Source organism: Anarhichas minor, unplaced genomic scaffold (genome assembly GCF_050575085.1).
Source record: "Anarhichas minor isolate MPS153535 unplaced genomic scaffold, ASM5057508v1 ptg000027l, whole genome shotgun sequence".
In the NCBI taxonomy this organism is placed as follows: Eukaryota; Metazoa; Chordata; class Actinopteri; order Perciformes; family Anarhichadidae; genus Anarhichas; species Anarhichas minor.
This window is the reverse complement of record NW_027466473.1, coordinates 16,304,460-16,369,251: the sequence shown is the minus strand read 5'-3', so window position 1 is coordinate 16,369,251 and position 64,792 is coordinate 16,304,460. Positions and strand designations below refer to the sequence as shown.

Sequence of the window (64,792 nt, the reverse complement as noted above, 5' to 3'; positions counted from 1 at the left end):
TATTTTTAGTTTTATACTTAGTGTAAATTAAGCTGATTACACCTTAGTAAAATACTTTTAAGAACTTTTATTCTTATTTTGAAATACAGTTTTGAATGCAAACTTTTACTTATAATAGAGTATTTATATATATATTGGTATTAGGATCTGAATACGTCTTCCAGCACATATTAGATATGATGCACCAGGCAGACTGATGATTGGCACAGTGGTGTAACATATAGATGAAACAATTAGTCAATTAATCAATGATCCATCAGCATAAAATGAATCAATAATCTATGAGTACTGCTTTACTCTGTTATATCATAGTAAATGAAATATGTTGGACTGTTAAGACATCACCTTGGTGGAGCACCTGCCTGTGATTGGCATTTTTCACTACTTTCTGTGATTTCCCAAACTATACATCAAACGATTGAATGGAAAATCAACATAAAATGAAAATTGAACAATGAAAAAAGTGCCACAACTGAAGTGAAATTGCTTACAGAGTGTGTTTAATGACTGACATGATTCTGTGACTTTTCCTCGCTGCATTCCGAACTACGACAAAGTGGATTTGAAGCAAAAACTTTCCCCCATCGCTCGTTATATTTCATCAAATAAACCACAACAATCGTCTACGAAATGAAAGATCTCACACAAGACCATTGCTCTTAAACTGCACTCAGTATCAGCTCTGCAGAGAGACCAGTGAACCCCTGTGACGAGGAAACACTATTATGGTCTGTCTGTGTGTGAGGTCAAATTGTCTGCTAACTAACACACCATGCATTATTCAGAGACTACTGAGATGTGCACACACACATGCAGAGATGTGAGGACACACACACACACACACACTGAGAGATCCTTCTAGATAAGGATTATTAGAGACAATTGTGTGATCTACATTTCAGCGAGCTTTAATAGCATTCTTTCATTTTTCTCTGCTGAGGTGTATATTTTTGTTTTAATTCCACAAATACTAAATAAGAACATGGAATTGAAAGGACAAAGGAGGACGCGGGGCACTATATTAGAGACACTCACAGAAACTCACTTATAGGCACTTGCTTAATTCATTCTGTGGGCCTGAAGAACAGTATTATATACTACATTCATTATTCAACTCCTCTCCATTATCAAAGTGCCCAGAGAAATAAGATTAACCCAGCCAGAAATAACTCACTGTGGCGTGATTTTTTTTCCTACAAAGCACTTAGCTGGTCGGGTACAGGTCTGCACACAAACTCAGATTAGACTAGATGAACATATAATCACCATACAGTCTACTGAACATAATAATCCTCTCCAAGAAAATGTGGCTGTATAGTATATAGTGTATAGATACGGGAGGAATGGGTGAGACAGGAAGAGGAGATGAGTGAAAAAAGGAAGGAAAGAATTGTTAGGGGGAGGCATGAGTTGAAGAACAGAAGGGGGAAGGAGAGCGATCGCAGTCAGGAAGAGAATATATGAGGGGAAAAGATAAAGAACAAAGAAAGACAACGCAATAGAGACAGGAATGATGGACGGAAGGAGGAAAAGGAAGGAGGAAGGTGGGTAAAGGGAAGCCAGGGAGAAATGACATGTGAAGGAAAGAGAGGGAAGAGAGAAGAAAGAATAAGGCTAACTCCCTGGTCGACATATCTGTCATTCTGACTGTCTGGATTTGGTTCTTTTCATTTCCAAGTTGCTCATGTCAAGGTGAGCGCGTCCCCGCCGGTCCGGACGGTCTGACACTAAACTTCTGTGACAGCAGGAGCACCCAGAGGACACACAGCCGAGAGGAGGTGAGATACCAGGAGGCCATTTCCACGGCCTGTTAATGAGCTCGTCACTCCTGTTTTACGTTGATTTTCAATTTGTGCACAAGAGAAACCGAATGTGAATACCGAATATTACAGATACATGAGGACGCGATCGTGTACAAAAGAGAGAGATGGAATGGCCTTTTTAAAATAAACATGCTGAGAGCTGCTTCTTCTTCTTTTTGTTGTATTTAGAAATATGGAGATGCAACCTCGGGCGGTTGCTGCCACCCACCGTTAAATGTTCGCTCCACCAGAAAGCCAAGAAAGAAAGAAAAAGGTGTCCAATAATTTTGTATAACTACAAATAAATACAATGTTAGGATAGGAAGATGTGATGGGCCGAGTGTTGATTAAATAATCTTACCAAGTCCTCTTTAGAATATTAAAAGTAGAGTAGGCCATGGAAACATGCAGTACTTTCTGTATTTTGTATGCCAATACATTCATTTATACTAACACTTTATGAATAATAATACTCCTGCTGCTTATAACCTAAATCAGAGTTTGTCAGAGAATTAGAATGCCTCAAACAAATCATAACGTTGGTTGTAAACATATCCTTTGATAGCACTGTGTACATTCTGTATGTCTGACAGCCTCGAGGGGGGAAATCATGTAAACAAGGAAGTGAAAAGCAGCTCGGTGTTGACATGCTCCGCCACCTCAGACCCGTATACAGACCCGGGGCACATGGGGAAACTACGATGGCAGCGCCACTGATGGCAGATTCTCTCTCTTTCTCTTTCTCTTTCTCCCCCCCCCTCCACGAGGCTGTGCTTTTGAAGACAGACATGAAAACCAAGCCACAGTGGGGCCCCTGAAGGCGGTCCCCTAGCTAGCAGATTCAGCCACCCGCCTCCCCCCTCCTCGTCTACTCCCACTGGCCCTAGGCCCTGAAGACAGCCCCGAGGCTAATCGACCAGGAACACAATGAAGAAGCAGCAGAGTCAGCCGGTGCTGAGCGCATAAGTCTGAGCGTGCACTGATCAAGAAAAAGAAATGTAACGTTACGATATGTATCAAGCTGCTCTAAATGCAAGTAATGATCCTGATCAGCTTGGCCTTTTGCAGACCAAAAGTTCAATGAGACCTTTGACGCAGGGAGCATCCTTCAGTCGACAGAATAATACTCATCAGATCAGGCAGAGGAGCAAAGATAGTGTGATATGGTTCTGTTCAGGTTAAATTGCCTTGGGGTGATTCAAGCTCATTTGCATGCTTTCAAACATTCCCACATGGGGTTTGGATTGGTAGCCACGATAACAGTTCTAAACAAATCTTATTTTACCCTTTAATGAGGCGACAGGATGCCACTGGTATACTCAGAGTGCTTTAAATGACTGAAGCACGTGTGGTCCTCGGATTCAACAAGCAACATCAGAGTATGTTCTTTCTCCTACACATACATTCAACAAACGTTTATCAGCAGTGGTGGAATGTATCCAAGTACATTTATTTCCATTTAGACCCGACCGGAGTGCAATTTTGAGGTATCTGCATTTTGTTAAAATCCAAAATGGATGATCGCTTTAGGGGTGTTGCGATATACTGGTATTGACGATAAACGTGATATTGTAAAAAAAATTACATATTTATATCATGTTGATATGATAATATGGTGTAAATGATCCAGCGCCTCTTAAATAGTTTTACATACACAGTTATGGTTACAGATAGAGTATTTTAGGTGTAATTTGCCAAAAAAAAGAAGAAAAAATAAAACAAAGTCAGAGATGAATATGATTGATAGCATTATTTTATTTTCCAATTTTCTATAGATATGGCAATAATACTGTTATTGTAAACTACTTTGGCTATGAAAATCTGACATTTTGACAGCCCTAGATCGCTTGATAAAATATGATATATTTTCATTTCTAAAATTACCAAACCGTATAAAGAGTTATTCTTCGGCACCTGCTACAACATTAAAATGCTGCTTATGTTGACAAATAAGTAATAATAATGAAATTATACAAAAATAATAGTGGAACACTGACAGACGAGTAGTTTTACCATATATATATATATATATATGTAATACTTCTGTTTTTTTTTCTTCATAAGATTGTGGATGCATAACATTTACTTGTAATGATGTATTTCTCCATCACTGCACTGCGGCTTTTACTTAAAGGCTCAACATGCTTCTTCATCCACTGCTAATAACTCTATGGTCGACAAGAAAATGACCATGCAGTGCGGTGGCCACGTAAAGGTCTATCTTCTCACTACACAATGCTGACCTGACCTGAGAGTTTATTTGTCCTTTGAAGCCCTTTATAAAAAAAAAAGCATGGGAGGAAAAGTATTGGGAATATTCCAACAGTTCTATAAAAAGAACTGTTGAAAAGGAGAGTGATTCTCTTTACTTAGTAATGAGGGAGCCACGGTTCAGTGGCCCACATACACACAGCTGAGCGCCACACAGAGACCCAACCACCACCAAGAGCACGCCTCCCCACAGCTCTCACATTGCATCAAGTCACTGAGCGACGGGTACATTGTCCCAGGCAAGCGGGGAAAGAGTGGTGAAAAATGTTTCTCCCGGAGAGCTCCTCCGTCAGGGAACCAGCTCACCACAGCCAGGCTCGGAGCACCTATACACTAAAATGGATTTCAACCGATTGGTTGAGTGCACTCTACGAAAACAGGGTTCTTCAGAAGTTCTTTGGGGGCTGAATGGTTTACAGAGTCATTAATGTTTGAGCGATCACTTGAACTTCTAAACGTTTCTGCATTGCTATTTCTGCACACACATGAATACAGTTATACTCTTATTGTGTGGTTCCCCCCGCGGTCCTATTGAAAAGCAAATAATCAACCGATTACAATGTCAAGTATCATTTGACTTGTTCTTAATTTTGTGTTGACTATTCATGATCAACTTTGCTAAATCTATTTTGAGTTCAACAAAATGTGAGACATTTTGTCCATGCGCATTTTTGTTGAATGCGCATGGACAAAGTGACGTCGGCTACGGAGCTTCGCTGGGGTCCGCGAAGCCACGCCCCCGCTGCAGCGCAGAGGGTCTTGTTTATTCAGGTTTCTTTTAACACGTAGCCTGTCCAAATTTGGGACAACTTCCATACTGTAAGCCCTTGGGTACCTAGTAATACACCCGCCAAGTGCCAAGTGAATGAACCTTTCCCGAGATGTCACAGTTTCATTGTGTTTACAGGTAAATAGATATCAGGGAGTGATCACTACTCAGCATAATCGCAGCCTTATTGGATGAGTGCGGAGACGTCCTGTATTCATTTTGTATTGCTGCCAAAGGCAAATGGTAAACAGTCAATTCATCGATTCATTGATCTCTTGAGCTGTAGGCGGATGCAGACCGTCAGGATGAATTGAGTTGGGAACCAATGCAACAGCCTACCAGCTATTTAGCATGTTGGACACACCAGCATGACACTGTCTTGTAAAATTAAGTTCCCATTCAATAACACTGGTCTGCAGAAGACTGCTGTGGGAGGAGGGCTGTTGAAAACCGTGACCGCGATATGAGAGAAAAACATGTCCCTCGAAATGTAATTGAAATTGCAGTTTAATGATATTGGAATGTAATTTCGTAGGAAAAAGGAATGTTTCTAGTGAGATACAATATTAGTTTCCTCTTTCGTTGTAAATTGGATTCATTTGCTCTATCATCACGAGGGTCAAAGGTCACATTTTGCCTGAGTACACTGTGTTGGCCTTCATAGTGGTTTAAATGATCAGATCCCCTTCCAGGTAGCAGGTGCTTGTGATTCTATACAGGCAGTATGACGCGTCTCCTTTAAATAAAAAGTTTGGAATTTTATGTGGTACTTATTTCGCTTTCAAGTCAATAAAGTAGTAAAGGAAAAACTAAGTTTGCTAGTGTAATGCATGCACAGAAAACACATTGTGATAAGTGTAACCACAAATATTAACAATATCTGATGTAATTGATCTTGTTTTGAACAATAAGATTCAACAATAATAAAAAGTTCAAAAACATTTATTGAATTTCAAATATATTCTTAATATATTATATATATAATAGTACATTGCAAATACATTGCCAATAATTGTACTATTTGCAAATATATAAAATATACTAACATTGTACGTCTAACAATTTGCAAATTAAATCTTTAAACACACTTTCAAATAAATGTAATATAGTGCATTTTCGAGAAATATAACAAAAATATACTTAACAGAGAGCAAAAAAATTCTGATTTAAGTTTATATGGTACATGTATTACTAAACAAAACAGAATGACCATGTTTCAAATTAAAACAACACAGAACACTGAACCATCAAAACAAATTGCACCGCTGCAGACTCTCGCTCACTAAATAGAAACACAAACATGCTCCACATTATGTTCCTTTCTTTTGGTTGAACTGCTCGTTGTTACACTTCCGTCTGATGACCGCTCGCACGTCCGAGGCACTCGTCTGCGGAAACTCTTGAATAACAGCATCTGTTAAGAGAAGAGAAACTATGTCACACAGCATATTCATACAACAGTTTCTTCTATTTTGACCACACAGGAAATCCTGTTGAACCAATATTATTTTTTGAACAGAAAATCAGGATTAATATTGAGGAACTATATCAATATGATATGCCAATATTCCTACCAGTGCAGGTCAAACATATTTCATCACTGGTGGTGTGTTGAACATGTGATTCTGCTGCTTTATAAATCACAGAAGCTTTAAATTATCTACATACGACTCAAGACAATTACCTACCTGTTATGGCCTGCACTTTGGCAACGTCCAGTTGTCTTTTAGGAGGTCCCACTTTCCCAGACTTCCCAGTCAGGGTGGACAGTGCAAGGACATCCTTTGTGAACACCAGAGCAGCCAGCTCCTGGCAAAAAAGGGTCATGATCGATTAAGCCGCAGGAAGGCCCTCTTTGAAACCGTCACTGTGCTGCCAGCCAAGGCGTGCTGTATACGAGAGAATCAATGGAACACATTAATATACAGTTGGAAGATCTCTCCCTACCTATTAGGAATTAATAGACCTTATTCACATATGAATACAATGTGCTTCATTATTTAAAACACTGCTAGTAGTCTGTACATCTCTCTATGGTGTGGAGGTTCCCACTCTCTACTAATTCACATGACTGATGTGTGACACATGTAACCTAGTAAATCCCATCACTTTATTTCTGACACATTTGAACTTGAACAGCAGACGATGCTGGGGAAGACAAAAGGAACGTGGTGTCATTTTTCTATAGCCCTTACACTGAGCAATCAACATTTACTTCACAATGACAAGTTAAAGCAAAAAAGTTCAGCATTGTTTTCCTTTCTCAAAATCACAGACATGTTCTATACCTATTCAACAGGTGTGAACTGAGTTTTTTGTGCTGTCGCAATGACTTGTTATAACTATTAGTGATATTGGGATCTTAAAACATTTTCTGTAATACAAAACAGTACATGTGGCTGGTTACATTGACTTACCATATACTTCAGAATGAGATGCCCATCATCTTCCTCAAGTTGGATGCCTAGAGGATGGCCGCCCTTGAAAGCACTTGTCGCCTGTATAAAAGGATTACAGTTGTTGAAATATCCCTCAAAACATCAATAATTACAAAAAATGTTTAGAATATATATAGGACCTATGGTGACCTTAAAATATACACTGACTTCATTATACATTCTCTTAATGGAATAATGAATTATCTTAGTTCTGCTTACATGACCCTACTACCTTTACTTATAGTTATTCTCACAAAGCACAACCTGGTGATTACTTTCACTTTACTGAAGCCTGCTTCTGGTGAACTCAGACTAGACTTACATAAAGTGAGCTGCTGTTGCTCTGTAATGACTCAGCGTCATTGTGTTACAACGTTAACGTTACGGTGTCACGCCGTTCAGTTTACATTATGAGGGACGGTAACATTAACCCCTTGCTGTTTATTAAGTGCATCTTCAACACCATTTACTAACGTGATTTCAGTTAGCTTTGTCTAATTCTACCATACTGAAAATATTTGAAAGCACACTTGCAACCAGTCTTGCTAAAGTAGCAAACACACAATTGATAGTCAGCTAAATGATTTTTTCGATCAAACACTGTTTTAAAGTGTAAAGAAAACTCTGTTTTAGAACAAATACAACACACATATGGTTATAAATTGCTTACTTACCGAAAACTGAGACCTGTGGACAGACAGCAGTGCACGAACTGTATTGCATCAAACATCAATGCACCGATTAATCGAAAACTTAATTATTGCTGTGTACATAGATAAATGAATATTAAACAGCATGTAGTCAACTACTGATGCTAACGCACTCCCATCGGCCCAGATTAATTAATTAATGTATTAATTTCTTGCATACGGTCATTATATCGTCTTCACTTTTATTTTGAAATATTCTTCTTTCCGGGTTACCTGTTGTGCTCTGCGTCTCGTTTTAAAGGAAAAAACAAAAAAGGGATTTGCAAAAACGAAATACGGCTCGTTATTTGACTTTGGTTTTTCCGTTTTTGGTTTGAAACGAAAAACGAGAATACCATGGTATTTCCATATTTTGTTTTTTCCGAATTAACGGTAAAACAGATGACTAAAACGTACACGGACCTTATTTGACTTTGGTTCTTGGTTTTTCCGTTTTTGAATTCAGAACCAAAAACGGAAATACGACCGCCCATTTCCGTTTTCCCGTTCTTGGTTTGAAACGAAAAACGAGAATACCGTGGTATTTCCGTATTTTGGTTTTTCCGAATTAACGGTAAAACAGATGACTAAAACGTACACGGACCTATCATGGAGTGATCACTACTCAGCATAATCGCAGCCTTATTGGATGAGTGCGGAGACGTCCTGTATTCATTTTGTATTGCTGCCAAAGTCAAATGGTAAACAGTCAGTTCAGCAAACAAAAAAGCCCCAAATGTTCATTAGTCATATAAGGAAATGATCAATCAATCAGCTAGATAAGCAGCCTATGTGCTCTACTTATCTGCAGTCATTTGGCCTATATTTTTTAAATTATGCAATGCTCTATATAAATATATTACAAACATCTAGGTTGAATCCATCTTGAAATCAACAAATATCTAGTTAAATGTGAGAGTACCAAATGTCACCTATATAAGGTCAATATGCTGCATTCATGATCGGCAGTTTAAATGTGTTTCAACACATTTCAAGGCTTTATTTTAATATAACAAGATGTCAAAGGCGTGACGTATTAAAGAACTGAATGAGAAAATATGACTTGTCCGAAGCACAGCATCCTCAAAAATCTATGCAATACATCAAAATAATCGTGATGAAAAGTATTTTTCTGTAATTGTTTATTAACATATAGAACAAAGCATTTCCATACACACTCCACCCATGGGCAATACCATTGATTTTTATGTTTACACTTATTTCAACGCTGTATGATATTATTACAATAAATATGTCATTCATATATTTAAGAGCCATAACTTATTAGCTTATGTTAAATACAATGGAAACAATGATATAAATATGCAGGTGTATTTGGAGACCTGGATCTGGGTCACAAACAATGCTGGTGTTTAATTTTCTACTTGGAAAGCTGTTTGAGCCCAGACCCTTTTATCAAGTCGCCACAGTGACCGCTGTGCTAAATAAAAACAGCTAACTGGATGGTAATTAAATGACTAATCAGCATACTGAGTTGTAGTCTAAGTATGGTCTTGAACTGTGCATCGTGCCAAGGGACTGCAGACATAAATGTGCTTGAAAATAATTCGATATCAGCGAATCTTTGTAAATGTACTATATGTAGTAAACAACTTGCTTGTAAATAACCACAATCAATAATATATGAAGAAAAAAAACGTTTGTAACAACTTATTTGACCTGTTAAATAATAAACAAACAATAAAATAAACTGACAAAAATCATTCAATGTCTCTAGAATCACATCCCCCAATAATTTGCTCCTTATCATTATCAATATCAACTTCTTGAAAATAAAAATACCAAATTGTTTTAATTAACTACTTATTAGGAAAATAAATCAAACACTTAAGGACTCAACACTGACAGTGGGGTGGCAGGTCTGGGAGGCATCCAGGCGCTGCTTTTCAGTGTTCACTTAATAAGTTTCGCTTTTGGATACAATTGAAGAGGTGTTTCAGAAACATGGGAATCGTTATGGAGCTGCTTGCAGATGTCTCGTCCTTTAGTAACACGGTACAGTTTGCCTGAAAGAACAATAAATCAAGTTGGTTCAGCGCACTATACTTTGCAATGCTTCTCAACAATGCCCCTGCATTTGCTTTGTTCATCTAAAAGGTAGGAAACAGCGTGTGTGTGTGGTACTCTTATCCTTTGTAACACAGATTTGACCTCATTTTTAAAATGTGACGGCGAAGGGAAATTCTTACGTTTGTGCTGTCGATAAACTTCTTCAAGTTGTTCACGATCTCCGTCTCATCCTTCTTCATCTTCATTTTACCGAAGTGGTCGTGCAGGATGTCGTGCACTTTGCAGAAGAACTTGTTCTGTATGGAACATAAGCAAAAATACATAAGCTGTTAAAAATAAACCAGGCACACACGTTCAGGTTTAGTGCCAATCAGAAAACAGATATTAGACGAACACAAATAATTCAAAAATACTGGTACTAATACAAAATTAGTTTTGCCAAAAATCACTTGAACTACAAGCAACAATGTTTCAAAGACACAACTCTTCTCACATGACATCCAGCATGAACCAGCAGGGAGACATCTTCCACGAACTGCAGAAAATGGAACAATTTGAGAATCTATTACTTTAGGCAGATTGTTAAGGTTTTAACAATCATGCACCAATAAATTGCTTGAAAAATAACTTAAACAGGAAAAGAGCTTATCAGATGATTGTTTACCTCAATCAGAGATGCATTGTATTTGCCAAGCAGGTCTATTATACGGTTCAGGTTTTGGCGTCCTCCAGGCTTGTGATGTGTAGGACTTGGTACAGCTGAGCTGAACAGCAGTACCACAGCGGATACCAGCAGAAAAATCATCTTCTTCATGATACTAGCTCGTTGACTCTCGACCTCTAGAAGACTATGACTTGATCACTCAATTGTCAGCTTGCAGCTTGTTCTGAGCTCTTGGCCTGAGAACTCAAGATTTATACTTGTGCTGCCCACGCCGTTGACACGTTCTTCCCCTCATTACATACAAAAGAAAAATGCTGAGTCTGCAGTATGTGAGATAAGATTTGTTTGATTAAGCTGTGGTTGATGAGCAACTTCGCTAACACTTAGTTATGTTTCTTAGAACTGAATCTTTGGGGTTGGCAACCTAAAAAAGCATTCACTTACTCCAGTGAAAAGAACAATGACAAATAACAACCCAAGGCCTTCACAAGAGGTTTAATGAAAGTGGCAAACATGGAAATATTACAAACATAATCCATCTTGAAATCAACAGATATCCAGTTAAATGTGAGAGTACCAAATGTCACTTACTCTACAAGGTCAATATGCTGCATTCATAATAGGAAGTTTAAATGTGATTCAACACATTTCAAGGCTTTAAAAAAACCATATAACAAGATGTCAAAGGCGTGAAGTAGATCGAAGAACTGAATGAGAAAAGATGACTTGTCCTAAGCACAGCATCCTCAAAAATCAATGCAATACATCAAAAATAATCATGATGAAAAGTATTTTTCTGAAAGTGTTTATTAACATATAGAACTAAGCATTTCCATACACACTCCACCCATGGGCAATACCATTGTTTTTTATGTTTACGCTTACTTTAACCCTTCACAAGAGGTTTAATGACAAAGTGGCAAACTTGGAAATATAACGCTGAACTCATCCTTCTGTTGCCACTGCTGGCCAGCAGATGGCTACTGGACACTTTGTAGACTACAAGACTACAAACATCAGTGCAAGACTAAATAAATAAGTCAAGATCAACAGAATGGAAACGGTTCATGTTATTGATTAGCATCATAACTGTCAATGTCAGTTTGTTTTTAATTTGTGATGTCATCCAAAGGAACTTTTAAGCAAGAGACAGATCACCAGATAAAGGACCTAATGTAGTTTAGGTACCAAGTCTTTCCAGCTGGAGGAAGAACAAGAGAGGGAGGAGATGGCCCTTTGTGTTGAAACAAGCATGTTACATGTTTTACAGATATTGGCTGGTGTCTTTTCATTTGGCAGGTTAAGTGTGCAGATGAATTCACTTTCCAACCACTTAACAAGCTTTAAACTAAATCCACTGAACATTGACTTTGCCCAACAGAAATGAAAACAGATGAGAGGATGAGGAAAAAAAAAGGATGAGAGTGCATTTACAAAAGAGCTTCGACTCTCTTGTCTGCTCAGTGGAGAAAGGAAGAGAGGGAGGTGATGCTGCACTTTGTGATCTCAGAGTTCTGGTCCTGGTTCTTGCGGATGCGGTAGAAGTGCTCAATGTAGCTGGACCGCCCCAGCAGCTCCACGAAGTCCTCGTCGTGCGTGATGATCAGCAGCTGGAAGTTGCGCTGGCGCGAGCGACTCTTGATGATCCTGGGGAGAGCGAGCAAGGGGAGATAGTCATATAGCACCAAGCAGATCAAAGGAGGCTTTTGCATTTTGTTGATGCAGAGCTGAGGTTATAGGGGCATTAATGCCAAAGCAAGGCTGGCGACGTGGGTGAAGAGGCTTATAAATTACAGCCAGGATGTGGCACAGACGCTGTGTGTGTATTCTTGCACTTCCATCCTTGTGAGGACATAGCTGAGTTCGAAACCTATTTTTGACACCATGAGAGTGAGAAGATTTAGGTCAATCTTCAGTTCATCAACAGTTTGTTAGAAGAGTTGGTTTTGGGTAATGCATCATGTCAAAGAGGGTCCTCACAGGCTTTAAGGTGAAAACATTTTGTGTGTGTGTGTGTGTGTGTGTACTGACTCTACGAGGGCATGTGCCAGTGACTCAATGTTGTCTCGGTCCAAGTTGGTGGTGGGCTCGTCCAGGGCCAGGATCCCACAGTTCAGACAGAAGGTCTCGGCCAGAGCTAGACGAATGATCAGGGACGCCAACACCTAGACACACAAAGCCACAGTTTTGAGAATGAATGAATGAATCATCTCAACAGTAGATATCTGACTTTGTTTTGTACTTCACTTGCTTACAGAATCATTCACTTGAATGCAAAATCGTGTATTTTTTATAACTCGCATGCAAGAGTTTTATGTGATAGATGTGCTAATTTCTGGTACCTTCTGTCCGGCACTGCAGCGTCCTCTCATATCCAAAGGCGTGTCTCCTTTAACCATAACCACTCTGTAGTTGTAAACCCTCCGCTTGACTCCAGCCGACGCGTTTTCGTCCACATCAGACCTGATCTCCACGTACTCAATGTCTGGAGAAAGGGGCAAGAGGGAGGAGAGCTATGTGCATACAAGTACACATAAAATAAAAAAATCATCTAAAAGTCTAAAATCTAAAAGTGAGACGCACCTTGACCCCTGTAGGTGTTGCGCCATAGTTCTCTGATAATCTTGTTGATCTCGTCCATCTTCATGCTGTGGAATTTCATGATGGTTCTGAGGAAAACAAAAAGAAGACAAAGATTTAAACCGACTAGTGGACTAGATACCTTCCCCAAACAGCCAGGCATCTACGAGACATTGTTTGGGTCACTTTACCCAAGTGTCCTTTCTGTTCACAAGACAGAAGCAGACTCATGATTGTGATTCATAAGTATAAAATTGTACATTAAATAATATAAATAATGTGAATAAGTCACACCGCCTCGGGTCAAAATAGCTATCAAGCATTTCCTGTCTTGTATGTATATCTGAGATTACATTGCCAGACTTCACAATGAGCACAACTGCTTTGAATACAAGAAAATGTGTCATTTTCTGGTGCAGTAGAGTGAAAAATGAGCAATGGAACAAGAGGATACAACCCTGTAAATGTAAAGCGTATTCATGATGCGTGTTCCAGATTAAAATGGGAGCACGGTTGTGGATGAGAGTGTAGGACAGATTAAACTCTGGACTGGTTCAAAGGTGAACATCCTGCAGACCACACCACAGTGTGTGCACACAAGCATGCAGCATGAAGGGAAGCTGTTTGAACTCAAACGGACAGATAGGGACAACCGCCATCAAGCGTTTAGCTTTAAGAATTGTGCTGTTGCACATATGAACCTGACTAACAGCAAGCTATTTTCTGATCATTTGGCTACAAAATGACTGCGACAGCAAATTTTTTTTTAAAATTAATTTAATATTTATACGTGAAAAACATATACGCTGATATAAAAGATATGAAGGCAGGCAACTGGAGGCTGCTTTCCGGCGTACTAGGAATCCGTTTGTCAACTTTCTACCAAACTGATGACAAACTCTAATGTGGTTTGAAAACACCAGAGTGATAACAGAATAACCAGCGGCGCTGCTTCTGAAGCCCATATTTGGTGGATAAATCGAAAACCAAAGAGAGAGTAGAGCGGTCCTAATGCAGCATGTATTTACTCTATTTGTGCAACAGAAGGAAGTCATGGCACCGTGACCATGATGAGAAGAATGAAGAAGAGGGATTTTTATATGTGCGATATATCACATTGCTGACAGGGACGTTTTAGAGTTAAATAACATGTTCAATCATTCATGCTGGCTATTAAAATGTCTCTTCCTGACATGCTTCCAATGTAAGACAAGTGAGACAAAATACATTTTCAAAGTTGATCAGAAGTTGAGCGTAAGTCGGAGTTGATCAAATTAAAGCGTGCATCTTCCAAAGCTGCATCCTGCTGAGAGCAGAATTATTTCCTTTGTTTGTCCTTAAACAGGGTTGGGTATGTCTACTCGGTTACATATCAGACGTTTGATATAACCACATAAACAGTTTACTGCTAGATCTGCTCTAGCCTGGTAGCCTTCTTTAACATACTTTACATTCTGTTTCAATAAATAGCTGCACACTTGATGTATCGAACAACACTTTTCCCACTGAAATGAGTCCAATAACATATGTATTCTTGTTTTAAATTAAATAATCAGAAAGATGGTGGCTACTGTTGCTTGAGTTTTAACAGAAATCATTTTGTTAAAACTATTTTTTTTACAAAATAGCGATGTTTTCAAAATGCCAATGGACATTAATGTGCTCGGTGTAAATAAACAAACATACACACACTTACATAATCAGTTTAGACTCAAAGTCATTTTACAACAACGAAACAGAGATTAGAGGTACACGGCAGCCCCAGCATCGTCTTCAGGGGTGTGAGTGATTGTGCACACACAACAAGTTGTTGCAAAGTGAGTGACAGAGTTTTCTCCGCTTCCAAATCAAAACATCTCACCATGACACCACTTTCTGTGTATTAATACAGAAACTGTAACCTGGATGTATGGTCTGCTGGAAAGCTGCTCAGGCCTGCATTCGATCTTGATAACAGACGCTGCATCAGAGCACACTCCAGTGCCTGAACCCACACACACGGGTAAAGGCTTCTGCTCTCTTCTCAGATGCTATCCGGGGGCCGTGAGCTCACACTTCCTCCCTGAGGCTTACTTATGCCTTTCATTCTCAGTTAGGGTCTCTGTCAAACTTACCATATATCCAAAAAAATGGGACTACACAAATTGATTTTGATTATAATTTGGAGTGTTTTTGGGGAAAGAAAGACACCGAAAAAGCACAATGAGCAAAGGCCTTAAGGCCTGATCGGTGTCCTTATAAAACAATTAACCTATTGGTGCATCATTTGCAATCAAACTGGCGCAAAAAAACCCTCCTCCGATACAGTTCTTCATCATTTTAAGATGTGTGTCATCGTGCTCTGCCGTTCTGCAGATCATTTTACAATTACTTGCAGTTTTTTATCACTGACATCAACACTGCCAAACGTAAACCTGATGCCACATCACAACGATGCCAATGATAGCGATCATATTCTAGGAAACAACTCGATAGTTTGTGATAAGGTTTGTGCTCGCAAGCATCGGGGTGTTTTCTTGGACCATTTCTACAAGCAAATAAAGACATTTTCACACTTAATAATTAATGTATGAATCAGTTGTATTTCAGATTCTATTGCTGACCTCTTATTGCATATACAGTATATATATATATATATATATATATATATATATATATATATATATATATATATATATATATATATATATATATATATATATATATATATATATATATATATATATATATATATATATATATATATATATATATATATATATATATATATATATATATATATATATATATATATATATATATATATATATATATGTGTGTGATTGTTGAACATAATCATGAATCGTTAGTTGAAATGTCCAATTAAATAACATTTTCTTTACTTTTGATACAATAATAAACAATATAATAATAAACTAAAGGCATTAGGGCTGCAACTAAATGTTATTTTCTTTGTCAATTAATATGCCGACTATTTTTCCTGTGAATCAACTAATTGTTTAGTCAGTAAATAGTGTCAGTCAATAGTGAACTAGAATTATCACCGAGCAGTTGTATGCCTACCCCAACTAGTCATTTTGCAGGTTACGTCCATGTCTGTCCAAAGTGTCATCGCTTCATCATTTTATCCTATTAGACATTTGGGTGAAATTGTCAAAATTGTATTTCTCGAGTTACGGCCCAAACCGCGATTCCTGAGATCACGGTGACTTTTGATCACCAAATTCTAATCAGTTCATCTTTGCGTCCAAGTGGATTGTTTGTGCCAGATGTCATGGATTTCCCTAAAGGTGTTCTTGAGATATCACGTTCACAAGAATGGGACAGACATGAGCTCACATTAACCGAGGCCTTTCACCAACAAAGTCGGATCGCTTCATTCTTTGAGTCCAGGTGGACATTTGCGTCAAATTTGAAGAACTTCCCACCAGAGGTTCCTGAGATATCACCAGAACAGACCGGACGGACAGACGAACAACCCTGCGTCCAGCCACGGCCGTCACTGACGCGGAGGCATACAAATGATATAGATTATAATGTTCTATCGTGAATAAAAATACATTTAAATGTCCCTTTTTATCAGACCCAAAGATATGTGATGATTCTTGATCGTCTTATTATGAAAGCAGCAAAGCTCGAACAGAAAGCGATGACTTATATATATATGATCAGTTTCTTATGAATGACAAGATCACAATGAATATTAAACATAGCTGGGAAAAGGACTTTGGTGGTCGCCGAGATGATCAGAATTGGAGCAAAGTTTTGTACAATGCCAAAAATAATTACTAAATCAGACAAATCACACAAAACACAATATAACGCAGTAATAAAACTGCAAGTGACTCCTGAAATACAAAGTAAATATGACGATTCGTGTTCTGCAGCATGCCGGAAGTGCAAAAAACTATTTTGAATTTATTTTCATCTCATGTCCATTGATCAAAAATATTCCGGTCTTCTGTTCTAGTAGAGATTAAACAATGCATTTGGGTTAAAATGGAAACGGATCCAAAACTGTGTATTCTCAGTGTTAGCTCCTTATCTGGTCAAAAGGCTAAATATCAAGCTGAATGCTGCACGCCTTTCAATCCTACATGTCTGCTTAGATGTACATCCACCTACATCGTCCATGTGGTATGAGGAATTATTATCAATTCTTCCCTACGAAAGGTTAGCCAACAATATCGATATATTGCTTATCCCTGAATACTGGTTGAATATGACATCACTAAGAGGGCTTTAAATACAACATATTTCGTAATTAAGTCCAAAACACTTTGCAAACCCCTCGTGTATTTACCACAACACTTTCTAGTGCAAAGGTAAGAGAAAGTTCATGACTACTGACGCGTCTTACTGCAAAGACTTTGTCCACCTACACTAACTGCTGCAACATGCAAGCCCTTTGTCACGGATGTCTTCACTGCTTTGCTTTGTTTGCTGTGCAGGATGATGTGATCTAGATTCACTCAAAACAAGTCAACTGCCATCACTTTTTGAATGCATATATTCATCCAAACCACTGACTGTGTTAGTGGTATACTGGACATTATGCGATAACATCCTATTGTATCATGATTGCACGAAGCTAATGCTACTGCTGACAGTTGTGCACTGCAGCTGCTTGAGGTGACATTAGCGTCACACACACTGACATGACGAGCTGCATCACTGGACATCTGATATCAGAACTTTAAGGTGATGAGCATCAAACGATGGAATGATTGCCGTTAAACAAGTTTAACACGCAAAGAGAATATCAAAAACTCCAAGCGGGAAGGCCGCAGACACCTCGGCAAGTTCGAAACCCAGAACTTGCTTGCCGTGACGTGACACTGCATCACCGTGTCATTGTCATTCTTAATTAATAGAGATAGTCAAATGTTTAACTGTCGCGCCTTCCGGCTAAGAAATGTCTAAAGCCCCCCCAGTGCTACTGTGTGGAAATGTTACAAAAGGAACTGACATCACTGTTCAAACTAAATTCCCCCACCATGAGGCCGCTGACTTCCTGGCTAACAATCTGAAAGCTTTGTGGTGGGTTTGATAACGTCACTTCAAAGGTGCCTTATAAGGAGAACACAGGCGGGTTTCTCATAACAGGAAAACTACAAGAGAGGGTTCAACAAAGGAAGTACTACTACCTACTAAGCAGTCAGTCACTTTCATGAACAAAATCCAACGCCGATTAGATCTTATTGTGTTGTTTCTATATAAACAATTCTTCTGCAGTTCTTACGTGTACATGCATTCGGAGGGATTCATTCTAGAGCAGTTATTGATACTAGGTAAAAGAATACACAATACTCTAATACTATATAGGCGTGTTGTTCTTGGTTCTTCTAAACATTGCCACCATGGTATGTTACATTCTTCATAAACGCCCCCCAGCCTTCTAAAATCATTCGTTGAGATCTGTTTCCGTTTGCGTCACTGTATAAACACACATATACGAGTTCCCAGGCTCAGTCAACATCTGACATTTGCTTCTACTAGTACCATCCCCCTCGTGGGGAAGCACAATAACCACGAGATACTATTGTGATATTAATATAAGGTATAGGAGTTAGTAGTAGCTTCCAGCCGGCATTCTCAAGCATCAAAAGTCCGGGAAAAATATCTCTTAGTAATTGATTTCTATTTGTTAGTTCAGACGACAAAGTAAGAACGTAAAAAAACACAAACAAAATCGAATCTATGCAATCTCTAATTAGATAAAGCTGAGTTGAATTGAGAGATACTTTGTGCTTAACGCCTACTGTAAGTGTACGTGCACATGTTTGGGCAACACTCACTGATCAAGGGCCTTGTAGTAGAGCTCCAGGTCTTTAATGACCATCTCCGTTGTCCTCATGGTGATCATCTTGTTTTTGTGGCGCTCATCAGCTTTGTCATACTGATCTTCTCGCAGCTCTTTTCTGTAAGCGATCAGTTCAAAAAGGAAGTTGAATTCATGAAAGACACCATATTATTACTACAAAGCAGGAACCATCAGCAGTGATGAACACTAAAGAAGCCAAATGGTTGGACAGAAACCAGCGAAACAAGTTGCTTAGTCTTTAAGTAAGGAAAATGTTAATAGGAAAACACTTCTTTCCTCGTCACTATAGGTGCACTGACAAAGCTCTGCCTTAGAAGCTAGATTGGTATTTGAACATAGATCTGCGTCTCTCACCTGTGATGCAGGATCTCCTCCTCGAACCCCTTTTGACGACCCAGTGCAATACTGCGTTTATTCTTCATCTCTTCCAACTTGCGTTCTGTTTCACGTCGTTCTCTGGACAAAAACAGAAAGTGGTGAGTTCAAAACATTGTGGGTAACCTCTAATGTTACCACCAGTAAGTGTGATACCGCCATGGTTAAAGAGATTGGAGATGTCTTGAACACAGTTAGCACATGTATTAATCTTACAGATGATGAATAACGGCGTAGTGCTCTTACTGGCGTAGCTGCAACACTTGCATGTTGCCCATGTCTTTCATTAGAGCCCCATGTTTAGCCACGACCTCCTTCAACTCCTCAACACGCTTCCTCAAAGTCAAGTTGTCCTGCAACCAGCGCTCCTGGACCTAAATACAACAACAAAAAAGAGTTACCCACTGCTGCCCTACTCGGTGCATCCTCTAAATAGGTGAAGACACTAGTGACTTTGGAGGCCGTACCTTTTGAGTGTCTATGTCCTGACGGACGCTTCCCATCTCCTTGTTGATCTTCTCTTTGTTCTTCTCCGCCTCATGGAGCTGAGTGTTGGTTTCTTGAAGCGCAGCCTCTTTTTGCTTCAGCAGAAACAACAAACAACGTCAATTAACTTGTTCAGTACTTAAAAAAAAAAAAAGCTTCTACAGCTAACGTCAAAAGAAAAAAAAAAAGAAGATATTCAAAGAAGAAAGCTGGTGTTTCAGAGTGAATGAAGACGGCGTAAATGCATCCTTATGATGAACATGCGTACGTAATTTCCGTCACAAAATGAACAATGGAGGAACAGACACGCGGATGCGTCATGTATGATAGTAGCAAACGTGTTACCTCTTTGTATTCATCTTTGCCGTCATCAACGTATTTGGAGATGTCTCTTTCCAAAGTGGTGATCGCCTTCGCTCTCTCTTTAATGGTACCGATCTGTCAGAGACAAAGTGTTCCAACAGTGACGAGCTGTAGCAGAAGAAGCTAAAAACTGCTGTTATTCCATCCTTACTCTTTTATTGTGGCAACTAACTTGTTGTAGAAACATTTAAAGAATAAACTCTCAACATTTTACATTATCAGGAAATGTGACTTGTTTGACAATATATGTTAAGTTGTTATGTTTTAACTATAGAGCCACAACAACAGGTATTTACTATCAAGGCTTTTGAATATTCATTGTCACTATAAAATATGTCAAGGTGTGAAATGTAAGGAAATATAAACAGGAAACACAGAAAAGATAACACCAAAAGAGGAAAAGACATAACAAGGAGAGGAGGATATAATCTAGCTTGTCCAGTCCCATGTGAGTTTGATGCCGACTTCTCAGAAATAGAGAAAGTGTAGAGTGAATAAGAGGCAAAAGTGAGAATGTGTCCACCTTCTCCTGCCCCTCTTCCTGCCTCTGCCTCTTGCGCTCCACCAGCTCCTGCTTCTCCTGTTGCAGCTTCTCCAGAGCGGCAGACAAAGGGGACAGCTGCTCTTTCGCTTCCTGGTTGGACACAAAGTGAGAGGAAAAGTGACAACATGAAAGAAAAGAAATGAAGCAAACATGTCAAATAGAAACATATAAATTAAAAGAACACTACAGGATTATTTGTATAACTCAGAGTGCAGAGGATACCAAAAGGATAAGGCCTGTATATAAGGAAATATATACTTTGTATGGAACAGAAATGTGCAAACTGACAGACAAAATACCACGTGTAAGATCTGCATTGCATTCTCTAGTCTAAACAATCTTGCATATTTTTGTGTGTGCCTCTACATCAACATCTTAAACAAAACCAATAAACTGTACCCTGATGTCCCTGGTTAAGGCCTGTATTTCAGTGGTGGACTCGACACACTGCTCCTCCAGCTGCTGCTGTTTCTGCAGATCACTGCTCAGCTGGAGTTTCTCTGCTCTGGTCTCATTCACAGCACTTTTCAGCATCTGAATCTGGTCCTGCTGGTCCTGGATCAGCTTACGTTTCAGCTCCATCTTGCTGGAGGCTGCGAGTACAAAAAAAAAAAAAAATGTTACAAAAAGCAAAATAATACTTGCACTCCATTCTCTTTACCATCTGACTCGTGAAGTCAACAATCTGCAGCTGAGACCAACAAGAGATCTTTAGTGTTGAAGTTGTCTAAAGCACACATCAGGTTTTTAGATTAATTGAGGCTCTAATGATGCAAACATCATCACTTTGATTGATTACCTATTTTAAGCATGCTTCAAGTCTCTAAAGATATTATTTTTTGGATGGTGTATGATGTCATCTTACTGGTGTCCAGCTTGTGCTGAGTCTCTTGTTTCTCCTGACTGACTTGCTGGATGGTTCTGGTCAGGTCCACTCCATGGAGTTTGGCTGCCTGCTGAGCTATTTTCCTCTCCAACTCTTTAAGGTCCATCTGGAAAGAAACAGATATTTAGTAATGTGAAGAAAGACACAAGACAGAAGGGGTGTGTGTTTATACATTTCCAGTAATTAGCAATGTGATGGTTCTTAAATCACTAAGATTCATCTGTGTCACAACTAAAAATGCCAATTTGATCACTTTCCTTGTCCCACACTGCTGTTATTTTTAACTTTCACATCCGAAAAATAGGGAAGCTGAAAAGAGAGGAACGACTCTCATGGGCCCGGCAGTAGGGGTGGGAATCACCGGAGGCCCCACGACAAGTTTTCCCTCTGTAGGAAGAGTGTACAGGATGGAAAGGGACAGAGGGGGTCAGAAAGAGTGAGACAGACAGGAGGATGGTACCAGGTATCTGTCCATGAGAGATATGTCCTGCAGGCAGGCCTTGGCTGTTTCCTCCTGTGACATCCGGGTACCAAGCAGACTCTCCTGCTCCTCCACGTCGCCCTTCAGCCTCTCGATTTCTCTGTTTACAGTCTGCAAGCGGTTTCTCAACTCAGGCAACTCCTTCTCCTGAAACTGTACAATGGACTGCCTGGGAGGCGAGAAAGAGAAGAGAAATATACTTTGAGCAGATAATTAAAGTTTCTTTATTTAGATACCGTCATCCAACATTCTATCTTCTCCCTGCTGTTATTCAGGGAACAGTTATCTCTCAAGCCTCCTGTGGATGGATGATACCATTTGTTTTATTATATTATATGTTTAACTTGAGCTTACAAGACCTCTGAACCACAAAGTAGCTGTTTAGCATACAGCAGTACACCATAACCAAAAAATATGACTTTGTTGCAGTCATGTTTAGGAGAGTCTATCAATGAAACCCATATTTAAGCTTTGTACTTTGTATATTTGATTCTTCTAAATGGGCTTTCCTCTGCAATAGGTTCAATTGCTGAATATTTGTTTTTTAAAATAAAGCTAGTGGCGGCTGAGTCTGTTCGTTCTTAATGGTTGTGTTGTTCTCAGGTCATGAAAAGACAGCGGAGAGAAACGAGAGGTAAAATCTCAATCATATGAGAATATGGCTCCATCTAGTGGGGAACATGTGAATAAACCTCCTGCGCTCTACTCTCTGGACCTCCACACAGGTGTCAGTTAGTCTGGCTGATTAGACCTCTTCCCAGGAAAACATTCTTATTGCTAGATGAACATTTGTGCCTGATAAATTCTCATCAAAGCTCAGGCTCAATCTTCAACCCGAGCAGAAATCTAATCAGCCAGAATAAGTGAAAACACCTGTGTGTAACTCATCTAAAGCTGTGGATACTTCATATTAATTATTTCTGTTCTTTTTGTTCTTCATGGTGTAAACATACATAATCAAAACAAGGGGAATACGAGTACCTGAATGAAAACAGTAACAGAAAACTATGAAAATAAATCCTGAATATTTAAATATTTAGATGCAATACGCAACTAGAGTTATTAAAATATAAATAATTTGTCCTACATGTTTTTGTCAAGCAAATGTATTTCATGACTCATTTGGTAGAACAATCTATCCTCCTTTTCTCTACATGCCATACTGCTGAGTGACAAGCAAGTCTACAGTCTGATTGGATAAATACATCAGGGATTTTTGTTTACCCTATTAAAATGTCTTGATCATGGGTAATTAATGTGCAAGACACTTAAATGGGGAATCGTATCCACTGATGAAGACGATACTCGAGCTGATCTATAAAAGTACAATGTAGTTCTGCCCTTTACTGGCACATAAAAGGTTTAAACACAAGTCAGTTTTAAAATGCTGCAATCATTCAACTAGCCACACTCACAGCCAGCAGACACAGAGAAGGGAGATACTTGGAAGTTGCTAAAATAAAGGAATACATGTTTTTTTTTTTGTATATTTCCCGAGAGTCCGGCACACTTTTTGCACTATCACACATTCTCCGTCTTCATACCTGACAGGCCTGAGAGCCATCATCTCATCTCTCTTCTGCTCCTTCCTGCTCAGGTCCTGCTCTGTGTTTTTCAGCTTGTCTGGCACCAGGCGTAGCTTGGACTGCATGTCACCGATAACGTCGTGCAGGTCGGAGTCTGAGGGGAACGTCCGCTGGCACACGGGGCAGCAGGGCTCTCTCTCCTCCGTCAGCTGGCTGATGAACTGGGTGTACACCGCTGTGGCTCCAGCTAGCATGGCTGTAAAAACACAGGTGGAGGAAGAAAGAATACTTTTAATATTACTTAATTTACGTGTACCGTGTCTGCTACACATTAGAGTAATCTGCTCTTTTATTGTTTTAGTCAATGCATAGAGATCAAATGGCAAGCGTTGGATGTTGAGTAAAAAGTGATGCACATGCTACGGATATTACATTTTCCATTCCATTGTGAGAACTTGGTGTGCACTGTATAGTGCATAATTCTCACACTTAAAATTCAGACGTGAACAGAGACAGCCACAGGTTTAGCCCGTGACACAGTGAAGGTAGGAGCCATGTTGAGGTTAGGAGCATAGGAGGGTACCACTGACCACCTCAAATCAAGGCAGCAACAATATGCAGATTCTGGATTTGTCTGAGACTCGTCCCATCATCTAGTAACGTCCCATCATGATGCGTTTTTTTTGTGAACCTTCAAACGACGTGTCATTTCTCTATATGACGGTCACCTCTTTGTTTGGAGATCTTCTCCAGATCTTCTCGTAGTTTGCCCAGGTCCTGGTCCAGATCCTGACTGCCGCACACGTTGAAGAACTTCTCTTCGTCGCTGGCTAACTGCTGCTCCTTCTTCCGTACCTCAGCAGCGATGTGGTTTTTATTCTGCTCACTCGATGCCAGGTCCTTACTGAGAAATCATGAAAATCATGACGCGATAACATTCACATTTTTTCGTTTATTAAGTGCGAGCTTTAAAGTAAATAACTCTTGCTAACTTGAGTTTGGCAAGTCTGGCCCTGGTACTGTTGATTTCCTTAGATTTGCCATAGATCCAGTCCTCCAGTTCTCTCTTGTTGGGAAAGTGGCCCAGCAACGACACCAGCTCCTCGCTGTGACGAGACTTGATCTTACGAACCTGCTCCTCCTTCTCTGTCTGGAGGAATGAATCAGAGGAAAGATGAGAGGGGATCCAACAGGGAAAGGAAATACGGTGAGGAAGAAGGATGAAATGTATGTTTCCAGTTTTTTGTTAACATGTCAGTGCGAGAGGAGAATGTTCAACACCAGTTGCCTTCCAATGAATTTAGGTTACATATTACCTTGTCCTTTTTCAGCATGTCCATCTGGGTGCGTGCGGTGGTGTGTGTGTTGAGCATCTCCATCTCTTGGTCGAGCTTTCTCTGTGTGCGGTCAAGTTCAGCCTTTTCTCTCTGCAGCTCCACCACCTCTGCCTTCAGCTCCTCCACGTTGGAGCTCTGAAGTACACTTTGTAGCTCACGCTCCTGAAGATGAGAAGAAAAGAAACGCACACAAAGTTTTTGCGACTTCATAAAAACAACTCACGTAAAATTCACACCATCTAAGAAAAGCTCATCGTAGCTGTTGTGTGCGAGTACTCACCACTTTAGCCAGTTCGTTCTCCAGTTCCTGCAGGCGGCTAGACGAGCCCTCCAGCCTCTGCAGCTCTGCCCTGATGTTCCTCAGTTCTTGCTGCTTCTTTCCCTGCATGTCTCTCTTCAACTCCACAGTTCTCTCCAGGCCAGTCTTCTTATCCCTCATTTCATCGATGGACTGCTGCTTCTGCTGCTCCTTTTCCTGCAGGTCCGCCTGAGCGTGCAGAATAATGAGAGGAGGAATGAGGCGTTACATTAATAGGACATTTATTCATGATCTGGCTGAATGTTACTGAACTTTTTTTTTTTTTTTTTAATGTGTAACACCGCTGTTTTATAGCATTAAACGCCACGGCTGCAAAAATATCAGTAGATATACGTATTGCGTTCAGGGCATTTCTTACCATAACCTGACTGACGGTCGCTTTTTCCTGCTCAAGTCTCTGCGTGACGTGACGGTGGAAGCTCTCCAGCTGAAGGGGAGTGAAGGGTGGTCGGTCGTAACCCTCCATCTCCAGGTAGGACGACAAAGAGCGAACCTGAGAAAGAGAAATGATATCAAAATGATATATTCTTTATTTTGTAATAAATTCTTAAGTGTTTAATCTTTAGGTACAATCTACGCACTGAATTGCAATAATTGTGCTTTCAATCTTAATTTCATTTTTAAGTAATTACTAACATACTGCAAACCACTTGTGTCTTTGTATCTAGAACAATATTAGTGTTTAGTACAGTTACTGTACAAAACTGACAGTGTTGGCTTTGTATGGTGGAGTTCACCTGCTCTTTACATTACATTACATTCATTTGGTCATTTTTGTCCAAAGCGACTTACGATGCATTGCATCCCTTCCAAACGAACAACTAAGAGAGTGTGTTCCCTTCTGCAGTACAAGTGGACAGAGGTAGATTTTGTCCCCTCTCACCTGAGTGTCTCGGTTCTTGATGCTTTGAGTGTGGCGGTCAGCCTCCAGCTGTAGACGACCTGGGACAAGAGAAGGGAGATTTCAGCAGCCAGTTTAGACCTCAGGGGCGGACTCTATTGATCCATCGGTCTGTCCATCCTTCCTTGTGTACATCACGAGAGAACAGCAGAGTGTTTCAAGTCCTCCTTGGACTTGTTTCTAAGCATTTATTCTGACATTCTGCCAGTGCACTCAAAGATGTATGCCATCAAATAATGCCGAGTGCATACTTGAATTTAACGATTCAAGCAAAATGCTATTTTGGACAAAACGTTCACCCCGGTACTTAGACGTGTGTGCAGGTGTGTGTACCTTGTTCTACTAGGAGATCGGCCTTGACTCTGTTGAGTCTCTGACACTCGCGTCCAGCTCTCTCCAGCTCCTTCTGGCAGTCCGTCAGCCTCCGCTCCTTCTCTCTCACAGTCCTCTGGTGGTTCTGGTAAATCTCCTGCAGCTGCTCGTCTGAACCCTGGAACACCTGCCTCCGCATACACAGTTCACTGGCTTAGAGATGCTCTGAAGCTCAATTTAGGACAGCTTAGCAAACTGTCAGGGGCAAAGGGTTGACTCCACTAGGGCCCTCCATGATCAAAATAAATGCACCAATGGATCCTTGAACGTTTTGATTTCAGCCAGGGACCTTTGTTGCATGTCATAGCGTCCCTCTCCTGTCTGCTTCTTCACTGGCAACTTTTCCACTAATGACGAAAGTTATGCCAAAAATTTGTTTGGCGATGCTTTCACTCTGTCAAACAAAAACGATCGCTCCTCAAACGGAGACATATACACAACGGAGAGGCAACTAACAGATGGGAGGAGGAGATTCCTGGCTCCCGTAAGGCAGAGGAGTAGAAACACTCAGCAGTCGTAAAAAAGACGTTCTTATCGATGTTGAGCAGTGATGAACTGGCTATGATTACATCATTCACCATCTGCAGTCTTTCTGTTAGTTTCCCCATTTAGGCTGATGACACTTACGGAGTGGAGTCTGGAGTATTATTAAGCAGGTGTTTTCAGACAGAGAGACAGATAGGAGGGGAGGGGGGGGGGGGGGACGGACTTGCTGTGTTTTCCTCTTTTGAAGCTCAGCATCTTCATTCATGCATTTCATTTTTCTATCTCATTTTTTTTCCCGATCCATCCTTAATTACCTTTCAAGCATCTTGTCAAGTTTCCAAAAACATTTTAGCCAATGTGTTGCCTCCATAATTAGATTTGCCTGTGGAGCCTGAGCACTGCTTTTTAGTGCTAGAACCAGTCGAATGATTCATTTTCCCTTTTTTACATCATAACAATACATAACTTGAGTTTGTTTTCACGTGCGTGTGTAGTACCTATTGCTACGTTACCTGTTCCATGGTTTCCTCCAGCTCCTTGTTATCCACCTCCATCTGTTTCTTCCTGCTGTCTAAAGCTTTGATGTCGTTGTCCAGCTTCATCACTTTCCCCAGTTTTATGTCAATATCAGTCATTCGATTCTGAAAAATATCATTTAAAAAAAAGTTCATTATTAACTTGAGGTACACTACAATTACCCTTCAGATGTGCCTACACCTGCAACAACCCTCCTCGGCTCACTGTACGCTTCATCTCTCCTCTACAGGACACAGAGCCCTGTGTTTTATTCAAAGAAACACACCTTACACTACTTTACGTATGTGTCATCAACACGCACACACACACACACACACACACACACACACACACACACACACACACACACACACACACACACACACACACACACACACACACACACACACACACACACACACACACACACACACACACACACACACACACACCTCCAGTGGATCAATCTGGCCCTCTATCTGCTGGATGCTGTCTCTGGAGGCCATCAGCTGGGCCTCCTTGGTGGCCACCGTCTCTCTGATCTGCTGGGCTTTCTCCTTGTTCTGCTTCAGGTAGCGCAACTCCACTTGACACTCTTTGACCGTGTTAGTCTGTTTGAGACGCAACTGGCGCATCGTCTCCAGAGCTTTGATATACCTGAGAGAAACACGAAAGGAGAGCGTAATACCGAGTTTTTCCCCTCTTCTTGCAGCATCTGAATGGAAAATGCAGGTTAATATTTAAAAAAGGAAATGACAAAAATGTAAGAATGAGTGGTGTTTACTTGGTTGCAGCGAAGATGGAGTCGAACTTGTCTTTGAGCGCTTTGCCCTCGCTCAGTGGCCAGTTGGACTCTTCTTGGTGACAAAAGATGACATGATTGAGCACGGCCTTCGACACACCCAGTGAAGAAATCATCTCCCGATCCAGTTCACCACACTTTGAGGACAAGCTCACCTTCTCACCGTCCCTGAGGGAATGATGAAGAAGGAGGTCACATGTGAAGAAAAGCAGCATAAATATCAGGGCTAGGTTGTTTTTTTTTGTCATCAAAAAGTGAGTAAAGACACTTGTGACTGTGGCTTACTTTATCCTGGTAATGACCTGCTCCAAGCTTTTGAAGGTGTAGTTCTTCGCCTTCTGAGTGCAGGACATGGAGCGATGGATCGTCACTTTCTCTGCGTTGACATCGGTGAATAAGAGTCGAATCTGTGCTCGCACGTCCGTCTCGTGGGCGTCCTGGAATTCACACGGCAAGAATTTACTTTAACAAAAGGTAGCCGAAGGGATCCTCGTCTGACAGAGACTTTTATTAGGATTCAAACAGTAAGGGCAATATAAAAACACTTAAATGAGCTTGTTGTAATGATAAAGCCATCACAAATTGGCCCGATCAATCCAATAAGTCATATTCAGTCTTAGAAGTCAACCATTGATTAATTCATTAAATGTTTGTTCTTCTTATTTCATCATTTTCTGAGACTTCTCAATAAAGTGAGAAACTTTAAACGTTTTCAGAGAAAGAATGGAGCACTGTGGACACTGAACCATCCCTGCATAATAAGCAGTGAAGTACAACTGAGCCAGCTCACCTTTGGATCATGAACGAACGCCCCTCCTTTAGAGCCAGGGGGAAGTTCTCCTGCTGTTGCGTACCTCAGGCACTCAATAATAGTCTGGAAACAGAGCAGACAAATGTTCACGTCATGAAAACCTGAGAGTTGCAGTTATCATTTTTGCTCTGGCTTTCTGCAAAATATTTTAAAACCAGTACAAATCACCAGACTAGTTAGTCTAATGGCAATGCATACTGTCCACTTCGTTGTTCCTTCTTCACAGGTCATAGTTCACGGTCAACCTTTGCTCTCTCTCTTCAGGACATGCTCTCATACCGTTTTCCCTGCTCCGTTGGGTCCAACCAGCACAGTCAGCGGAGTGAAGAATGAAATGACCTGCTTGTCTTTGTCCTCAATCCCAAAACTCCTCACCCCAAGGATGCTCATCTTGTCTATCTTTGACATTTTTGCTTTCTGAAAGAGAGAGAGAGAGAGAGAGAGAGAGAGAGAGAGAGAGAGAGAGAGAGAGAGAGAGAGAGAGAGAGAGAAGAATTCCCTTTAAAAATGATATTGTAATTAATTTATCATCATTCCACGATGATCATCATCTCTACTCCATGATGTTGCATTCAAGACATCTCGCTGATTTTTTAGATATGAAGACAATGGAAGTATAATACAGAGTTGATAACTCAAATACTGGTCCTAACAAACTTTAAGTTACTAATTCCCGAATTTCCCATTAATCTAGACAGCTCCTTACTGTCGAGACGAGATTATGATGTTGATCAAGCTAATACCGTTTAACGTGTTGAGACTATTGGGTTGAATCGTGCACAGCCTGTGTCGCGTTAGTTTACTGCCTATCAACACAGCAGGCTAGCTAATTTAGCTATATGCTAAGTTGCAGGATTGTATAGTTAGCGACTCACTGTCCAGCAACGTGCTCGTCCGAATGATTCCCGTTGGTAGTAGTATGTCCAGCCGTATGTGTGCCCTGAATTCAACCCACCTCACGGTGTTGTTGTAGTTCACACGTGAAAGTACAGTTTTCGCGCTATGAGGAATGTGACGCGTGCGACGACTTCTTACTTCCGGGACTGGGAGCATGAGCATAGAAAACAAACATGTAGAACGGTAATCCACACGCAAATCAGAGCCGGATAATGAGAGTCACATCGTCTCCGTTCACTCCAATGGACCATTTTGGTGGTCAATGGCGAATCATGGAGCCTCTCAATAGTTCCCAAAATTAAAATATGATCAAATAGTAATCTTTGACCTATAACGTCTTTCCTTTGTTGGCTTTCAGTGGATTCCTGTTCAGGATGACCCCACTATATGCCCATGTGAAATTTCATAATTTCATGGAAAATTCAGCTTGAATGGCATTTAGATTTTCATAATAAATTCATCACATTTGGACCTTAGAGGTTATAAGAAACTTTCAATGGATTCCTGTTTAAATTGACCCTGTAACATTTTGAGTAAATTTAACAGCCCTATTATTAATGAATTTAACATTTCAAATAAATTCCAATTAAAGACTACTCAGCAAATTTAGAATAATTTAATGTGCATCTCGTGTTCTAAATGTTATTTATGTTTTCTTCATATCTTGCAATATGTTAGCACACCATATTTATCCACTTTTATTCTATGCATTAGGACACCACAATTAATAGGGGTCTCATTTAATACGTGGGAAGTTGAGTTATGATTAATTATTATAAATATAACTTGTGTACGGATGAAGACATTCATTTTGGCCCCAAACTAAAAGTTTTCCAAAAATATTCTGCCACTTTATCTCCTTGTAATACGTATATGATTATATTATATTCTGACAAAAGAAATATAATATATTTTCAGCTGCAGTGGAATTATTATAGAACTGTGGTACAAATGAACGACCAAAACCATCGTCTTGCATCCCAAACATCTTTTTTTGTAAGTAGAGCTGGTGTTATTCTATTGTATTTTTTTTTTTCTTACTGTTATGTCGTAGATTTTGTTCTTATTATAAATGCTTCTATTGTTTCTGTTTTTAACATGTAAAGTGTCTTTGAGTGCCTTTTAAAGCGCTATATAAATAAAATGTATTATTATTATTATTATTATTATTATTATTTTTCTTATCTACAAATCCCATGAACACATCAATACTAACAATGCATTATTTCCATACACTCTGTGGCACTCAGTCCCAAGCCCATTGGTTCCTATAGTGAAGATGCAACTCTTAAACAAATGATCACAAATATGGAGTTTAATTGTATTTGTTTATTAAGGCTAAGTTATTTTCTAAAACAGCCTGATCCTGACGAGTCATCCCTAAATATCTGTTAAGTAGGTCTTTTCTTATATCTTTCTGAATCTCTCATCTTAGAACATTATTCCACAAGAGGACAGTGTTTCCCTCTGGAAAAGCCATGGCTGCCAAATCTCGCAGATCTCACCAGTCTGCTCTCTCCTCTCCGCATATTGCTCGACACTCATTTGTTAAGAGTATTGCTGTGACAGTTCTAGGCTGTTGGCCATTTCGGTAGCTCAGAAACCACTTAGATCCAAATGAGATGCCTAAATTTCAAGCCAAAATGTAAACACTGTACGATACAGAGTAGTATCATTTTATGGAGAAGAAAAAATAAATTATCTTTAAAAATGTACATAGAAAAGCAATAATCTCGCAGAGCTCTTCTTACACATTTCATCAAAACGGAATAAAAAAAAGAGTATACAACTTCCAAGACAGCTGAGAAACGTTGTGTGTGTTTGTGAGAAATGGAGGGAGAGAAGAAATCGAATTTGGATAAAGGGACATGAGTTATTTTCAGCCTGTGCTTAGGGTATGAAGAACAGTGTGCAGACATCCACAGGGACCTACAGGACTGGTGTTCCACCACCTGCAGCTAACCCCCTAAAGACCTGAGAACATCATATCTCTGACTTGCTCTCGGTTCTATCCCCCTTGAAAGAATTCACACACACACACACACACACACACACACACACACACACACACACACACACACACACACGCACACACACACACACACACACACACACAGACACACACACTCACTCACTCCCACAAACTGCCTTCTGCTTTCGGCCCACTGATTCAGTCTGTCTGTGTTATCAGCCCACTAACTCATTGTGCCTCAGTCCGTCCAGCTCATGGCCCTTTTTCTATTTTCATCCTGTCCCGTCATGAAAATGCCATGACCTTGTGTCTTGTGTTGAACCACTGGAGGTATATGTGTATGTGAGTGTTATCATGTTTATGTGCTTGAGTGTGAAAGCCTAATCCCACATGCCCACGGTCACCCTCCCCATCTAAATGGCTAATGGAATTGGTTGACTTGGCGTTTTGTTTTCAAATCACACGGACAAATCGGGAACCAGCTGGTTCTCTCCTGAGCAAGTGAGGATAGAGGAGGGAAAATATGAGGGGGCTCAAAGGAGCAAGTAAGCTAGAAGGAAAACAATGTGGATGAATTAACAGCAGAGAAAGTGGTTGAAAGCCATTCTTTTCTTCTAAATAAATAAATGAGATGTTGTGGACTGACAGCAGTCATCAGTGGTCGACGCAGAAGCAGAACTGGCAGACTTAACTTTCACTGAACTGTCTGTTATTTGACATTTTATAAACTCCTTTCACAAAAATTGCAGCGCCAATGTTTCATTAAATCCTGAGGGACTTGTTTTAATGGCAAATTGGACTCACTGTGTCCGCATAAAACGAGAGAGAGAGAGAGAGAGAGAGAGAGAGAGAGAGAGAGAGAGAGAGAGAGAGAGAGAGAGTTGATATGAAAGAGGATGAACAGCTCATTGATTTGATTCATTAAAATGTGCTCTCTGGGTGCAGGAAGGATTGAAATTATACATTACGTGGCAAATTTCCTGGCAAAGTAACCAACAATAATTCTTGAAAGCAAATCTTATTTTTCTCAGAACCAACCGTTTTTCAAAAAACTTCCCCACTGAGTGCTCTGAGTAGGGACAATTTTGGCCAGTGGCTTTAAGATGGTTGTAAATCTAAAATAGAGACGGATTGAGTTCTGAAAAGCAACATTTCCCCCTCATATCCAGCACCCAATGAATAGTGACTTGACCTCTTCTTGCCACATTTAGCTCTTCTCTCTTTGCCGTTTCTTTTTACATCCATTTCCTGCGTTATATCCTTTTATTCACACATGAATTGAAAACAAAGAATCGCTGTTTCAATTGAACCTGCATGGTGCAATGCCTGGGAAACAAGCACACATACATCTGTGTATGAATCATTTTCCAGCAAGCTATCAATACGTTCTTTCACAAGGAGTTATTGCTTTTGATGTGGCTAGATTGTCTTAAATGTTTTTCTTTCCTTCCGTTTTGATTTTAAAGTAATGCTTCTTGTACATACTTTGAGTGGAGGAGGATTTAAGAAACTCCAACATAATCTTCTGTTGCATTGTACTCTCTTTTGACGACCTCATTTTACTCCCATCAGCTAATATCAACAGAAATACTCCCTTGGTTTATAACAGGCAGTTTTTTTAAACCACTTTCACTGTGCTCTTCAATAAAGACCCTGCTCTTTGTCTTCACGCATGGCTACACATTTATTCGCTCAGTTTGGGTCAAAGAGGCAGCCAAGGACATGACTGATGACAGTAATAAACATTATGTAAGATAAAGACAGGATACATCTTGACCGTCCCTCGCTGAATATGCCTTCATCAAGAGGTTAGATGTTGCTGGCTGTGATGTGATAACAATGTATTGAATGTTATCACAGTAAAATGTGAAACTTATTTTGCCGTCAATTGCATCCATTTCAAGCAGCAATTGCAGATGTGCGAAGGTGACAACGTATACGCAGGGTTTAAACTTCTCCCTCAAGCTCTTAGTTTTTATTCTCCACACAATTATTTCTGTCACTTTTAATATGTCCAACACTATGGCAGGATCATCCATAAGATTGTTCCGTTATCCCCGTATCTGTCACACTTGGTCTCTCCGTCTCTCCAGACACATTGCTAGTTCTCCAAACCAAACCATTGCCACTTTTCCATGCATCCTTCAGATGCCCTCGGACTCTCCCTCCTTTCCCCATCGCATGGTTGCCACACCCATCCACACACCTGTTCCCACGTCCCTAATCAGCTGTCCGCCCTGCCCGATCCTCCTCTTCACCATGCATCTCATTTCCCTCTTCAGCCACTCTCCGGCGATGCACTTGCTTTGCTCCGTTGTCGGTTCATCGGGGTTGCAATGCCGATGTGAGCCTGCCCGAGGGCGTCTGAAAATGGCAGTGGTTTGGAGAACTAGAAAAAAAGAAATGTGTCTAGAGAGGAGGGACAGAGAGACCACGTGTAACAATAACCGAAAGATTATCTCTCTCTTAATACCTCTATAGCTGCTGGCTTTTCAATCTGCCTTGCACTGTGGCAAACTAAGCAGCTGCTCATCAGAGAGAAAAGCTCTAGAACCGGGCAATTATGAGAAAGTGGAGAGAAAGAGTTCGGTGGATATGAGCAAGTAAACTGGGTAAAGATTCGGAGGGGGGTAATGATTACACACCTCCTGGTTGTGAATGGCAGTAATGAGGTCATTAAAGGGACCTCTGTGTTTGTGTCTCTGCATGTCCAACAGCCAGTCTTTATTTCACTCTCTGCATAATGTCCTACATATATAGGATTAATGATAGTTTAACCTGAAATCCACGGGAACTGTATAATAGGCAGCTGCAAGCAATTATTGATGGGTATTTTTGATTTAAGTGAGCCCATTACCAATATTTGCCTGACAATACAATCAAATATTGTATGTGTTTGCATATTGGCACACCTGAATCACATGGACCCATTATTCATCTCATTAGCTGCAGCTGTGCTTATGACACTTCTGTGAAAAGGGGTCTGTTTATAAGCCATTCTGTGGTCGTGCAGCAGGTTTTCAATATGACCTTGGTGCCAAAGCTACTGACTTTACTGTCACTCTTGTTTACTTTGCATGCATAAACTCTCAAATGCTATTCCAACTTTATAACATTGGAAGTTGTATAAAAACAGCCAGCAGTCCAATTTCTATTGCATGGGCAGCCAGCTAGCCTGGCTCCGTGTCCACCACCACTTCTAAAGCTCATTAGTCACCGTTACGTGTTGTATCTCGAGTCGGGTGTTTCCCCACCAACGGTCTTTATGATAAGCTAGCTGTCTAGCTTCATACCTAGCATAAAGAAAACTCGGGGAAAGAAAGCAAATAGGTGTATTCCCCAAAATGCTGAAACTAACAAGCAACACAAAGAAAGACAAAAATGATACTTAATTATTAACAAGGCTTCTGTGAGCGACTTCCTTCAGCATGAATACCTCTAAATGATGACAGCGACTAAAAGAATAGTCAAAGTTTTTTTTCAACCACTAGTATAGCTACAGGCATTATTAGATCTAGATTTGACATCCAGCTTATTAATACACTCAACTCATTGTCTAACGTTAGTAAAATGACATCTTCTTGTGGATTTGGTTGCTGGGGTTTGTTTGATTATTAGCTGGCGGCTCATGCTGACATTTTCCTTCTGTGTACTATTACTGACAAAACGGGCAAAAAAAACATGTTATGATAGTTATTTGGAAATTTAAAAAAAAAGTTTTAATTTATTTTTATTTTCAGACAGTAAATACTGTGAATAGGTCTTTAGCAGACAGACAGTGCAAATTACATATTCAGTTTGCACTATCTGCTCACAGAATTAACACTAAACGATGACTCTAAAGCCTGTCTTAATTTGACCTACTTGATATTAAATGGGAGGCTAAACAAGCATCTGGGGGCATTGTTTAATTTGAGGCACTGGGCAGGCACTAGCTGTCGAGTCGAAAACACTTCATCACTCATCAAAGATGCTTCATTACTTCTGCTGATGAAGGGGAAGCTGATGAGAATGAGTGGCACTGCAGCTGGGTGGGTAGTTTTTAAACAAAAATTAACTTACAGTCTGTTAGCTGCCTGCAAACCAGACTTGTAGTACCAAAAAAATGCTATTCTAAATCATAACTTGTATTTTTTTAAATACAAGTTAGCTTTCAAAGGGAAAGACAACAGTCCCGACAGAGACAGAAACAAAGGCACTGAGCAGAGTGGTCACAGATACCTTCCTCCACTTCTCTTCTAATAACAGAAAAGGTGGAGGTGACGAAAGTGGCTGCTGGCTAGCAGGAGAGAAGATTATATTGAATGACAGCCTCAGCGCTCTATCACCAACACAAGAGTGTAAAGTATAGATGCAACCTGTCTTAGCACATGTGTAATTGATGCAGTCTGGTTTCATGCAGCATTTCGTAATACCTGCTAAAAACTAATGTGAGAATTATTCCATATGTTATCCACTTAATCATGAACGAGGAAGTTTAAATACCTCGACCGCTGTTCGTTCGTCATGTGAAACGATTTAGTCGTCACGAAAAGGCTGTATGCATGGAACGAGCGGAAACTGACATGTGTTGCTGACTTTCGTAGGAAAACGCACGGAAATTGAAGAGTAACTTTTCCTCAGATATCATACAGTTGCATGAGAATACGTTGCATTATTGACTATTACCAAAAGCTCTGCTTTATTGTCCAGCAGGCACAATAGGCCTTTTTCACAAAAGCACAGGTGTTACTAATAACATGAACCATGCCTCCATCGTGTCCCAGTTAGACATGACAGCACACACTGAAATCGCAACATTGAAATATAATTCAGCTCTGAGTAATTACATTATTCACGCCTATGCTTTTCCTATGTCAAAGTTTGTTCCATGAGAAATTGCTGGAAGTGGTACGGCCAAATGGAATGCGGCCATTATTAATGTTGTTAGTCACACCTGAGTTAACATGTCCTCCATGAGAAAGGCCTATTGCACAGGGATTTGGGAGGCACACAGCACCTGACTGAACTATGGGTCTGCCAATTGTATCATGCAGTAAATTTATGCGTGGAAAACTGCCCAAAAGATGAAGATCAGTAATTATGATAATACACACATTACTTGTTGAATAATAAAACCAAGGGGGACAACCAACAGATAGACACATATTACACAGGCAAACACACACACACACACACACACACACACACACACACTGCTATCTCAGCCTTTATGGCACCAAATACTCAAACAGAGACAGAGACCACTGCAGAAAGAGATAGAGACACGACCACACAAAGCCGGTGGAGAAGGGGGAAATGCGCCGGACCTGGTAATGGGAGATAAATTAGCCTCTCTCTGCTGAGGCGTAGTGGTGTCCGGAGATACACAGCATCGATGGCACGAAAGCGAACAACTGGACCACCGCAGCAAAGAGAGGGAGGGGGAAGAGGGGGGAAGTCAGATGGAGAAAACATATAAATTTGCTTTCAATTAATCTGCTCTGAAGGTGTTTCTACATTATGTGAACGCATCAGTAAAGTTTTTATTCCTTTTACTTCTCATCCTAATTTCGAAAAACATACCATTATCATTTTTTACAAAGTGGTACATTTGGTGAAACTTTCACGCTGCCATCTTGACCAGGCCTCTCCTGTAAAAGAGAATCAAAATCTCAACAGGATTATCCTGGATAAGTAAATGTTAAGTTAAACATTAAATAAATTATCGACTTGTTTTGTTGCTATAACAGCTGAATGAACTGCCATGGTGTCTGTTCATACTGTTCTGGATTTCAACTCCTGCAGACATGGTGCGTTTGAAAAGAAATGCGAGTTTATTGAGCAGATGCTTCATGATGTTGGATTCTCTCGCCATGTTTTTTGTTCCTGCCATCTTATCTCAGCTTCGGGCTCGATGCCCCACTTTGATGGAACTTGCATGATGGAAAATGAGCTGGTGCGTGAAATCAGCAGAGGTAAAGTTGCCAAGTGAGTTCACCCAAGACGACCAGCTTGAAAGGGAGCAATTATTTTGAACAAGAGAGGTGACTATGCTGTCTGGCTTGCGCTGTTGCTGATCTGAGGCACTCATCTGTTCTTTGTGTTGTCATTCACTGAATGAAATTATAAGTTTTGTCTCATAGAAACTGCGCTTTGTGGGGAGACACTTTGACATGCGGACTGAAGGAACATGGAGCAGACATCTGAAATAATCATTTTGAAATAAGAAATTCTCACAAAAGTTATTAAGTATCAAGGAGATAGAGGTTTTGCCTGGAAAGAGGAGTGCAAATGTAACCAAAAACAGAGAATAAACAAACCTTCACTAACAGTAAAAAAAAAAGTATAGTATAGTTGTATCTGCCATGCTTCCTCCTTATTAAATCACTATTTCTCATCATGCATTCATTATCTCATGGTGAGGACATGCATTTGTCATGTTCAAGTCTACTTATTCAAGTGATTACAATGATTATCGTAATTTGTGAAACCAGGCTGTCAGCCAGCTGAAGCCTAACATGATTCATTAATGTCACTCTTTGTATCCAGCATCCCACGTTTCAAATTACCAACACATTTTCAGTGATTTTCACCAACATATCTGTTTGCTGTTCGTATATTCGCATGCAGGCTGTTGACAGTATCTCTGAAGCTTTATTAAAGACATTACTCCAGGACACACTGTGACGGCTGTATCTGAGTGGCACCAGCATTGATGAAAGTCTGGCTTTCACAACAGTGGATGAAAACAGCTGTATTGATGTCTTTCTGAGTGATGTTTTGATCTTCAGAGCCCAGCCAGGTTCACCTCTTTCCCTGAAGTCAATTCAGACCAGATGAAAAACAATACTACCATTGAGACTGTGATGGAGGAATTGGAAGTGTAGGTAGCAGGAGAATGACCCCAACACTGATACAGATGACGAGATGAGCTAGTCCTGCGCAGAATCGATCACCGGTGATCGCCACACAATGCATGTTGGTTAGATTTGCTCTCTGATCTGGTAACAGCCAGGCGTTTCCCATCATGCCCTGGCTCATGCAGTTGGTGGAGAGCAAAAGCGGCACCTGGCTCTAAAAACTGCGTCCGCCTCGCTCTCGTGAGGTTATCGTTGACCACATGTGCATGACGTCAGAGCACGTCAGGATCAAGTCGGGCATTGGCTCTTAGATTTAACAACAAACCACAAACACCCGGTTTTTGCACTAATGGTGACGAACATGGGTTTACATTGGAGTTAGTTGAAATTGCAGTTCGTCTGTGTCAGACGCAGAGTGCCACTGACCAACCGTCGGTATTTGACGAGTTGGCAGTGTGTCCAACTGTGTCCGTCTGTGTGAGCAATGACAGCATACAGATGTGTGCTGTGGTCCTGCAAAAGAGTAGATCACAGCTTGTTTCTAAAGCTCATTTGCTCATCCAGCAAGCCGCCCAGACTCTCAAATGGAGCAATTAATCAAATGCTAGAAGTCACTTCCATTTTGTTCGTGTATTAAAGTATCATCCGGGGTAATCATCTTTGGAAAAGTTATTCTCATTCTGTGCCACTTCCAATTCAGCATTTCTTTCACACAAAATGACTGCCCAATGTTGCTTATTCTCCTTTCATTGCTCATTGCTGATTATGCCCTGCTGCTGCTTCTCCCAGCCCATGAGAGGCACAGATTTCATACATTTTAGTGTTACAGCCAGAGGCCACACTGCAAGATCTTTATTAGAAAGAAACGTATTAAACTTGTCAACAAAGAAAGGTTTCAACAGACAAGGGGCTTAAGATGCTTCATTTATCATCGTTTTCTGGTTTTATACCTTGTTTCACGCCACTGCTACCTTGTCTCCCTCATTACTTATCCTAGAACCATAACATACGCTCACGCCACCAAAAGCAGAACATCCCTAGCTTTGAATTAAGTGAGGTTAAACTTTTTGCGTTCAATCCACAGCAGAATGTAAGCTGCACGAGCCTGGATTTAAAGCAGTGCACACTAAAGCTGAGCTGCAAAGCTGTTTTGATAAAAAGGATGCAACGCTTAGTAAAGCGTCTGGTGGGAAACAATCCTACTGTGCGGTGTGTGTGTGTTTGTGTGTATGTGAATGTTAGACAAAGAGCGAGAGAAACAGATAAAATGTGCCGGACTGAAATTAATGAATTCCCTTTCGCAATTAAAATGTATAAAGGAGGCAATGAAATTTTCAAACAATCTCAAAACAGGCGATGGTGTCCTGCCAGGCCGCCACAGCAAGATCAAGAGAAAAAAAAGCTGTTGCTCAGTTTTCTGATCCTTTGGTGAGATTCACCAGCTTTAGACATCTCAGAGACTGACTGATTGAAGAGGTGTATTAAAGATACAAAACACATCAAGTTAAACATAATTCGGTCAGAGCAAGAAACAATTCGTAGACAATCATGAGAAAGCAAATGATACATAAGAAGTTTGCAATAACATATTCAATGTCTTTGGGCTTGTGACACAAACAGCTTATATCGGAACGAAGTAGTGCCAACAAGGGAGGGTCCCCTGTCTTTGATTTGCTAGAAGAAAATACAGAAAAGACAAGTACTGAGAATCATTACTTCAAGAAATGTTCTGTTTCTGTAGCACTTGGGAATAAAATGGTTAGGAAGTTTCTTGTAGATTGTTTTTATTCTCAAAATAAAAAGACAAAGTAAAAGTAAAAAGCGAAGCAGCAAATACAATGTAATGTTTATACCGACCATAACAAGAAAATGTTCTGTCCAAGAATAATGTCACTAACCCCACAGCAGTAAACAATCTCACCGCAATGCTGCAAACATATGCGTGAAACCTGCCACTGCATGAAAGGAGGTGAAAACAGATGAGTAAACTCCAGCAGACACGTCTGACAGAATCTGCCACAACAACCTAAGTTATTACGAAATTCATTATTGCACTAAGCAAACATGCTATATATTTGTGATAGATGGATAGATGGATAGATGGATAGATGGAGTGTGTGCGCACACATTATGTTCAGAGATTGACCTTTTCCGTGACTGTTGCCTCCACTTCTTTATAAACCTACTTTATCAAATGAAACTCCCGACAGATGGTCCAAATATCATCAACTGCTCTGAATTTATTATCCTCAGATACAAAAGGAAGAGACGAGGGAGGATGAGAACAAGAAAGGGAGATAAGAAGATAAGCGCTTGCCAGCGTGTGTACGTGCATAACTGGAATCTGCAGAGATTAAACACACAAATACTACAAAGGTACCACGTATTTAATGGTTCCGCCAAAGTAATGGTATCTTTTGAAAATATGTTACATGTAATGTCTCTAAATGTACATATTATAAAGTAGACTTTTTAATGACCAAACTGAACCATTTTAATGCTACAATTACTGATGAAAAGGCCTTTTTTTGTCCTGCTCATTGCCTGTCATCTCCTCTGTCTTATCTCCTGTCTTAAGTAGTACAGTAAATACCCTTTTAGCTCTCAGGGATTTCAAGCAAAGCACCAATTAAGGGCCTAATAATTGAAAGAGATTAAAATAGAGGTCCCTTTGGAAGCAGCAATGAGCTTCTATCACACGAAAAGCTACCAAATACATGTGTGGACACACACACACACACACACACACACACACACACACACACACACACACACACACACACACAGGTCTTGTTTATTAATGATGTTCTTATTTGCTCATTTTACAGAGAATAATCTAAAGCTGACGACAGGCTTGAAAAACGGTGTAATTTCGCAGCGATGACTTTGATAGAAGTCTCATAAATGTCCGCTGATGTTTTATTATCGCTGTTCACTGTAAATGAGATTTCTTGTACTTGTACACAGAAAAATCAATGTGCCTTTAAAAAGCAATCTGTTCTGTCAGCAAACATCAAGTCTAATAAGAGGCGTTAACATTGTTGCCTTTTTTTTTTTTTTTTTTACTACTTTGTTGACCTAGGGTGTTGCTTCTGATTGTGTTTTGGGTTGTTTTACTCTCTTGACTTTGGTTACAGATGTCAAACATCCTGATGATGCCTTTTCACCTCAATAATTTCAAACACTAAGTTATGTAAACAAACATATCATTGATACAGCTGATTGGATATTTACATTGACTTGATTTGCTGTGTCATCCCTGACCACTTTAAGATTATGCCAATTTTTAAATAAAGTTTCTGAACAGATCTGTGTCACAGGAAGCTCAGTATTCACTGTTGTTTTAAGGTAATTGCCCGACTTATTGTTGAAGAAAATATATAGGCTCCAGCTAATGAGTAATGAAGGCTGCCTCTGGTAAATGTCATGAAAAAAGCTATCATTTGAATTGGTTGCTACAATAACTGCTGTAAATTTACCGCACCAGATGTGATTTTCAAATGAAGGCAGACACCTAACATTTGGTAGACACACTCAGGAACGTCCCTTAAATATGATGGTGCACGAAACCAGCTTTGTTTTGATTTAAGAAACGCACTTTAGAGCATGAATAACAATTTGTCATGCACATGCATCTGTGTGCATGCTGAATGATGCATCCTGGCTGCACACACCCCTTCTGACTGCAGATATCCTTCATGATAGCTTTGATATAAAAGTATATGCATTGTTGTCGGAACCTTATTCAGTCGTCAAGTTTTTGATGAAAGCTGTGGTGAGTACCAAGCATAAATCTTTAAACTGTCCCCTGCAGTTTTTGCCCCCCGACAGCCTTACATGTTTAGTATTTGGTTTCTTTGCTTGTGGTAATATTTTTAAATTGGACTGGGTTTAGGCTGAATCCTTGAAAAATTAAAGTAAAGGATGGCACTTTTCCCCCCACAGAGATCAATGCGTACAATACCGGCACGGTGAGAAACCTTTCCGGAGAGTTTCAGGTATATCTCCTCCGATTCATTGCCTGTAGACATGACGGAGGGTCAGCCGAACTGCAAATGGAGTCACTTGATTAACTTCCTGTCAGGAGGCGAGCTGACACACTCTCTGAGCGTCACGAAAAGTTACACAAAGTTTTGTGACGCCGGTTCATTAGCAAACTTGCTGCATTCATTTGAATTAACCAGCAGATGTGTATCAGAAGACTCTGCTCATTTCAAATGCATCAAGGACATTCAATGAATCATAAGAGACTTACGCTGATGTGAATGTAGATGCACAGAGCCTAACGACTACAGGGTAGGCTTTTGTTTTTAATTCTAGCGTTTTTAGGAAAGCACAGACACAGCAAATACTATAAAGTCATATTTGGAAAGATTGAAGGACAAATGAAACATCTGACCCATATATGTATGAGGCAAAAAGTCATCCCAAAAAGACATTTCTACTCTATTCCATTTTATTCTATTTTGTTTGCTTTTTGGAGCAGACATAAATTACCCTGCATGGCTGGTTGTGTGTGCGTGCGTGAGTGAGTGACCGACTCTCTGTGTGTGTGTTTTTGTGTGTGACGTGGTCTTGGTTTGAACTTTGTCGGCTGCACGCACACCCTGGCTCTGTGCTACAGGGAAATGTGGGCGTTGTGTCTGCCAGGCCTCTTACACTTGGCTTGTCTACATGCATTACTCACACACACACACACACACGCGCACACACACACACACACAAAAATACATGTACACACAGACATGCTCAGTCATAGGTGCACACGTACAAAGTCCGACACACATGCATAACAAGAGTCACAAACAGACACAGGAGTCCATTGAGGATTTCTGCCAGGCAGCAGCTAACGGCATAATAGCATTAGCTTCTGTAATTCACATCTACACTCCCTCCTTCACACACACACACACACACGCGCGCACACACACACACACACACACACACACACACACACACACACACACACACACACACACACACACACACACACACACACACACACACAACACACATGTCTCAACAGTTGCTGTCTCTTTTACTTCATGGGTCTTCCTGCTGCAGTGGCTCATGTGACTCTAATCTAATTCAGAGTTGTTCAGTCATGTTTATTGAGGTGATGTTAATGCAACGACGCTGCAGCTCACTCTCTCGGCTCCCACTCTCACTTAATCTCCCACAATCTTGCATCCAGTAGATGGCCTCATTGTGCCTCTGTGTGCATGCCTGCTGGCTACAAGTTCATCTCAGGACATCAAGACACCTTCATTTTTAGCCCTTCTTTTCTTTTTGGGACTTTACAGCAGTGATATATATCCCAGTTGTTGTCGGTGGAGGTCAAGTGTAAAATAAAGTGCAAGCCGATAAAGAGGACACAATCATTATTGGTATTATAAAACATGCAACAGTGAGTTTGTGATGTAGCCTATTTATGAGTCAGAAATATCAAATATGACAGCCACCGTGTTTCAGGCAGACATTTACATAATTTGATGAACTGAGAAAAGGAAGCTAATGTTTTCCCTCTGTAGATATTGTCCCGTAATAATACTTATGTGTCGTAAATGTAGGTCGGAAAGGTTTTTGTCATCATGTGCTCTCTTGAGCAAACAAAAATAGGGCTTTATGGTGTGAATTTGGGTGGCTTTACCCTTCACAGCCTCCCTGGATAGATGGAGCAGTTGTGGCAAAGACCGTGGCGCACAGCAGCAGGCTGCAGCTGAGCGGAGAGAGAGGAGCGCGCACGAAAACGGGTCTTGGAGAGACCGAGTCATTCCCATCACTCTCCGCCGGCCAGTCAGACCGCAGACACATCACAGGGTAACAGAATTTTGCACAACAGAGGAGGAACCCATAAAGAGACGCATGTGGAGTGATAAAAACACCTGAGGACCGTCGCAACAGGGGAGAGTGACTGACTTCCCACGGAGGAGTGCGCAGAGAGGGTGAGCTCCTTCTCCTTCACTTGGTTCCAAGATACAAATTGGATGTATACCGAGGAGATGTGGACTTTGGCGGGACTGAATTATTTTTGTTCGTCAGTTCAATTAACACAGTTGATTTTGGATTCAATTATTTTTCAAGTGGGTCCCGAGCTGACCACATCCACAGAGCGGAGCGCACGCCGTCTAAAGATTTAGAAAATAATATAAACAAACTCGCGACTCTGTTTCTAAGACGCCAACCCAGGGATTTCATTGCCAGAGATAATTTAGGTGGGGTGGCCCAAATAACTCTTGAATGTTTTTGAAAGCTGAGCGGTCGTTTTGCTGTGTTCACACAAATGGGCACGCGAACTAAAGCCAAAGGGGGAAAAACGGCCTCGCATCTGGATTACAGCGACATGTCAGCATAAAAAGAGCGGTGAGATTGATGTGCTTTCCTACATGTGATGAATTTAGACATTTAATCTCGAATCTCGAAATGGACTGTTGAGACTTTTGAATGCAGTTTTCAGCCTAATTTGTGGCTCATTTTTGGAAATGCTGTGCCATGTAGTAACAGGGAGCTGGATTCAATAAATAATAATACCAAAAAAAACAACAACAACACGACGCCTAGCTGGGGTGGATCAGCTTCTATACAGGCACTAACATAATCCCATTGACACGCCTAGAGGATCATTAAACAAATCAAATAAACGCAGCGCGAAAACCATCGATAGAAGTTATTGATGAGGTGGTATATAAGGCTAATGATTGGCCAAGCCTCTGTTTACTCAACAGCTCGGCTACAATATGGTGTGAAACTTTGAGGCATCCAGAGAGAGCAGACAAATGAACAAGGACTTTACTTTTTATTTAACTTAATTTTTACTGCTGCTTTATACTATTTCATGACGACTGTGCTTGGAAAAATAACTGCAAACATCAGCTGGAATATCCCTCCTCCTCTTCCATCTAGAATGTCTGCTGCAGCAGGGATTTACGAACCAGGTATTTTTGGGCGTCAAGAGATATTTTTGAAATATTTTTAGCAGTTTTCGTGCAAAGATGGTGGTTGTGACAAGGAGCTTATGGATGACCCAGTCTGTGGGAGAGCTGGTGCCGAGACAATTGACCTCTCCACCAGCCACACCGTCCGTCTAAGGCACAGCTGCTGCAGGCTGGGGATGTGATGGGGTGACTGTTGACACCCCCTCACCCACCCCCTATCTCACTTTATTAGCAGTGTAATATCAACAATGGATCAGAATTTCTCAACGGTACAAGATGGAAAGCAGCTGCTGCCAGACCGAGACTCGTCTAAACGTGTGCTGACAGGATGCTTCCTCTTCCTCCTCATCTTCACCACGCTGCTAGGCAACACGCTTGTGTGCGTCGCCGTCACCAAGTTCCGACACCTGAGGTCGAAGGTCACCAACTTCTTTGTTATCTCGCTGGCCATCTCTGACCTCCTGGTAGCTCTCCTGGTAATGCCGTGGAAGGCGGCCACTGAGATCGTGGGCTTCTGGCCGTTTGGCGCGTTCTGCAATGTCTGGGTGGCGTTCGACATCATGTGCTCCACTGCCTCCATCTTGAACCTGTGTGTGATTAGTGTAGACCGTTACTGGGCCATCTCGAGCCCGTTCCGCTATGAACGCAAGATGACCCCTAAAGTGGCATGTCTGATGATCAGTGTGGCGTGGACCCTGTCAGTCCTCATCTCCTTCATTCCTGTTCAGCTAAACTGGCACAAAGCTCAGACCACCAGCTACGCAGAGCTGAATGGAACATACACCGGCGATCTGCCCCCTGACAACTGCGACTCCAGCCTTAACAGGACCTACGCCATCTCCTCCTCCCTTATCAGCTTCTACATTCCCGTGGCTATCATGATCGTCATCTACACCCGGATCTACCGTATCGCCCAGATACAGATACGGAGAATATCTGCCCTGGAGCGGGCAGCAGAGAGTGCCAAAAACCGCCACAGCAGCATGGGGAATAGTTCGAGCATTGACAGTGAGAGCTCATTCAAAATGTCGTTCAAGCGAGAAACCAAAGTCTTAAAGACGCTCTCAGTCATCATGGGAGTGTTTGTGTGCTGCTGGTTGCCCTTCTTCATCCTTAACTGCATGGTTCCGTTCTGCGAGCCGAACTTGCCAGACGGTACCACAGACTTCTTCTGCATCAGCTCCACCACCTTCGATGTGTTTGTGTGGTTTGGCTGGGCGAACTCCTCGCTAAATCCTATCATCTATGCCTTCAACGCCGACTTCCGCAAGGCCTTCTCCATCCTCCTGGGCTGTCACCGGCTCTGCCCTGGGAGCAACGCCATCGAGATCGTCAGCATTAACAACAACATGGGCGCCCCCAACTCGAACCCCAACTGTCAGTATCAGCCCAAGAGTCACATCCCGAAGGAGGGCAACCATTCAGCCAACTATGTGATCCCCCACAGCATCCTGTGTCAGGAGGAGGAGTTACAGAAGAAGGATGGATGCGGACTGGAGATCGAGGTGGGAATAGGAAACAACGCCCTGGAGAAACTCTCCCCAGCCATCTCTGGGAATTTAGACAGCGACACTGAGGTCACCCTGGAAAAGATCAATCCCATAACACAGAACGGACAGCATAAAACCGTGCCATGTTGAGAGGAGGCAAATATTGATCGGAGTACACCGAGGCATGGATGTACACACAAAGGGAAGAAAAGCTCACACAGGAGGACAGCAAACGTAACAAAAGAGACGATTATCTTTAATAAGAACATGCCTGACAGGGAAACACTGAGTGGGATATGCGGGACCTTAAGACTGTCAACAAAAATCTACATGGAAAAACCTACAGAATGTTTTAAAGTAAAGGCACTTTATCCTGGATATAACTATCTGCAAAATACTCTCAGCATTTATTGATGAAATTGACACATTTGATGATAAATGTTGATAATGTGAATATTAAAGCAGAACACTAGCTTTGTGCACATGTATACATTTGTTTTTACATTTACAAAGATGTATACATCTGCATGTGTATACTGTACAGTACTGACACAATCCTGGAAGGACTTAAACACAGTATATACAGTGGAGGAAGATGTAGTAGCTATTAGCAAAATGTCTTGTAGGTAGGTGCTTTGTATGTGTTTTATGGAAGAGAGAGCAATGTAAATTGATTTTCAGTACAGAATAATTTGTTGTTTGTTGCAGTTGTTTCTCTTCAGTACATTTCTAATGACAATTTTATTGCTAAATCAAAACACCTCAGACACCAAAGTGACAGTATTCTTATTCAATCTAAAACAGGCAGGGGGCAGATAATGCAGTTCAGAACCGTATGCCAAGTCATATATTTATGAATATTTCATTTTTACACCCCCCCTACCCATGTTATCTCACAGTATCTCCAGATAAGGAAAAGTCACTCCTATTGTCTACTTCCCTTTCGTTGTATCCTATTCTGACCATCCTACAAGTCCTCCTGGGACAGATTAGACGTTTCCTCCATTTCGTCTCCTTACGCCTGGTTTTCATTAGCTTTGTCTCCCCTCTCTGTCGCTCCTCAGCAAACCCTCTCTTGGGCCCTACAGTCTCCTCTCCTTTCCATTTTCCAGCTCCTCTTTCCTCAGTCAGCAAAGTCCCTTCCTCCCTCACGCTGCCCTTATTTCTTCAGCGCTGTCAACCTCTTCTCTCTTCCCTCCTCCCCACTGTTCGCTCAGTCAGCACGGTCCTTTACACCTGCACCATACCTTCCTTTTATGTTTTTCTTCGTCTGTCTGCCTCCTCCTTACCGTCTCCCCTGGCAGCCCTCCATTTCATTACTCTGCCCACTTAAAGTGATACTTCTTATTCTATTTTTTCGCAAATGCCGTCAGTCCATAATTCAAAAAGAATGTAAATCTGTAAACTAAAACTCCTGCACTCGGACAGAAGAGGCAGCAGCAGAAGCAGCAGCAGCAGAGTTTACTTAGCTGTAATGCAAGTGACACTCAGTGACCTTTTGCCAACTTGCAGATAGATGATTTTGTAAATCGCTCATGCTGGGAGCCATGCTGTGCTGTAGTGGCGATTTAGAACAATGCAGTGTGACTGTGTTTGCAGGGGTGGAGTCCAAGACAAACCACTGTGGTGAGGATCACCTTCAAGATATCAAACATATTTCTATTGCGACTCCTCTCACAGTCATTTGTTTATGCACTGTAGCATTTATATATATATATATATATATATATATGCACTGATGTTTTATTCTAATAATAATGATAATAATTTACAATGTGTAGTTTTACATGCAAGGTTGAGTTTGAGTACAGCAAGTGAGACAATGTTAACATTTGCTTACCATTGGCCAGTGTAGGGCTAGCGACTCTAATGTCCATTATAGAGCTAATCTATAGCTTGGTAAAATTAGCTAACATTAGCCCCCCTAAGTTACTGGGCATACCAGCAGCAAAACCTCTGAGTGTGTCTAATTGAGCAATGCTCTATGTTATTGCTTATGAATTCAACTTTTCCTTTTGTAAGACAAAAATTGTGCTATTTCTTCTTTCAAAAGTTACATCATTTTAAGTTTGAGTTTTATGTATTTGTGCCAAAAACAAACAAAGGCCAAAGAACATAAGAATATGAATCTAGAGAGTGTGGAAAAAGTCCCATGGGCTATTTATTATCTCTACATAACATAATTCATAATGTCAAAGATATACAGAATGTAGCTCACTGTTTTTTTAATCCTTTGAATTACATTAATTTGCGTTTTCAGAGTTTAAATAAAGGCAAACCCTACACATAATGATCAGACATTATTAGCTCTCTGTGGAAGCCTGTACAGCTTTGATGTGTTCAGTGTTGCTGGGGAAAAGAATGCACAACAGAAAGCTTTCTGACATTGTATGCTGAGCGTCCACCGTGTGCTCGGTGTGTCCATGAAGGCGTGAAACTGTTGCACATCAGAGAAAGGAAGAGCTGATCCAATAGAAAGCAATTGGTCTTGAATGAAGCATTTGATTTTCCTGCTCTGGAAAATCCAATGCTATCTCGATGGCAAAAAAGGGAGGGGAAAGCTTTTAGCTCAATATGTGACTTGGCTTGTGACACAAACGCATTGTCCTCTCTGCTGCCCTGTTCTCGGCTGCTGCTAGCTGCTGCTCCATCACTTTAAAACAGACGTTTATGAACCGGAATTTAGATTAGGGATCTTTTATTATGAATTAATTAAATTTTCCAAGTAATCAAATTCTATTTCAAGTGCCACAAATACTAAAACGCTCCCCTCTACTCCCATGCCTTTTAGAAACTCTCAACCATATCAGCTCAGTAACTCTCCCTTTTCTCTCTTCATCAGTTCTTCTTGATTTACTCCCTAATTATTTCCCAACACAAGCCAGCTCAAACATGCGAGAAAACATGAACTGCACATAATCTGTCAGGCCTGGACATGGAGGGGAACTGCCTTGGGGAAGATTTGGTTTCCCCCCTCCACCTCCACCCCACCCTCCCTTTTCTCCATCTCTTTTTCTTTTCTCTTGGCTGCCTCTGTCGACTTGATGAGTGTTCCCAATGTCAACACAGATTGAATTTCTTATTAAACAGACAGGGCCTACTGTTTCCCTTCTGTGGTTTGAGTTAAATCGCTGAATCAAAGCCCCACCTGGCCGTTTTATTATTATTATTATTATTGCTGTTGCCAAAATGTTTACTTTTGGCTGAATGTGACTGTAATGTAGCTTATGCTGTGATTTAACCAGTGTTTTATAAGCTGACATTTAGTGGGTGGGGGGTATTCTTAATGATATAGAGATTAATCTGCCATTTGTTGTGACATCATTGGCATTTACAGGTTTACCAGATGCTTTTTCGTATATGCTGTATGTACACATTTATAGAAACATACCTCCAGCTGTGAGTTGAAATGATCTCTGCTGTATTTTGTCTCCATGTAAAACCCCCCTGAGCCCTCACCTTGTCAACTCGGTGAGTCATCTTTCCAGATGCCACTGCTTTGATTTTGGAGAAGGGCGATGTCAGCCAACAGTCCCACAAGCGAGATGTTTTGTTTGATCGAGAGCATTTCCTCCAGGCTGCCCTATACATGTTGCTTTGGGGAGCTGTGGTGACAGTACACGGTCTCGCAATCAGTGTACTTCATGGCGTATGACAACTTAAGCAAATGTGACAGTGCAGAATCCATCTTCTCCCTCGGATGGCGGACCAAGGGACGCAGCAGACGTAGGGCCGAACAACACTCCCGGGCCTTGGGGATGTGGTGGTGATGTTTCAGCTCACTTAAACTGTCTGGATAATGACGGAGTCCCTACCTCGACATCAATTCAGTGACAAAGCTTCATGTACAAAATTAAATTGCAGTATTTAGGGTTGGGGGAGTGCAGGGATAGAGTATTGTACAATGATGTTCAAAATGTAGTCGTGATGAACACAAGTGCTTTTTATCTTCAAGAATCCTTAATGTGTGTAGCAAGCTTACATGCTGTATGTTTTCTCCAGTGTGGGATTATAATTTACAGGAGGATGCAGCAGTCACTGACTATTTATATATTTATTTATTTACATGTTTCTGGTGTTCATTCATGAACGTGATGTCAAAGATTATAACCCTCAGAATAATTACAATATTTAGTTTACAGTTTGTACAAAACAAATATGTGCCCTTCTTGTGAAATAAACATGTATGTATTTTTTTTTCATCTGTGCCCACTGAGTTGTGCTTATTTGTGCGGGGTGTGTGAAAGCGAGTGGCGTTGTATCTTTGACAGTGAGTGGCTATTGGAAGATCATGTCGCTGCATAGGATCGATGGAGATTGATTTTGAACGGTGACGCATATTTTTTTCCAGCTCCCTGAGCGCGGTGTCCTCGCTGTGTTCCTGCCTTCGCCCCGCATTTACATAACCTGACAACCACTTGACAGTTGACACGTCCTCCTGCTCGGCTCTCTGACCCGCCTCATTTGTTAACTTAAATGTTGGCTCAATCCACATGCAGGCTCAAATGCACACACAGTAACATTTTAAAAGATAGAATCCACAACAATAAAGGAACATTATCTACACATTTGAATCAGATTATAACATATTTAAGAGTCTGAATTGGATTTAGCTCACAGCTATGACTATCCCACCTTTTTATTTAGCATGTATAGAGCCTGGAATGATCAATAATCTCTTTTCAGATCAGATCAGATTGGTTGGAGCTTGTTTCATCTGCTTTACACCTGAAGGCAAAAATAAATAAAACTAAATCAGTCGGACTACTCACAAACACTTGACAAAACCCATGACCTCAATGTTAAACTGTCAGATCGTAGAGTTACACTTCAAAGCATTGCTTTGCATATCCCTGGTGAATTAAGCAATGTAAGAATCAACATTCAAAAGGATTAGTTTGGTGCTTAATCTCATTTAACACATCTTTACATTCGCTCTGTATTTAGTAAAGGTCAATATATCGTAATTGGGTAGTATACCTCGAGAATAGCCTCACTTTCAATTATTTTGTAATTATTATTATTTTGGCAGTCTACGGAGCAGTGGGATGCAGTCAAGTGAAAAATTATAGAAGCAAATCTGTAGCATCCCATTGGCTCACTGCTCTGTAGCTGCCAGTGCAGCTTTAACTAACATCTGTTTGATTTTGTCTCTCAAACACACATTTTTTGGAGTAATTTCAAAATGAAATTGGATTAAGACAGAATAGCTTGTTCAACTCAAAGTTTACTGAAGAGAAGAAAAAACGATTTCAACTCATACTGTGTGTATTATAATACATATGGAAAAATACAACGTGTCCATCTGTATAGGCACATACAATAAGTGTGTCATGTAAATATTTACACATGACCAGATTGCTTCTCCCATAATACTCTCACAAGTTCATCCAGTGCTCTTAATTTGAAATCCCACCTAATTTAGAGCACATGAGTGGCAGCAATGCACACTGGTTACTGCAACTGCAGTTGGAAGTGCACTTCAAATGAATTGTATTTGGTACAGTATGTTTGCACAAGGGAAATGGCAAAGTGATTTTCACAAGTTCTCAAGTTGTCAAATATGCTGCATAACCACCAAACACAGCATTGGTGGCGTCTGTTTAAATAATTCATGATTGATTCAGATTTGTTGCAGATCAGCTCGATGGTTTCAGAGAAAGTTTACAACCCTGACGTGCTCTCAGACAGTACAAGGATTCAAACAACTCTTATTTATAGCAGTGTAATTTAACAGTGAAGTGTCACTTGATATTTAAGTAATAGGTTCATTACCTTGCTGCAGTTTCTCACTGAGCTTAAACACAGACCTGTCGGGGGCAATCATTTAGCTTTCCAACACCAAAATAAATCTCCCTCCGAAAACAAGAAGCTTACAGGGTTGCAAAGCATGCTTTCCATAAGCTTCAATTGGCTTTATTTTGTACAACAAATGGTTGCAATCATTGATTGAACATGTAGAAACACGGCCGACTATCCTGTGAGCTATCCTATTAGAAAGGGAGATGTACCACGGTGTTTGAAGGTCTAATCGGTTTCCCATTGAAATGTGCTTAAGTCCAGTGAGAGGCAGCAGCAGAGTGGTGCCTTTATGAGATCTAAAGCTATCCATAAATGATGGGAAACAACACAATTAACCTGGATTCAAGAACAATAACATACAAAACTATAAAATGCTGCCACAGCCCTGTGTATTGATGTTTAACCTATCCTGGTCCAGCCTGAGAGAGGGAGAGGCCGGAGTGGGGTCACAGTGGAAATACAGTCAAGGTTAATGAAAGACTGCAGGCAGCAAAATGCAACATAGCATTGTCCCTGTGTGTGTGTGTATGTGTGTGTGTGTGTGTGTGTGTGTGTGTGTATGTGTGTGTGTGTGTGTGTGTGTGTGTGTGTGTGTGTGTGTGTGTGTGTGTGTGTGTGTGTGTGTGTGTGTGTGAGAGAGGGAGCGAGTGAGTGTGAGTGTGTGTAATGAGCTTATGTAACTACAACAGCACTCATTCGGCTCCTTTGCTCATTCCCAGCTGAACAGCAGGAAGCATCCTTTCCAAAATTTAGAGCAGTCCACATTTGCTGATGAATTTGATCGAGATGGATGAAATGACTAGAGTCTGAGATAATAATTCTTGGGAGAATTGGGGGAATTCTTTTCCTGATGGACACTCTAGCCCAGCATTGTTTACAGAGCCCAGCAAGCGGAAGAAGCCAATGTGGCAGTTTACACCCAGGTGCTTATATGGCAGAGACAGGGACCCAGGTGTCACTTCCTGAGTTTGAACCTTTCATCCACCACAACCCACTCATTAAACATGGACCTATACTTTGTTGCTCTTTACACTACTATTGCTGTTACTATTACTAAATCTTTCTGCCAGAAAGGGCCTACCATTTCAAAATGGGAGCTGAAGTTGCAGGCTGATACGTCATTTAGGAAGGAGCACCAACAGCGTAAGCAGCAGGCTAAAAGCTAAATTGAGTCATTCCTAAATGTCCTTTTCCCCTTAAACTCTCTCTTTCTCGTTAAAATACTTTCAACGAATCCCCTGCCCTTTCTCATTACTATTTTCCGGACTGCTGTGACTGAACACTTGCTGCAGCATGCTGAGCAAATCAAACAATGAAGGTTAACAGGTCATGGACAATCAATGGGCCATTTGGGGTTTAATACAGTTTGATATGGGATTTAGATATGTGGATTTTGGCTGCTAAAGACCTAATAAATAATCAATGTATGTAAATCTTTATGTCATTTATGGTGGTGGTGCAATGGTCCACAGAACTGATCTCAAATTCTCTCCAGCGTCCTTTAATGTTGCCATATTTACTTCAAAGAGTTCTCTGGTGGTGGGGTCCTTATCCTCTGCGAACACCTTGAACTGCTGCTCTCGATTATGCTTAAGATCCATGAGATTTGTAACTTCCTTGTGCCACCAGTTACCCATTGGACCTGGGGTTGACTTTATTCATCTTATTAAATATTTTCATTTAATTCGATGAAGACAAGCATCCATTTAAATCCATGTCCTTGGGCAGTGTCTTCACCTCTGTCTCTGCCAGCAAATTCTCAGAGGCCTTTTTGACAGCTACTTACAACATTACTCAAGCTCCTCTGCTCAACTCTGAGGGGCTGGCGCTTTTGATCACTCTGCTTGACTCCTCCGCTCCCTTGAGGAATAAAACAAAATGGTTAAAATAGAGCTCTATGGTTAGATGACACCATTACAATACTGTAAAAGTTATAACATTGAAAAACATAAAGTCCAAAAGATCTGTAAGACTTCATTTTTAAGGAACTACCATAACCCTTTGTTTTCAATATTATTGATTCAGTTATGAGACCAAAGTACTCTCTCCCTCTGACAGGACCCCATCTGTCACTGTGGTGAGTTTTGATATCATTAGTCAAGACCTCCATCTGTCCCCATCCCTTCTGCATAGTTTTTGTATAAGTTGTTAAAGTCATGCACAACAAGCATTTTACCGACAAACAGCTGTCTTGTATTTTCTTATCATCATGCACATATGAAATTCGACCTCTGCTTTTAACCCATCCTTAACATAGGAAAAAATGGCTGCAGTGAAGCACCCGGGCAGCAACTTGGGGTACAGAGCCTTGCTCAAGGACACTTTGACATCTGGCTCAGGAGGAGCCGGGAATCGAACCGTCAACTTTTCTGATCAAAGGACGACCCGCTCTACCCCGTGAGCCCCAGCTGCCCCACCTGTCATGGCTTTAACATTTTTACTGCCAGTTTTTGTTGGCGTCTTGTGTTCACATTTCAACATAAATTTAGCAAACATCTCAATTTTTTTTTCATCATTAACCTTGTCATGTTATGCCAACCCAACAAGCTCAAACTGCCAAGGTAACCAAGCAACTTCAAAAGGCTGTCTGTAAATAGCTCGCTAACTCTAATACTTATACACCCACTCAACTCTGTGAAGTTGAGAAGAATCACTGCCATCACATAGGCTGAATTACATTTTATGGCTTCCTGCCAATGTCTAAAGCCTAAATACTAACTCAGCCTCTTATCTCCTCCCTTCTTGTCTCGTCTTCTTTCTTGTCTCTCCTCCCAAACCCCTTCTTCCTTCTTTTCTGACTCCTCTCCCCGCCTTGCCTCTCCCCTCCCCAAGCAGTGCAGTGACTCACACTTCCTCTGGTGTGAAGTGCTTTATCTCATCAACAAATGGAACAAGCCAGGTGTCTTTATTACCTCTTCACTCCCGTAATAAAATAGTAGAAGTTCTTGAAAAGAAAGTTAGTAAAAGCAGATACTAAAAGCATGATTGACAGAGAGTCACATACAAAACGTTTCAGTAAACACAATAGGAAGTGTTGAAATCATGTATATAAATCTTATTTCAATAAAGAAGAATACAAAAGTTGAATGGTTTGAATGGCAGCTTCCCAGTGGCTTCTAAAACCGAGTGTTCAACTTTCCAGGTCCTTGAAAACTGAGGGCAGAAGGAAGCACTCTGTCTTGTAAATTCTTGTTTTAAAGGAGGAAAGTTTTACTATCTTGTTATGATTCTATGTTTTATTCATAAACACACTGCTGTCTTTCTCTGCCATGTCTAGAGTGTACCGTTGCTTCAAACCTGGTATGCAGGGTGAGTCCAGGTTCCTTTCCATTCCTCATTATCATATCGCCATAATGCTAATATATGAACTTTCAAGTCACATCGGCTCCCTATTTCTCCCTCTTAGTTCCTTCCAATCTTTGTTTTGGTGGAATGTTTTATTGCATTGTCAATGACAAATGATATATGGTCTCAGCTTTTGCAATGTGTGTAAAGGGGAGTGTGTGTGTGTGTTTCCTCTTTAAGCAATGATTTATTTACTACACTGTATAGCTATAAAACTTTATCTAATTAAAAGAAAACTGCTAAAGCACAACTTGCATTTGTACTTTTTAGTGTAAAATTTCACTTGCAAACAGGTTTTACAGCACTGACAAATCAAGTGACTTACAAGGTAAGGTTGCAGCCTACTGGGTCATGAAGTCATTGCAAAATGGACATTAAAGTCATTTCACGAACACACAAATAAAGCAATTTCAAGTACCAATAAAATAAAGCTGTTTACGAAGCAACATAAATTAGTGATCACTTCAAGTCTTGCATAAGAAATCTTCCTAATATTCAACTTGTGTAAAGCAGAGAGCGTGCTGGCCACCACCTGTTTTACTGACTCTGCACATTCATTCTGCTGATGTCAATTTCAATGCATTTTTTCTCTGCTATCGATCAATTTTGCAATCGTTAAAGCACAGACTGGTGCCAACGTGCACTTGAAGAACAAAATAGTGAGTCTCCTCCTGCTGGCATAATTCTAGCTTGCCATGGTGGCCAGAAACATGACTAGAGATGAAAGCGTGTGTTGTTTTGTACCTGCTGGATGTGTAAATAGGCAGCTGTTTGCTGACAAGTTTGCCACATCAACTTAAAAAGGTAGTGAAATGTCAGTTTTGTGTCAGATTTGGAGAATGTGAACTGAAGGCGTGTGGATCACCGCTCCTCACGGTTAGAGTTTTGGAAGTTTGCTGAACTAAACAATGAAACTGAGCCGCATTTGTGCCTTACCGCTGTTTTTATTTGGTTTCACTTACTTAGAAAAGGTGAGCCAATGCTGCGTGTCAGTTAACACTATCTGGTTAGGTCACTTCTCCACTCTCAGAGCTATCCAAACACCTCTACTGCTTTTCATCAGGTGTGGAAGAAGTATTTTGTGGAGTTAAAAGTACAATATGTGTATATCAGTACAGTAGAAGTATAAAGTTGCATAGAATGGAAATGCTAGTAATGTCACAATGTCCACATTTCTTGCAGGCCCCTTTGGTGTTATACTTTACCTGTCCACCAGATGCCCTCAGACTTTTCTCCTGTCGTACCAGATCTTGCCACTCCCATCTGCCCTGCAATCACCTCATTCCCCTCACCTGAGCATCCCCATCAGCCCTGCCAGCCTCTTTTCCCCATGTCAGTGTTCAGTTTGTCAAAGTGGCCATGTGCCTCATGCCTTTGCATTCTAGCATCAGTTACTTGAAAACCTGGAATCTGAAACTTTTAACCTGCTGGTTCTGAACTTCTGCCACATCTTTTGAAATTTAAATTTCTCGCCGGCCCCTTCGGATTTGTTTGCCTGTTGGGACTTCCTTCCTGGTTTTGACCCTTGCCTGCCTTGTGACTCAGTAAGTGTTGAGAAGGGTTTAGCTGCAGTCTTGCAGACTACCCAATCAACTACACACCAACCTAACAAATATAGCTTTTTACAATCTCCTCATTAGATACCGTAGCCGAGCTATTCTGCCTCCTTTTGTCTGCATTTGGGTCCTTCCCCTGTGTGCTGCATTCACAGGCTGTGCCAAGTAAAGTACAAGTACCTCAAATTTAGAGTAAATGCGTATACTTGGTTCCACTGCTCTCCACCCGAGGTCGGGTTTGGATATGTTGAGACGGATTATGATGTTGTGATCTGGTATATGTGTTGATTCTATGTATCTCCGTGCAGAGTGTATCTGCATGTGACTCTGTGCAGCTGCTGCTGACCAGTGCTGTGTTTGCTATGTTCTGTGCTACACCGAGCACCTTTTCTCCTCTTCGCTTCCTTTAATTTGTAATGTAATGATTTATGTCCAAACCTCCAGAGGCATAGCCGGTGTGCCCTACTTTACACAACACAAAGATGTTAGGTGGAATTAAATAACTCATGGCATTTATTCATTCTAAATAAATTCATCTTAACAAGCCTTTCCCCCTGAAAATGAATTGCTCTATTGACCGGCGCCTGTCTCCTTGAAAATACCCTACAGTTAGTTAGTTGATTGATTTATTTTTTTTCCTTTCCCTGAGATTAAGTATAGTCACTCAAAAATAGTCGGTTTCACTCGGTTTATTTACTACAAAATAATACATTGGTTTTAATCTCCAGTGCATGTTTATGTAAAAAATACTTGTACATGTAACCATATGTTTATAGACTGAACATGACATTAGAATTTCATTGGAATGGTATATATCCCAAAAAGTTCACTTAAGTTTAATTTTAAGTTCATTTGTATTTGGACAGAAGTAAAAAAAGCAGATTTATTTTTAAGGGAAAAATCTGATGCCATTAGTCTCCAGTTTGTTTGAAGCATTTCCTATGATTTTACACAACACAGCTTTCACAGCAGGTATACCTTTGTTATAAATTGAAATTGTCCCCAAACGTAGGGATCTGATTTACCTTTTGTACTCAATCAAAATAAATTGACTGGTCAGTAAGATTATTAGGCCTATTAATACCTAAAGCTTTAGATGTTGCATTAATGGTTTTCTCAAGTAACTTTAAGCTCTCTGACACAAGTCTACCCTTAAATGTAAGTATTTCCTCTCAAAACCATATTTGAAACACTGCACATTATGTGATATTCAGTGATTCTTTTTTCTTCTTCTTTTTTGCCTCCCAGCCATGTTTCTTCCAGAAGGGTCCTGAACTCTTGGCTCATTAAGCCATTAAACTGACGGCTGCTTTTAAAAGTTTAAAGAGAATGAGAGGAGCAATATTTGTATCATTGTGAAGATACGTTATTTTTTTGGTCTGGGGCACAATGGTAAGAATTGGAAACAATTAAAAGTATAAATTACAACACTCTTATCTCCTCTTACAACACATGGACGCAGTTTTTCCTTCTGTTCCACTCTGCTTGTTGTTGATGTCGATGCCTTTAGGCAAGGTCACCAAGCTCATCCGCCTGTCTTGAATTTTTCAACATATTCCTCTCATAGTTTTCATCAGTAAATCCACAGAAAATTGCTTTTTTTTTATAAAGACAAATCCCACTTTCTTTCTTATCACGACTTTGCTTGCTTACCTTGCATGATGTGTAACCGTATTTGATCAGTGTCGGAAAGCGTAGATGTTTCCTCAATATAATTCAGTTATTTAGAGCGGGCACCCACTGTAAAGGAAACATACCTGTTGGGTTAAGTAGGAAAGGCAGAAATGTATAAAAGATCAAATTGACGAGTGGAAAAAGATGAAATCGTGCATTTAACCTCTTATAACAAACCAGGAATTGGCCATCTGGCCGATCTTATCAGGACAAGTAATTATAATCAACTGTGACTTATAACAAAATCTTATATTGATGTTGCTTGACAAACTGCTGGCCCAGCGGGTCAACTGGCCAACAGGGAAAACTCCTGCTGTTCCAGATGGCCAGTCCAGTGTACTCATGGGGTAATTGTATTTTCATATTCTGGCAGTCGTAACTAATTGGCTCATTCATCAATAAAGAAATTTAAACCGTAAAATTTTATAAATCACAAAGAGGCACCACTCTTTTTTGTTGTTGTTGTTGTTTTTGAGAAACTTGTTTTTTTTTGTTATCTGTAGAGGCACCATGCATGTGGATTCATAAGAACAGCCCTGTTGTTTAACAGTGATAGTTTGGAAACTCATGGAAAACATAACAAAATAAGTGTGTTACTACAGCTTGGTTTAATGCATAAAAACACCACTGTGCTGACATAAGTGGATGGTAATTAAAGCATTCTGTGGAATTAATTTGTTTCTTGCATGCTGTTGATTTACTGGGTTTGCTACACCCGTGTTTTTTTGCTGTGGTGTTGTGACAAATGTTCAAATTTAAAAGTCTTGGCAGAAACACAACAAAGAGCAAGCTTAATTGCTTTAGAAGGGCAGTTTTTTTTCTTGCAGGTGAATCTGGCAGAGCATCTATTACGTCAGCTTTCTTTATCGGAGCCTTCAAGCGCACAACTCGGCACAGAGAAAATAAAACAAGGCTCATGTTGATTGGCACTGCTACTGAAGTTTTTGCTCTGTGAAATGCAGGCTTCACTTCTATTTTACATCAAGAGGTATTCTTTTTTACACTGTAGAAATAGAGTAACCAGTTGAAGGAAGTCTCATTAAAGAAAAGGGGGCCAACTCTAAACTAACTTTCTAAAATCGCTGGTGAAAGGTGTGTTTATTGGCTTATGGTTCACAATTGGCTGTTCCTGTCTGCAGAATATGAGAGCTTTTTTTCTTTTCTTTAGTTTTGTTTGAAAGGGTACGGATTAGGGTTAATACCGGCAAAGCTCATGCCAGTTGGAGACCCAATTTCCCATCAACCCTGTTTGTTCCTTCTGCCCTTTCAGTATTAGCCTGACGAGCTTAACAGTCAATAAAGATGGAAGCAGAAACATTCTTTTAAATCCACAATGATCCAGGTGGGCTTCATTCTCCACTGGTAAACATTGGGCCTCATACATGAATGCTTTCTTCATTTATTTCTTAGATTGTTTTTCTTGCATTAAGAGTAAAATAAGAAAATCAAATGGGATTTATGAAATATTCCCTGACCGCCAAGTCTTTTCTTCCCCACCTGAGTATGTTGATGCGTTGCATTTGATCTTAAATTGGATGCGTGTGCTAGGAAATTTGCAGTTAGCATAGGGAACCACCCCTATAAACCCATATAAGGGCAGCAAACTTTAGTGGCCTGTGCAAACCACACACCAACAAGCCACTGACATTTGACAGCTAACGTTAAACTCAAACAGAAGAAAGTGTCAGAGCAACATACATGGATGAGGGCATTGGAAAGTCAGGGATGCAGTCTGATATTTCTCTGGACAGTACCACAGCCATTAAATATGCTGTCGGCATCGGACAACAAACCCAAGGGTCAACTAGTAACAACTGAGGACAAATGTAAGTACCAATCCAATCTTCAAAGTGGATTTAATTTAGCCGATAGCTCCATTTGATTACACATAAAAGATATTTAAAAAATCTATAGCCTGTGATCATATGCCCATTTTAAATCATTGGTATATGTATAAATAATTTCAGATGCGTCTGGCTCCAGTGCCGCATCAACCTCTGAGCAGACCGGAACCATCAAGACTATCCACTAGAGCAGAGGTCATCTCGGTTGGTCCTATAAGAAAATATATGACTCTTCAACATGTCATCCACTTTTTCACATTTCAATGCCAGTTAAAAATGTGAAATGAGCCGCTTTGGGTTTAAACGCCACGTCTGTGGTTGGGTCCCATGAAATTAACCTCCATGTCTTCTGGTTGTGGCAGGTGGTTTGGGTTGGTACACCATGGTGTGTATTGCAATATTGTGCAGAACACAGGAGGCCGTGATTATTTTGCACACGCTTTCAGGTGTGTAAGAAAAGCGTGCCACCTGCTTTGTCTTGGCACAGCCATCAGTTTCTGGTTATAGACCACCTCCAGCAGGATCTGAGGGTTAGTAAGGAGTGTCGGGATAGCCCCGATCACCTAAATTACAAGTTGACTTTATGTTGAAAAGTAATAATGTATTATGCAGAAAATGTATTGATTGAATGGAATAGTTTTCTAACTCTTGATAGCAGTGAGTACTTGAAGTTGAGGCGCAGTGGGATTAGATTGTTTTGTCTCTAAGTTGTGGGTCCGGAACAGCACACTTGGTTTTAAAGAATCTTCCTCGGTTATCAAACAGCTAATGAGCCACTCGTCACTTTCGGCAAACAAATCCGCTCTATCTCTACACACACTCTCTCTTCTCAAGGCTTGGTTTGCCAACACATTAAGCTGTATCAAATAAGCCATTGTGTTTTCAGTTGCGCACTGCTTCCTACCATTATTATACTGTGATAATATGATATTCTATACAGACCTGTGGACCTTGTGCTGACCTACTGTTGACCTAGTGTGAAAGACAAAACGCATAGCAGAGAGTGGTCCTAGGTCCTTTTGCATGCATGCATATGTGCATATGGGCACTTTGTGCACATTGCTTCACAAGGTGATGAATATGACTCGCGTGTGAATCATGGAAGATGCTTGAAGGGCCTTTGCTCTTTGTAACACAAACTTGACCTTTACTCTAGCAGCTCTGAGCAGAGCATGTAGCTCTAACAAGTCACCAGTCTGTTTGCTGTTATAGTATCCATCAATAATCATTGCAAAATGTTTCTTTTGAAGATTTTTTATTTATTGATATATATTTAATTCATGCTCTTTTTACACCTTTTATGCCTTAGCCTCCAGAGAATATTCCACGTAAACGGTCACTAAAAGCCTGAGTAAATCTGAACTGTGACCACACAAAAAATAACTGAGATGCACAGACAAGAGTGCTCTTACCATTGCTGTCAGAGCAAGTTTCCTTTGCTTTGTGATTTATTATTTCAGAGACATATATATATATATATATATATATTCTCTGCAGAGATAATGGCCTACCTCTGCAAGCTTCCCAAAATTCATGCATCCACTGTATGAGACTCTGTGAACTGTATTACCTTATTACCTGTGGGTGGCTAAAGTTATAGCTATCTTAATGAACAAAAATCAGTGCCAAATACAACTTGATGATGTAGTAATGATAGGCTTATTTTACTTGCAGGTCAGAATCAGACTCAATTTGATCAGCCACATTGCTGAAAAATAATTCAAAGGTTGAGGTTGAGAAAGCAGATAACCTTGCCTTTGTGAGGCCAGTTGGTTCTGATTGCCATCTTTTGTTTTATTGTGTGAAGCCAGAGATAGCAATACACTGACATTCACAAGATGGGCTCCTAGTGTGCATCAGGTGAATGATGATGTCGAAGTTCGGCTGTGCATCTTTCACTCTGCAGGAATTCACTGCGTCTCCTAATTTATTTTGGAAAACCAATGATGCTCTCCAGATGGTTCCTGCTCAAAACTCTATTTCTCCATTTTTCTCAGTATAAACAAACAGCCACTAGCAAGCACAACAAAATTAGGATCACAGACTGCAACACAAGCAGGGAAGAATAACGATATCGCCAGACAAGAAAATTTATATTGGAGGATTTTGCAAAATCATGGATTTTTTTTTTTTTTTTAATCATTTTTTATGTATGCACATGGCAGAATACTATGATGGTAATGTTCGGGTTGGGCAAGTAAAACACTTATTATTCAATTAAGATTGGAGAAAGATTGTTGTTACAGTTTATTAAATGGTGATTGGCAATTGTAAGTCTGTAACAGGATGCAAACTCTGGAACCCAGCATTAAAATTGTACCTGTTACACACACAAAAAACACCCCAACATCTACCTCCTTATTTTTGGCCCTTACCAAACATAAGGCAAACAACTTCATTGCATTGCCACTCACTGTTGGTATTGGATGTTTGCTGCCAAGTGCAAAATCCTCCAATATGAACATGATTTCACGGATGGGCTAAATATAGCCAAGACATATATCATAAAATATTGATATTCACTATGTGCACACAAGATGGAAGGGAGTCCTCTAATACGGAAAAAAAGCAGACAAGTTGTTTGGCCTGAGTGTCTTTTCATATATTATATAGTTCAATTTTTACGCATGTGATATTTTAGGCATAAACTAGACATTGGTTTTCCCTCCAAGCTAATGTTAACCCACTTACTGTGGCTTTGTCTTTGCAGTATAGACATTTAAATCCCAGGATACAATGGAGCTGCCCAAGCCATTGTTGATTTGTAGCTCTGATCAGTCAAGTGAACCAATACATCAACACTGTCATGAGATTTCCTTTCTTGCTCAAGTGCCAGCTCTACTGATTTTTGACAACACAATGGCGAGCAATACGCACAAAGAATGGCAATCATTACAAAGCAGCCGAGGATTCCCTTTGTGTTCGTGGATGCTGACTCTGTGGACGGATAGATGTCTGGGTGAATGAGTCAATATCATTGTCCATGGTGAGTGACTAAGTGGGGTCTTTACAACAAGTAATAGAAATTAGTAATGTGGGACTGATGTGATTATATCAACAAGCAAGGCTAAACTCTTAAGTTGTAAGTTAGAAATGGGAAACCGGCTAGATGACAGATGACAAAGATGTGCCGGCCAAGAATCGGGTCAGGACACGCTCTCC

The 64,792-nt window shown here is 40.6% G+C and overlaps 2 protein-coding genes and 1 long non-coding RNA gene across 3 annotated transcripts; 1 reads left to right on the top strand and 2 right to left on the bottom strand.

The window, feature by feature from the left end:
• Positions 1 to 6,631: 6,631 nt before the first annotated feature.
• On the bottom strand, positions 6,632 to 8,142 carry LOC142960441 (uncharacterized). Its single transcript, XR_012956317.1, has 3 exons — positions 7,955 to 8,142; positions 7,260 to 7,340; positions 6,632 to 6,731 (listed from the first exon to the last, which is right to left on the bottom strand). It is a non-coding gene; the product is annotated as an uncharacterized LOC142960441 (long non-coding RNA).
• Positions 8,143 to 11,143: 3,001 nt separating this feature from the next.
• On the bottom strand, positions 11,144 to 30,300 carry rad50 (RAD50 homolog, double strand break repair protein). Its single transcript, XM_076102358.1, has 28 exons — positions 30,149 to 30,300; positions 29,553 to 29,690; positions 29,253 to 29,336; positions 28,748 to 28,899; positions 28,445 to 28,630; positions 28,113 to 28,317; positions 27,657 to 27,785; positions 26,620 to 26,785; positions 26,269 to 26,327; positions 25,744 to 25,878; positions 25,347 to 25,553; positions 25,046 to 25,228; positions 24,722 to 24,879; positions 24,458 to 24,633; positions 23,748 to 23,985; positions 22,183 to 22,372; positions 21,702 to 21,828; positions 21,236 to 21,429; positions 20,816 to 20,926; positions 20,275 to 20,367; positions 19,911 to 20,024; positions 19,690 to 19,817; positions 19,423 to 19,524; positions 19,043 to 19,165; positions 13,248 to 13,333; positions 13,007 to 13,149; positions 12,696 to 12,829; positions 11,144 to 12,311 (listed from the first exon to the last, which is right to left on the bottom strand). Exons 2-28 carry the CDS (start codon positions 29,679 to 29,681, stop codon positions 12,125 to 12,127), a joined length of 3,939 nt encoding a protein of 1,312 aa, XP_075958473.1. The 5' UTR covers positions 29,682 to 29,690; positions 30,149 to 30,300; the 3' UTR covers positions 11,144 to 12,124.
• A 15,864-nt stretch (positions 30,301 to 46,164) lies between these two features.
• On the top strand, positions 46,165 to 47,559 carry drd1b (dopamine receptor D1b). Its single transcript, XM_076102302.1, has one exon. It carries the CDS (start codon positions 46,168 to 46,170, stop codon positions 47,557 to 47,559), a length of 1,392 nt encoding a protein of 463 aa, XP_075958417.1. The 5' UTR covers positions 46,165 to 46,167.
• The last annotated feature ends 17,233 nt before the right edge of the window (positions 47,560 to 64,792 follow it).

Excerpts from the sequence above, each read along its gene's own strand:
- rad50 (XM_076102358.1), bottom strand. The coding sequence starts at position 29,681 with ATGTCAAAGATAGACAAGATGAGCATCCTTGGGGTGAGGAGTTTTGGG. Across the intron at positions 28,900-29,252 it reads CGTTCGTTCATGATCCAAAG|GACGCCCACGAGACGGACGT; the intron begins GTGAGCTGGCTC and ends TGTGAATTCCAG. Across the intron at positions 22,373-23,747 it reads ATGGCTCTCAGGCCTGTCAG|GCAGTCCATTGTACAGTTTC; the intron begins GTATGAAGACGG and ends CTCGCCTCCCAG.
- drd1b (XM_076102302.1), top strand. The coding sequence starts at position 46,168 with ATGGATCAGAATTTCTCAACGGTACAAGATGGAAAGCAGCTGCTGCCA.